The sequence below is a fragment of the Rhopalosiphum maidis genome, chromosome 3, assembly GCF_003676215.2.
Source record: "Rhopalosiphum maidis isolate BTI-1 chromosome 3, ASM367621v3, whole genome shotgun sequence".
NCBI classification, from domain to species: domain Eukaryota; kingdom Metazoa; phylum Arthropoda; class Insecta; order Hemiptera; family Aphididae; genus Rhopalosiphum; species Rhopalosiphum maidis.
The window spans coordinates 54,083,862-54,155,868 of NC_040879.1; the positions used below are offsets into that span (position 1 = coordinate 54,083,862).

Consider the following 72,007-nt stretch of genomic DNA (forward strand, 5'->3'; position numbering starts at 1 on the left):
GAACAATGGGTGTATTATATATTATGGGCTACATTTATTATTTGAAATTCGATTCGAAAAATTAGTAGATAAAAATGGAAATGATGATTACATTTTACTAGCAGCAAATTTATAGGAATTGATTTTATTTCGGATTTTACATTGAATTTTGATTTTATACATTTTTATTGACTTTGTTTTCATTGTTACAATATTTCCTCTGTCCGTGAAATAAAATCATAATTTTGAGCAGTAGTTACAAATGTATTGTACATATCTTACAAGATAAAAATGAACAATAAATTATTGGTATAATAATTGTATTCAATATAATATATTATGATGGCTCATGCATGATTAACATCTTTAATAAGGATAACGTCTTATCCTGCAGGAGTAGGTACAGTTTTCGTTATTATTATTATTATTAATATATTATGAAATTATTTTTGTAACTAATAAATCTATCGCGTAAGATATTATAGTCTTAACGAAATAATAATAACGACAATATATTCTCGAGGTGAGTCTGAGTCGTGGCTGTGTAAAAAAAACCAATAATCTTACACAGTATAAAATTATGATGGTATAATAAAAGGTACCCGTATAAATTTACTAAATAAAAAATTAGACTTGTGCGGGCGGAAATGGACGAAGATCGTTAAAGATATTATTTTTTTCCATCTCATCTATACAATACTTGGTTTAGGACACCGCAGACTTCCCGGAAGTTCGGTCATTCGACATTTTCACACTATTCAAAACGTATACATAGTATGACATTATATTTTGTTAATACCGAACGTGGCACACAGTGTGCTGTCCGTTTATACGTTGTGTTGTACGCATATATGTCTCTCTCTCTCTCTCTTTATATATATATATATATGTGTGTGTGTGTGTACAATAACAACAATAAAATACGGTCCACAGCATGCTGTGCACGTTTTTCGTTACAGCTGCGCATGATATGTATACGTATAACATAGAGTCGTATAATACATTTATAACATCGACAACGGCCGCGTCCTCTCTCACGAGCCGCCGGATTACACACGCTGTGCATTTTATATTTTATCTTTTTTCCCCGTCCGTTTTCATTTGTAAAATACGGCTCCGGGGCCACATGTCGTCCTCACATCTGCGCGACATCTGCACCGCCGCCGTCGTTGTCCCTTTGTGATCGGAATCCGCACGTCGTGGCGGGATATCTCGCCGTTGCTCTCTCGGTGGTCCCGTATATGCTGCAGTTAACACCCCAGTGGACCGTAAACGAAAATTTATGGCCCCCGATCCATTGTCATCGATTTCGTTTCGCCGAAATGTATTTCGTTTTATTTGAACACAGTCAGCGGTGCTAGGGCATCGTTGTTCGAACGAAACACAAAAATGTGCGTTGCAACATTATTGTATACAGCGGTGTAGGACCGGCAAACGCGCGCACAAAAAAAAAACCATTATCTCCGTGCGAGCATAACCAAAGCCGAAAAGCGAAAATATGTTCAACCCCGTGACGGATTTACTGCCTTTTTGTCCCCCTTTGTATATAGTCGGTATATCCGCCGCCCGTCCACGAAAACGACATCTGGTTCGGACAACAATATATTATAACATACAATTATATATTGTATACAATATATAACTGCCTAGGGTTTGCAAAAAAAAAAAAACCATTACTTTCACCCCAAGCATTAGATTTTACGTGCATTTCATTATTCGTCTCTATTTATTTTTCTTGAGCTATAGGTTAGGCATTAGGTTTTGTAACGTTTTTTTTTTTAAAACGTTTCAGTACACCTATGCGGCGTTGATATTATGACTCGATCGTTATTTAAAAATATGTACCATTGTAATTGAAGACTATAAAGTTTGCGTTTAATATATTACAGCTAACTAAATTTTTATCAAAATTAGAAACCTAGGAATATTTTCAATGCGCATTTATTTTAATAATCTATTTACCGGCATACCGCATGGTTGGCTTTATAACATTATTAAAATAGGTATAATAAATAAATATTGTTTATTAAAATAATTTTCCGCTCCAAATGCAAATCGAATTGAATTAATATACTTCGTTGATAAAAATAAAAAGTTGATAGTGAATCTAGTCTGTATAAGTTATTAATTTATTATATTCATTGATTATCTTTATCATATTATGATACATATCATATTATAATAAACATTATACATTGTTTATGGCAAATACATTATTTTCTTATTATTAGTATTATTATTATACACATAGGTTTGACCACTGTGATTGACTAATAATATTTTTAGATTGCTAGAAATCGTACAATTATATTCAAGATGTAGGTTAAAATCATGGTCAAATTAATTATGACTACAACTTTGTAAACTCTTTTTCTGGATTTCACTCCCGAAACGCGATAAGAATGTGGGATTTTCAAAAGAGGGAACAAATCACGTCGTGCTACCTACTGTTCGAAATTGTTTTGAATCCTATTTGACAGAGTCCATGTGGTGTCCAAAGTTTAATAAAAGGACCCATTTGAACAAATGATATCGAATATTTTAGAATAATGGTCTCCGATGTGGTGTATCTAGATTAAATACGTTGGTTGTCGTTTGCGCATCGCTATTATTAATGTTGACCTTTTTTGTAAGAGACTTGCACATCGTTTGAATTTTGGGTAATACATCGTTTACTTGTCGTCTTTTTAAAAGGTCGTACGTCATTTGCGTACTTATCAATATTAAAGACGTATGATTGTAACTACTTTACTGTATAATATGTACATATTATTATATATGTATTATGACAACAATTCAATTAAATTAAATACATTTATTTTTAATTGTTTATATATATATTAATTACATATGATTTATAAAAACCATGGAATTCTCAACCACAAATTATTTTTATACACTTCTATTGTTTAAAATATTGATGCTCATTTGATTCACGATATTTTGGCACAGATAAACAGACGATGCGCAAATGGTACACGCCCGATTAAATAAAATTATTTTTTTTAAATACTTGATAATTGCTTTTTTTTAATAATAATTTTTAATAATTTATTAAAAATAAATATATACTCAAGTTGTGATAACTCGAAGTTGAAGGGAGATAAAAATTCGTTTCGAGATATCTAACTCGATTTTATATTAATTTATATATAATTTCTAGGGGAATAAAAAACATCCTAGTTGTCGAGTTTTTCGAGTTATCGCGACTCGACTATATTATATGAATGATATTTATATTAACGGTATTGGTATTATACGGTAGAAATCAAAGATTATTGTATTTTTATTTTGTTTTACATCACTATACTTATTTTAACTAAAAATTTTAAGTTAAATTATGTGTTCAGTCATCGTATTTACGTTAAATATTAAATATTGATTTATAAATCGTAAAACTCGTTTTGTCGAAACCGTGCGTCGTTGGATCCCAGGGGCCTTACAAGTATTATACGTTCAGACATATCAAAGAAGATACCCGACGTCCATTTGTAAAGGTGTCGGCTCTAGGCTACACAGCCTTAAATTCATTTTCGTACAATAATGCGCCAATATAATAATAGAAATGAGAAAATACGGCCGATTACACTAAGGACCACTGCAACGACGTGCTAGTTGAATAAGGGAAGATCAAAGTGGCCGAAATCAATTGGCGAGCACCTGCCCATCATATACCTACGATAAATATTCACGCTCCAACGAACTGTGAGGAAGACATATATTACATACTCACATGTGGTAGAGTACATTATTATATTGTTCATAATCAAAACCTATAAACCCCAATGATAATAATAATAATCATTTAAAACATTTATTTTGAATTCGTCGTGAAGTTTACTTGAAACATCTTTTCCACGTCTTTAAAATTGTACGCCGAATCCCTTTAACATAAGATTTTTAAATTTTGAATATGAAATATTTTAAAATATTGAAATGAAACAGTCATCAAAAAGTCTTTTTCGAATAAATTTCATGATGCATTCAGGAATGAAGTTCTCAAGAATTTTATCGGATAAATAGATTAGTTAATATATAATTGCTACAATAATGATACTCTTGACAAATTTGAACAAATTATTTATCAATCATGTGTAGTCCGTTATTGACATGTGAACCGGATGTGTGTTAAGATGCAATTGGAATGCCTACTTTAAAAGTTTGGGGCGTAATCATGCACCTCGTCTGAAATAAATTACAGTAGTTTCACATCGATGCGCGGTAAATATAATATTATACGCGCCATACGGAACAGATGACTGTAACGTATAATAATAAAACTATATTGCACATATATATATATATATATATGCGCCGTAAGTAACGCCAATCTAATAGGCTATAGAGCTGTGGTTCTCAACCTTTTTATGCTCATGGCACTTTTTTTATAATAATACGTTTTGACGGAACACTAAGAAAATTAAGTACTGGTAAATTTCTGTTTTAAACGCCTAATAATACTATGCGCGTGTACCATGGCCTCGACTCGCGGCAAACCTACAGCTAGTTCGCAGCACACTTATGTGCCGCTGAACACCGATTGAGAAACACTGCTATAGAAATGCGGTCATTTAACTCGCTAGTTTTCGACATGGTATCGTTATTCTCGGATGGGAGACCGCGCATTATAGGTACATACTATTCTTTAAGCCTGCACGTGCCGAAACGGTGAGCGAGCTCCGCAGTTATAATATAGCTTTTGGCGACTGCTACCTATTATTATGTCCGGATTATTACGCTTTTACCTCGTCGACGATTTACGAGTTAAATATAATCACGTGCTACAAATATTGTTCCGAGACGTTTTCAGTAACTAATATACTGTTGTTCGGTTGGTTCATATTATTATTATAGTAATAATTAGTATAGTATATAAGTAATATAATAGGTAGAGATTAAAATGTAGGAAATTTTTTTTTTTAATTTTCTTTTTAAGACCAGTTTTTTTTTGGAATTTTAAATCCTTAGGCAAATATGTAACGTATGCGGAACGAAGATTTTTCATTTTTATTACGTGTCCTTTTTCTACAACAATCGGTGGCCGAATCAAATATAAGTACACGTAATGGCTAACGTATTTTTTTTTCCGTTTCGTAGATTTCTTTTGTGAGGATAATGTATTACAATGCAGCACGTCTTTTCGTATGCGCGGCCGACTGTTTATTATTATATTATTATTATACATCGTTTGTCGTGCTGTTATCGAGTGAACGAACCGAACGAGCGTTTATGCTGCGTGTGCGTGAGTGCAGACACATGTGACATATATTCGGCCCTCTCTCCGACGCACCCGGATGACATTCGAGGTGTAGGTATGCGTGTGCGTTTAATTTATTTATAAACGCTACGATACGACGGTCATCGGTCCGTTAACAAAGCCTCGTGTGTATGTGCGTGTGTAGGCCCAAAATATTTAAAAGCCTGTCCGAACGGAAGACGCGGAACAATTTTATTATACACACACACATACACACAATGAATATATTTTAGTGTGTGTATATATATATATATATATGTATAACATCATGCAGTGGATTGACGCCTTGATGTCGGGTTCGAAGTATTTTCGAAAGACTCGTCGACCGTTAAACTACACGGGATAATGTGCGGCGGCGGCGTCGTCTCACTATATTTATTGTGTGTTTATACGCTTACTGCTGCAGCAGACATATTTTATCGATCGTTACCGAGTCGTAGCGGATACAAACATGCGTACACTCGTACACATGGGCTCGAAATATTTTTGAAAATAAAGAAAAATCGGAAAACCTATAGCCCCGCTCCGAAGAGTCACCGGCTGTATAAAACACCTGCAGTATAATCAGGTGCGCAATTTGGGGTTGGGCAGGGTATGCTTATACATACTTAAAATTTATCATGATCCAATTTGGCTTGACTATATTTTTCTGCGCTGGGCGAAATTTTTTTTCTTATTATTATTTATATAATTAGTCTCAAGCATCGACATCTTTGGCCATAATAAGTTGTTGTAGGTGTCAATGAACACATTTTTGACATATTTGATGTATTTGATCAGGCACCGGCAACCCGCGGACCTCCAATTATATTTCATGGTGTTTAAAATTTCAATTTTATATCTTAAATTAATATAAATAAAATTGAATCATGACTATTACATAACACATCTCATGAGATAAGCTATGAGCAATAACGTAATCTAATCGTATATAATGTTTATATATAAAATAATTTATATTTTTTAATATTTTAATTTTGTATGCGGTTCTCAATGAAAAACTGAAAAAAAATGATGGACCGTGTAGGTAAAAAGGTTTCCGACCCTTATATTTGACTATACAAATGCTGACTTTCTTTAAACAGAATAATGTTTGTTTTATTTTCCATACTGTCTATAAAATATAAATAATTAAATTTAAAATGAAATAATGTAGGTAGTATTAACCTGGGATTATTAGGTATATATACAATAATGATATTATATCAAATCATTATATTGATAAAAAATTAATTATAGAGTATAGTATATTATAATATATTGGCTTAATTTGTTGTTAGCATACCTTTCAAAAAGTTGAAATGAAGCACCTGAGTATAATATAGTAGTATAATAAGAGTAATGTATACAAAATACAATAATTATGATATTATTACGCAATATCAATATAATATCGTTACAATGTTACATCGCTACGTGCTGCTATATATTATAAATAATGATATAATAAGTTTTTCAGGTGCAAGGTCAAGATCCCACTACAATCCGCTTCAAATGTATATGTGTGTGTGTGTGCGTGTGCATGTGCGTGTATGTTGATAATTTATTACGCTATGGTGTATATAATTAATATTTTTAACAGAAAATAGGTACATTACAATTAATCTAAAATAAATTCGAAAATGTAACATTTTAAGAAAATAATTAATACGTATAATTGTGAATATTGGTACCTTCTGAATAATTCATTTATTCAATAACATGTTTTTGAAAAATATTTTTTTAAATGTATATTTTTATAGTTCTTGTCGTTGTGATTTTTAAAGTTTTTTTTGAATGTAACATTAATTTTTAATTTCATAAAAATATTTTTTGAACTATTTCTATACAAATAAATCGAAATTCTAAAGTCTACATTACGAGTTAAGTATTTTAAGAATAGGTAAGTAAAGTAGGTATAGTAAACCAACATTTTCCGAGGTATCCCTCTACGTCACTACTCAGCAAATCATACTTTAATACTTACAACTCATACACTACTCGTCTAAATTTCGATTTGTATGTATTGTAATAATCCGAAAAATATTCTTTAAAACAATATAAATTAAGGAAAAAAAGTATTTTTGTTAAAAAACTACAAAATTTATAAAAAAAAATGTTAAATAATTTTGTTAGTTATAATTTTTAAGATTTTTGTTACTTTCCGTTATTTTTATTTTGTTTTTATTATATTAAATGTCAAGAGAATAATTATTAAATATTTATCTACTGATAAAATAATAATATACTTGAGTTTATAGTAAAAAATGAACGCTTGCAAGCAAATATTATAATTACATATTATGTCCACTATTTTTTAAAGTGCAAAAGTAGCGTAAAACCCTTTTCTTGTGACATCTGACGTTGAATAAAACTAAATAAGCGTTCTTAAATGTTCCCTTGGTGTGCCTATCGATTTAATATTTTAATATTGATTTTATCGAAATTAAAAATTAAAAACGCGTGGTTTATAATATCATTTATAATAATGTTCTATATAAATAATAAATATAAATAAATTTTCGTGTTGCCAAAAACATTTTTAACAATTCCTACGAATACTGTATAGCGTGTACGGAGTTTAAAAACATATCTGTGGAAAAAAATGGGCCAAGAACGTCTCAGTAGTTTATATTTATTATAAATTAAAAAAGTCAACTCAGATGTATGACATAATAGTCATAATATAAATTTGTTAAGACTATTTTTATTATTTATTCTGTTACCCAAAGTACGGACACATCGTCCGTAAAAAATATATGACGTATATTTACGGTATATTCAATTACCTACATTTTAAAAATATACCTAGTCGTCAATACAACTGAAGACGCTAACTACACGAAGCATAAAAATCAAAGATATAGGTACAAAAATACGTTAAGTTATACACAATAATGTTATTTATTATTACTCATAATATTATATTAGAAAAAAAAATTCATTAAAATCACTACACTTAGCAAAATTACTTTATAGTTAAAAAAAACATTTTTAAATTCTACTTAAAATTAAAAAAAAATTAAAATATGATTTCTTATTACACGTTTTTTCACAATAACAATGAAAAGAGTTTGGTTTAATTCTATAATAAATAGAAAAAAAAATATTATTATTAGGTACTACTATTTTTCTATAAAGACTTCAATAATTACTATATTTATTTTTATTAGTATTAATAGGAACAATTATTCTAAAATTTCATAATTTAATATTAATATTATTTGGTTTGTTATCTTTATCAGTTTATCATGACGTAGGTGTACACCTTTGATTAGATTAGTTAAGTCGATAGATCATAACAGCGGCATGTAGTCAGTACCATGTCTTGATGTTGACTGGTAATTAGTGAGTACGTTATACTATACTGTGGGTAATATGTAATATGGTTTCAAATGTTCTCGTTTTCAGCCTCCCAACATTTAAAACACGTTTTTATTATACATTTCCATCATCTACCAGTGTGGATTATGAGTATAGTATTGTACTATTATGTATCTCAAACATCAATAATTGTGTTTCACTTTCAATTTTATATTGTATGAGTAGAGCAGATTAGTGACAGTAACACGCTTACTACTTTTATTATAATTTAAAAGTTAATTTTTACATGTTTATACAATCTTTTATTTTAATTTTTAAAAGCTTTCTGCACTATACAAGTTTAGTCCAACAATTCCATGTAAACGTGGAACGACGTACTGACTTAATAATACTTACTACTTACGTACTATAAATATTAAATAATATATAATAGGTATACAGGTTCTCTTCACAACCTGAATGTAAAATTACAGCGCGCACATTCTAATCACTGGTATTTGGTTCGAAGTCAGTAACAAAAATTGATTTAGTTATGAAATAATATAATAGTTACAATTAATTATAAATTACTTATTTGTTATCGCTACATAATTTAATTATCTATTAAGTTTTGATATAATTTTATTTGTATTAAGCAAGATAAAATATATCTACACGTTATTATTAGGTATCTAGATTATTTTAAAATCAACATCTAAGAAAGTTATCTGAAAATAAGAACAGATTATTTATAAGTAATATAGGTAATGTGGTACCTAGAATAATACCTATAATTTCTAAGTAATTATATTTTTTTTCTTTCTGTTCTTCATTTGTACCACGGTTAATGTAAGCATATTTTAGTATATTATTTTATATTAAGTAATAAATAAATAAATACATATGTATATTTTATTTCAAGTATATTGATTAAAAATTATTAAAATTATTAAAAAAATTCTATTAAAAACTGTTTAAACTTAATTAGATATTTTTAATTCTTTGCATTAGCGACATTCATATAATATCTAAATATCTTGTTGACATAACTAATATATTAAATGTTTACGGTTTTATTATCTGTATATCAATATGAATAATAATAATATAATTAATAACATGCATAAATTATAATCTATTTATGAATTAATTTTTTCCAATAAAATCAAAAGTTGATAATTCAAATCTATTGTGGATTGTTATTTCTTTTTGGTACGTTACGGATGGACTTGTCATGGTCGTCATTGATTCTTTTGCCACAAAGCTTAAAATAACATAAATTTGTTCTACCTGTAAAAGTGAATTATGCATTTTTTATAATACAAAACAATAAATACAGAGTATACTCATAAATATATACTATACAAGGCATGTCATTTAAGTTTTTCGTTATTGATGTCACTATAATGTTTGCATTCCATTTTTAAATCATGTTACCAGGCATATAAGTATATATTATACAATATTGTGTTTACCTTGTACATAAAATAACAGCTAGAAATGCAATTTTTTATTTTGGTTTTTGTTTTTGACATTTAATTAGAAATTGTATATTTTTGTGATTTATTTAACACAATTTAACAATTGGGGCTTTTTGTTCATTTCTCATGGTTGTAATTTGTACACAATTTTATTATTATTTGATCTTTATAATATATTTCTATTATACATATTGGTTTTTTAGTTGATTAATTATTAGAACTACGTTAAAAATGTATTAAAAAACTAAAAAACAAAAAAACTAAATTCAAAATATGAAATACTGATTCAATTCAAAATTTTAAATAAAATAATATATAATAAAATAAAATATTGGTGCTTTTATTTTACTTTTGGTATGCCAAAGGAAGTATTTTACAAAAAAATAGTGTAAATGTAACCCTGCTTACCCAAATGATGCGCCAGATACTATATAATAGTGTATAATATAATATATAGTAAATTGAAATATTCACAATAAGGTTAATGACTTACGGTTTTTTCTTCCACTTTTCTTGTTAGCATTGTCAGTGCTATTTACATTTCGTATATTTCGAATTTTTTTAAATGTCGATTGATGTAAATCCTCATTTTTTAATTCATCGTTCTCTAAGAATTTTTCAAAATATTTTCCATTGAACAATGTCAATGACAATGGTAGATGTAAATTCTTTGTTTTCTCTATTTTTTCATTATCTTTAATGGCATGTTGATTAGATATATCCTATTTATAAAATAACTCAAAAAATAAATAAAAGTAGCAGATATAATATTATTGGTTTATTTTAATTTCATTACTCAATGTTACCTCTAAAAGTGGTTTAAATAACGAAATCATTTTTTCATTGGACAATTTTGAATCATCATCAAGCTCCAATCCGATTGAACAAATTATAGTAGTCATCAATATTTGCAAGGCTATTATTTTCCACCACTTTGTTGCCATTTTTATTGTCTGTAAATATAAAATTGTTATAACTTATAAAGTTATAAGTATTATTAATATGCCATTATTAATTATATATAAGGCTGTCATATAGTATGTATAGTTTGCTGCAAATGAATAAAATAATAATAATAATAATACTTATTATAGGTTATAAGTTAAAGGTAAAGTTTATCAATTTTAGTGTCTAAATTTTTTTCTAAAACACGATATATTATGCTATCTTATGTTAATTTCAAATTTGTATACTAACTGCTCAAAGTACACATTATTTCATAAAACTTCCACTATATCTGTCATCAGAAGACAAAAATGTTTATGTAAAACTTTCCTTTCTTCGCCATCTTTATCCCTCTCCTTGTGTCCTTGTGCTGTACGTACAAATTCATATTATCATTTCCACACTTATTATAACATTGGACATTTTCATTGTTAATTAAAATATTTTTATTAAATAAAAAATTTGTGGACACATTAAGTGTATGACTGTGTATAAATTGTAGTGTTCCGCAATAAGTGACATACTGAGCCTGAGCGTCTGAGTCTATACTTTTACAAAATGGAGAAACATTGTTATCGAACGTCATAAAGTATAAGGCCATAAAGATAAAGTGTTAATCAAAGAAAAGAGATTAAACCGTATCTATTAAAGTTCGTCTTAAGCTCGTGCGTATAAACCGGCCGGTAGAACGCTTTTGCCGGTAGATCGTATACTATAACATGACAGTCATATATTATATATTGATGCAAATTTTAATAGTTATTAATATAATGATTTGTATCTTCTATTAAAATGAATTGTAAGAGTAATTAATATTAAATATCGTTAAAATTTATACTAAGAGGTTACCTATAATTGCAATAAATAATATAATATTTAGACGGGCGTGTGACAAAATAAATGCTAATTATAATCCATTTTATCCTTAGTTATATTATATTAAAACCCACCGTCTGTGGGGACCGTGTTGTATAAAACAATATTGTGTAATGATATTATGACTCGCGTCTTGGTTTTTAAGTTTTTATTTTTGTGAATTTGTAAGGCCGGGAATATTGATGTAAAAATAAAAACGAAGATAACATTATATATGATTTATTCCCTTCGATAAAAACACATGATCAAAAAACATCTAAATGAAATATATATGACATAAGACGTGGGTATTGCACATTATATAACCACATAATTTACCCAAAACTGTATTATTATCATGTATACTTTATGATAATAATTTGTATCGAATTATTTGAAATTAAATATACCATAAATGTATGGTGTAACCTAACTCGGTATGTCTTTATGCAAGGTGTTTCTATATATTAACATCTAACGCCCGTATTGCTTCGACAAATACTTAAAAATTATATTTTTATTTAACAAATAATACTCCACGTTATTCTGAAACTGAAATCGCCTGTAATAAATGTTTACCTTATTTTTTTTAACCCTTATTTTGTTATAGTTTGAAAACATTATTTGATAATAATTTCAAGTATCTATAAACGGTAATTTGTTTTTGAATTATAACAAAATAATAAAAACTAATAATATTTTATTAATTTGTTTGTTAATTTTTCTAATTGTTAAGAACAGGAATTGCTAAATGATCACTTGAAATTTTTTAACACAAAGTATCAATAAGATCTAATTTTCTTCTAGAAATCACCCTCAAAGTTGTAGAAAATCTAAGCATTTTTATTGTTACAAAATGTGACGGAAAACACAAAAATAAAAATTTGTTGTATAAAATCAATACATTCATCGTTCCGTTCAGAATCTAAAAATATATTATGGATGACAAAAAATAAACATATTGATAAAAAAATTCTAGTCAATATACTTTATGTAATTAATTTGATTGGTTCTGCAAACAGATCGTGATAAAAACAAATGGTTGATTCCAAGTATTATTATTAAGCTCAGACTGTCAAATCGGTTACAAATAATATGGTTTCGAAAGTGGATCGAGGACATTTAGATATTCGATTTATTTTGAATATAAATGAGCTATAGCGTATAATATAGTCGATTACTGCAAATATATGTCATCAGACTCCCGTATAAAACATCAGATGTGAGAAAAAAATCAAGGCTTTATAGATGAATTCTCAATAATTATTGACATTACACAAAAGATTATGATGTAGGAATGGTTATTATAAAAATATAATGGTGTGTATGTTTTCCAATAAAAAATATTTACTCAACCATCATACGTGATGGAATCATTTTTATTTATAGATTACTTTAGATTTCATAAAACGCTATAATGTGTCATAATACATGTGGATATTTATAAAATCATCGATTTCGATTTTTATTAAATGGAATTTGTTTACGAGTACAACTATAACTGTAGAGCACGGATCTGCTATGCAATTGCATATTTGTTTCCTTTTTATATTTTTGTCAGTAATCTAAAAGAATCGCAATGGTTTTAAACTAATAGTGAATTTATTTTGCTTATATTCGCATATTAAATGGTTATTAAACACTTAGCGAAAATTTAAAAAAGTAGAATATTATCAAGCACGAGTATAATATTGTCAAATAGAAAAATCAAAAAAAAACATTTTGTAGGCATAAAATAGTAATATAAATATGATAAATATGTAGGTACGGTATACATACATAGGTATATAAATAAATTATATTTATCAAGACCCTACAATTGTTCTCAGTCTTTAAAAATGTGTTAATAGATTAACATTACAGTTTAATTGAAGAAAAACTTGAAATACATATGGTATTTCATTTTAATAATAAATACAATTTTAAAAATATATTAATTTATTCGAAAAATTATTTGAAAAAAATATTTTTTCGTCAAGTATATTAGTACCTATATATTACCTATTATTAATTATTATCAATCGTTAAATTTATAAACCAAATAAAAATTGTGCATTTCTTATCAAAATATTTTTTCATATTTGTTGCATATTTTCACTATAGTGACTGCATATTATATTGTATATTTTGATACTTTTTAGTGCATAAAAATCCGTGTTTTAATTATAACTGTTATGATAATAAAAGTTGAGATAAATGTTGTCGGTTCAAAACTTGTTTTAATATCAGATACAACAAATGTGTATCTAGTATCTACCTATTTTTTTTTACTATATGTTATCAACTAGTAGTCAATAAAATGTTTACATTTTAAAATTTGAGGGTGGTTTTGGATAGAAAATTAGATCTATTTTGTACTTTAAACAGATAAATATCAAATGACCTAGTATGTACTTTTTTATTATAATCAAAATAAAAAATTAAGGAAAAATAGGAACTTTCACACCAATCCTATATTTAACAAAATCAATTTTTTTTTTTTTGTATATAACAACTCGAGAACAAATAACTGTAGATATTTGAAATTTTCACCAAATGTTTAAATTATTAATTTCTACATAGATTAATTTAATTTTTACCGAAACCATAGCAATTATTATTATTAATATTTAACTAATATTATAATAATAAGAATTTATACTGATAATATTGTTATTAAATTTTTAATATAAAATACCACTTAATCGTAAGACAGTGTGAATAGGTTCATTGTATAAAAAGGCATTATCATCTATACTCATAAATTTATTAATCTACATATTATTTTCAAATTTCATTGAATATAGTAAAATTGCTCATGTAGGTACGAAAACATTATAAGTCTCCATAAATAATGTTTTTAAATTATAACAAAATAATTAATATTGTTATTCAATGCACTAATTAGATTAAATTTTCTACTAGAAACTACTTTTAAAATTGAAGCACTTATATTACTTAAAAAGTTGCTGACAGACACAAAAATAAAATAAATAATAAGAAAATTTAATTATGTTATACTAAAATAATAATATAGATAATTATAATGAGTGTATAGGTACAGACTATACAGTTAAATAATAATTGTACACCTATACAGCTATTTAAATCATTATGCACGATTTTTTTCAAATTATTATAGAACTTCAATAATATTATAAAGATATTATTTAAATTATTAAGAAATACTTCATTATTGAACTTTGTTTTTATGAATCATTTTGTCTTACATAATTTAATATTCATTAATACATCTCCAACGTACCTAATTTTTACCTTTGTACGCTTTACTAAATTTAAAATTATTAATTATAATACATGGATTTTCACGTTTACTACTAATCATTTTTTCGGACATGACTCTGTAGCTTTTCTTACTTAAAAACACATAATAACACACTGATCGGTGATCACTACTCAATACTGTAAGGCTACTAGCTGTTACAGGTTACTGAAGTTATTCATCAAAACTTTAAATGTGTTATAATAAACTACTATATAATTCGAAATTCGATTTTAATTTACCTTGTGGTCTATGGAACTTTTCTTGTGAAATATACAAATCGAGTTTGCCAAATGCGAAATCAAGTGCAGACCTCTAAACAGTTGAAACACTATGAACTGGAGGGTGATATTTTTTCAAGTGTATTAATACTGAAGATAAAACTTGACACTCTAAACGCTTGAAACAAAAAAGTTCAAAAGCACCATTTCAATCAAAATAATCATGGCATATAGTGATTTGCAACAACAAGCACATCGTGTATTTATCGCGAATATTTACCTCAAAGGGAGATTATCAATGCCAGATTTCACACGGTCAACGTTACAAAGCAACTGTTGGGCTCCTTTGAATGGGATGTTTTGAACAAATCCTCTTCTTTACGTTTATATCCCTACCCGATGCCTTAAGATGACCTTGCTCACTTCCTATTGAAATTGCATATGGGTGGAAAAAACATTTCAAAATCAAAAATAATTCGCCCAGCAGGCGAGAGTATATAGATGAAATAGGCATTATACATTAGGTAGGTAGAAACTGTAGGTAGTACCTAGGTCAGTGGTCTTCAACTCTTTTGGACTCACGACCCACTTTTTTAGGCCTACAATTTTCGCTTAAAGCTAAAATTGCTTAATGCTTTGCAGTAGTACTATTAAAACTTAATACAATACAACACTTTTTAGACTGTATTTTAATTTATTAATTTTCTAAGTTCAATAATTAAAAGATTATTTTTACTTTATATAATTTTATAAATTTAATTTTTATTTTAAAAAGAAGACTTATCGCTACCCAATTTTAAAGATTACACGACCCAATAATGGGTCGCGAGCTCGCGGCCCATCGGTTGAAGACCACTGACCTAGGTTATAGTACTTGGATGTTTAGATATAAATACATGTTCTATTATATTTATAAATATCCAATATTCTAATGGGTACCCAGCCCCCCCCATAATAATTTCAATGGGTGCCTGAGCCCCTGAGCACCCATATAAAATAATGTACAGATTTATACAAAATGTTTCCGGTGCTTACTATATATATTGAAGAAAAATTAAATCAATTTATTACATAGGCGCACTTAATATAAAGACAGCTATCAAGTTGTTGTATATAATATTATTATCAATGTGATTATATAATATGACACATTAAGTTAATACGACAATATGTATTTATTAAATCTACCTTACTACCTTAGTACTTACACAATTTAAACAATATGCGTTACACCTTACACGTACATGACATAGCTATCGTATTTACATATTGTACATGGTGGTTATTTACGTATATTATATATTAGATTTACCTCTTCCTCGCTTAATCAAATCCTGCAAACACTATACTGATTTTGTCTCATTTAAATCAGTCGTTTTCTTTTCTTTTTATTAAACGCGTTTTGTATTGTAATGTTTATATTTGTAAAAATAAAAGATGTAATTTCACTACTGAAATTGCTGAAGTTATGTTTAAGGTCAAACCATCTATAACAAATAATATTTTAAAATGTGATTAACAATACAAATGTTGATAACCTTTAAAATAATTGTTATTTTATATTATCAAAATTAGTTATTTAAATCACAAGTATTATCTAAGTTGAAAATGTCACTCAACACGTTGTTAAATCATAAAATAAAACAAAGTATTTTAATAAGCAACTCAATGCCATAATAATATTATGTTTATAAATCCACAACAGCTAACATCACTATATTAACCAATCACAATTAAATGTGAAAATATTTAATATTAAGTGCATTGCATGATATTTATTTAAAAAAATATATCAAATCAGCAATAATAAGTTCTGATAAGTGTATTCTACAGTGACACTTGAGATTATTGTTATAGAATCACAGAGCCGTTTTAGTTTGGTGCCAAACGAATACGTATAGCGACAAATTTATGATGAGCGGCCCCGGAAACAGTGCGAAAAAATTATTGTTTTGCTTAGTCTATACTAATGTTATAAAACTTCAATATGTTAATTGTATTGTATGTAAGATAATACGTATTTCAATTTTGTAGGGAGATATGACCTATCTTAAACAATTTTGTTGAATAATTATTATCGTAATATTTCGGAAATGAGGATTCTGATTCATTGACAAAACATTTGTCATTTTCATTATACACAGGTACTGATCTTCAATCGGCTCAATTTCTCGGTCTGACTCTTGTTCGATATTAAAAAATAACCCTCTACCTACTTTTTGCACTTGATACATCGCATTACCATTCATTTTTTGCGAACTAGAAGTTTTCCATTTCAAAATATTATCCTTAAAAAATGTTTCCTTTTTTCTCGCGCCTTCGTTCAAGACACTTTCTACTTAAACTCAATTAAAATTTCACTAAATGACCCCCTCTCCCCTCTTCTAGTTATCTGCAATATTCCACACATTCTTGTAAACTCTTCAATTATTTTCTACCAATGTACACATTTTCTTTAATTATTGCCTTAAATACTCTAGCTCATAATATTAGTCTATCCTTCCTCTAATTTACATATTTTTATTCTGTATTCAATTAATCAGTTAGGTGAGATGCCGGTTTTAAAATGTTATCTAATATATTATTTAAGATTATTAATCTATTTATACATAAAACATTTAATTGCCACGACGCGCGAATGACGGTTTTGACCAAATAAACTAAAATAGAAAACAATTAAAAAAAAAAAAGTAAACTAACTTAATGCAGATTAACGAGTTTAATACAATAAAAATAATATTATATACCTCAAACCTAAAATGACCTCGAGTTTCTGTTGTAGTTACATGTTTTCGTCTTCAGATGTCTCGACAGTGGATCGAGCCGGGCCGGATGCAAAACACGTGAGAAATATGAATTTTAGTAATATTATATTATATTTCAATATTATGTCATGTGGTCGAGAATAAGACGGCAAAAATATTAATATTGTCCTCTGAATAGAATGACTGCAGAGAAAACAGCTCTAATATTATAATTTTTATTTATTCCACCAACGGTATATCCATATATGCGTTCTACACTGACACGCATTTAACGCAGCGTTTGTCGAGCTATAACAGTGATCAGCGGCTGTATAGTTTGCCTTGCTCTCTCTCACTATCGATTGTTTTTTTACCTGTCTGCTTATGATTTCTATTGATACAGAACATAATAATATCTAAAATATAAAAATTTTCATATTTATGTGTATTAGGAAGCCAGTAAACGGGTTAAAACCAAAAGTTTTTGCACGATTCCACGTAAAAACTTTGAACTGGTTTAGTTAACCTAACCTAACCTGATATAATTGTACCGCATTTCGTTAACACATTTCGTGTGTGTCATGAATTAATTTAATATTGATAATAAATGAATAACCAATTAACATATTATTAAATAAAATAATTAACTAGTTTCTTCAATCGGTAGTTTAAACAGTTTAGATTACAAATAGACTTTACTTGTGTAAATATCAATACGAATTTATAATTTTTTATTGTTTATTGATACTTTAATTAATTCGTAAATAAACATTAAAAAAAGGAGTATATTATTTGTTATACTAACTTATATACTACTTATACTTAAGTGGTTATAATAAATTAATAGTCATTATATAAGTTATTGAGTTACCTACTCTACCGATAAATTGTAATTAGGTTTAATACATTTTTTTAATTTAAATTATTCAAAAATAATGATGAAAACATCATATTTTAAACTATATTTCGATGTAAGTCAATTGCATTGGTGGTGATGGAAAACGGTTCAACTATATCACATATAACTTACAGAAATAAAAAATATATTTAATATTTATTTATTAAAAATGTTTAAACTGTTTGTCTGTTTGTGTATAAGCTATGACCCCTTTAGTTAAAATTAAAGACCGCGTATTTCGCATATAATGAATGTTCATATTTTTACAAGCAATGACATGCATTGAAGGATTTTCATCAATCATGCCTGAATAAATATTACAAAAATTGAATATATTTAAAAAATATATAATATTACATTTCCATAGACCATTATTACTTATTAGTTGGTCTGTATGTAGGTTTGTAGGTATGTTTGGTTAATAGGTAGGTTTACCTAATTTATTGCAATACTGATTTTCATATCGAATATTTTTATCTTATCTATTTCGCCTAATATTATCGAATTACAAGTTACGTACAAATCGAAAATCGTTTTGCAATAAAAAAATAAAAAAGTCTCAGGTTTGCGCGTATGACGCGTATTAAATAATAATTTCACATATCTATAGGATTTACCAATTAAGATAAAAATTAATGTATAAATATATATTTTATTATCAAGAGTATAATACTATGTGTGTCCAGTTATAAAAATTAAAAACAACGATCGTTAAATGTCGACAATTACTCACGGCAGACAGACATTTAATTTCGTGCATAGATTAAAATTTTATGTTGATAATTAAATTAATTATAATTGTTCTTTATTGTGCGATTAACATTTGCGTTAGAAATTTAAATACGTTCACTAAAATACATCTACTATTGTACACACAAAAAAAAAAATGAGATAATACAATGTTCGTCGTATTAAAAATCAAATAATTTCATTAAACGAACGCATATAAGTGTTAAAAAAAAAATTAAAATAATTATTTATCATAATATTAATAAAAAAATTTACATTCTACAATATATATACTTGAATTTTAAACGTGTAAAAAATGTATAGTCGAAGAAAAAATTAAACCTATTTTTTAATCGTTTAAGTTTGATATAATAGTATAATAAGAGCGCAAAGAACTATATGTTATAATAACTAAATTATTATTATTGTTACAGTAGAGTCCCGCTAATCCGGACTAGATGGGACCGGACTCTCTCCGGATTATCGAAAATTCGGATTAAACGAAATGACTTTTTTTTTAACTTACTAATTAATAAACACTATAAATAAACTGAATAAAAAAACACTTCATGTATTCATACGAATTCAAAATTTATTGATATACGATTTTACATTAGGTACACGCATTATTATTTTTATTATTAAGACTTGAAAAACTCGGTGATATTTTTTTGTTTTAATGAGGATTGACGTAATTTCGCTGTGCGATGTCTTAAACGCATATCATTAGATGTCATATCTTAATTATGGATATTCCCGAATATATATATATATATTATTTATACACGAGTACATACTAAGTATGAAACATAAATTGTCCGGATTAACGGGACTCTACTGTATTGTTGTTACTACATAATTCACATATAAATATGTTGATACTATACTGTCACATCTACTGTGCAGTCTACTACAATATTGTTCGAACGGTTCGCAAATTCTATGACTTTTTTATATTATATTTTAACGACGAAACAAATATTTTTGATTTCCAGACTGTTATACAGATAATAGGGATTATATAATAACACGACTCGTAGAAGTACCTATACTCACCTATTATTATATATAGTATATCACCTACTTATATATTATGATGCACAACTATACTATAACACATATTTTATACCTAAGTAGCTGTACTCAACTATATATACCAAATCGACCGCCACTGGTAACGATATAATAGTATTTTTTTTATTCACACCACTGGTATGGCGGTATATGCGATACAGTACAGCATAACAATATTGTGATGGTGCGATATAATCGTATTGATATCATATTTTGTTTTTTACATCATATACCGTAGGTTATTGCCCATGTCGAAACACGATCCTTCGATAACAAGCGGCGTCGATGGCAAGCAGAGGCGGAATGTATAATAATATTGTGTTCGCGGCACAATATGTTGTAAATCGCGCTAATAATAGTCCGATCGACAACGGTCGGCTTCGCCGGTGTGTCCAGTGGTGGATTCGTGTTACGACGACGTGTCGTCGGGTGAACAGAAATCAAAATACCGTTTATATTATAGGTACAATATAACAGACGACAGTATGTCGATAATATAAGGCATAAATACAAAACACAAAAGTAATATAAGAAAACACTCGTCATTTATTGTGAATAATTTTGAAAATATAGTATAATTATAAGTACATAATATATATATAATAAATCATCGGATACAGGAATGACAAATAATTAATAATAATTATTAACACTAAACAGTAAACAGAAAAATAATAAAATAAAAGTTTAGGAGTAAAAAATACACATTACAGATATCCTTTATCATCTAGATAAAGGAATTCACATTATTTAGTTATAAGATTATATTTTAATACGCACCAATGAACAAAAATGATAAAAATGAATGTTTACGTGATGAGATAAAATATATTATTTATTATGCGATAACGTAGTCATCGTTTAAAATCGAGTGTTTCCGTTATAAGTGCAAGTAAAAGAGCAGTATAAAAAAAATTAAATTGAAAATGCTCTGACAATAATTATTACCAAGCAAAATATTCATTACACAATAAAAGTTAAAAATAATAGTCGAAAATCCGACAGAAAAAATAAAAAAAAGTGGCTAATTTACCATCGACAAATACAATTATTACATTATGTTTGTAAAAAAGAGCGATACCAGATGGCAGTATGACATAATATAAAAATTCGATAATGATTGAATGAAAAGCTCTCCCACTCAAAATATCCTATATCTGTCTCTGTCTATCTCTCTCCCGATAAGTTTCTCTCCATTATACATTATTAAAAATCATAAAATATTATAAGATAATGAGGTAAAAAAAAAAATAAAAATTTGAAAACGATACGATCGAAATTGTAGGCACAGGCCTGCTGCTGTATTAGCGTTTTACCACGCGTGTGACGCGTCATTAAGATGATAACTGTGTACAAAAATATTGTGAATATATTATTATAAATCTAAAAATGAATTATCGCACGATATGCCGATTTTGTTTGTAACTAAATTTAATTGAATATATATAACCTTAAATTATGAAAAATAAAAAAAAAATTAACACTCACACCACACAGTCTACACGGAACTCTGCAGTGATAGTTTATATAATAGTACCTCAATGATGATTGTCATACGCGGATAATAAAATCAGTGTGCAATTTAGAACATAAGGTACACGTAATTATTAATAAATCACTTGTTAGTGAACGATAGACACTTAAATAGTCGACGTAAACAAGCCACGTTAAACATTATTAGAAATCATATCAAAATTAAAATGCATACTTATAATATATAATAATAAAAAAGACGCGCATTAATTTGCACGGTGGGTGGGGGTGCCAGAAGGGGCGTCGAGATAAGCATGGTGCGAACGAAACGATCCGTATATATATACGTAAATACATCACGATCTAGAAGGATCGTCATATTGGGGTTAATCTCCCAGCACCCTCCGTATTCGTTTAAAAATTCTAATTCTAATGTATAAGTACCGTAAGACTGGGTATACTCGGTCACTTCATTAATATGGTTAACACGGGAAAAGTTTCAAAAATCTCGAATCAAGCCGTCTGGAAATATTGATTAATAGTTTCGCGTTGGAAGGCTCGTAGAGACTGTAATAAACCTTTGTTTATTTTAATTGAATTACTTTTATACCTTTAATTAGTCTTGGTAAAAGATGAAAAATTAATTTTTTATTTAATTTTTTTCAAATCGATGATAATCATTTTGCAGTTTATTTTCCTTGGTACAATGATTTTAAATATTTTTTTTTAGTTTTGAGAACATTTTTGTATTTTTATATGTTTGATAACACTGCCATATAATGGTATTGAATATAATTAATAATATCTCTCGAAAAATATTAAAAATCACGAGATCAATAAAAATAAAATGTCGACATCAAAATGTTTCAAAAAAATAAACTATAAGTTGGCTATTCTCGACTTTTTTAAAAATAATTAAATATATATATTTTTTTTAACTTTGTTGCCAAAATAATTAAATATTATCCTCTATAATTTTTGTAATAGGTAATTTTACTCTTAAGTTATTCCAATGACCATAAAAATAAACGATTTTAGGTGAGAGCATTTTATCTATATGTTGCAACTTTTATTAAACTTTCGTTTTTATGACGATAAAAATAATATGTCCGAGTATCCATCCCAGGCTTACTGTATAGTCGATAATAACAACTAATAGTTAAAATAATAATTGTAACTTATAACCTATGTATATTAATTAGCTATAACCTGTTCGGTCCTTAATGGTCAAATAATATGATAATAAAATGAAAAAAAAAATGATCTCATCAGTCTTATCCAAAGAACACGCGATTTATAATAACAAAATAATAATATACCTATATTATCTATCTCTGCGCAATAATATAATATATTATATATAATATTATGCGTATCACGTATATATAAATATATATACATAATATAAACGCGAAAATGACGCGATCGCAATAATTATTATAATAGTACAATATAATATAATATGCTCTCGTCGTCGTCGTCATTTTCGGCACAACAATTTATTATGTATACGTAATCACACACAATATATAATATATACATATATCAATAGCGCACACAATAACATTATATAATATAACACGACAACAATAATAGGTACAGTCTCCTATGCGAGCGCTTTGGACATACTTAACTTGTGGAACGCTAACGGCGGACCACCGGTATGAGCGGTGCCACGTTGTTGGGTATGCGAGTCAACACGTACGTCGTGTCGCCCATCGAGTCGTTGTACGATGCGCCGGCGTTGGCGTGGCCGCCGCCGCCGCGGTTCTTGCGGCCGGGGTTGGGTGGTGGCAGCAGCGGCGCGGTGGTGGAGCCCCGTTGTAGCGCGGCGGCCGCGGCGTTGAGACTTGAGGAGAACGGCTTCGAGCGGGGTGTGCACGCGCACGGCTGGCCCGGGTTGCTGCACACACTGCGTTTTTCATAAAACAGACAAGCGTCGAATTAAAATCGGTTTTTAACAATATCCACTGATGTATGTATATAGGTACGTGATGCGAGTATATCTATATACGTTATAGATGACAAAATCCCTCGTCATCGTCATTGTTGTTGTTGTGGTCGTATACGTATAATATTATTAGGTATGTTATTGGTTATAATGTGTAGGAAAAAAAGATATTGATTAAAAACATCAATTCGAATCACGGTCATATTTTATATACTCTTGTTAAATTCAAAAATTAAACTAAATGTCAAGTGATTTTTTTTTTTGAAAAATGTTAAAAGTATTTTATTTTTAGTTCTTATTACCTATACTTATTATCATTATCAGTCAATACGACGATCACCACCTGTAAGCCAACTTATAGCAGCAGGATTTGAAATAAGAAGCTGAAACACCTCGTTGATATAATTTGTATCAAGTTTGGTCAAGTAGTTTCTGAAATTAGCTGTTAGCGTAAGTTACTAGTTCGTTATTGTAATGTGTTTTCGCTCGCTTCCATGAAATTATTACACCAATTTTTTAGGATTGGATGCGTATAGGAATGCTAAATAAATGCATAAGCCCATGCAGTATAAAAAATGTGAGATTGTACACGATCGTCTCGGTATTAAACTTATTTTACTAACTAGTAACTAGTATAAGAGTGAAAAAGTATATACGAAATATCTGCTCTAATTACACGGTACAAAAGTAACAATGAATAATGTTATAATAATTATTTATATATTATGAAGATTTGCGGTCATATTAGTATATCTGCACCATATTATAATATATATATTACATAATACATATATGAGTACTAATAAAGATCCACACGCGTGTTGGGTGGCCAGAAAGAATATAGAAAATCTAGTGTAAATGAATATTTTTCCTCAGACTTTATCGCATATTTGCATGTAGGCAATTATTATACTATTATACTACTTAAAATCTAATGAAATAATATGCAGATAGTGTAATGCACAAATCATACTTATTTGAATTTAAAAAAATATATTTAAGTTCTAAAAGTAAAGGCACACGATACGGCCGTTGTTGCACTTACGATCGACAATCCTATACATGCCGGAAAGTCCCTACCCTTTTAACAGCACAGCCGACATCAATGTTGTACCCTCAAAGACATCAAGAATATATTTAAGTTTGGGCTGCATGTTCCCTGTCATAAGTTGCCTGTATCTAGCAAATGTATACTCATGATGTATTGTATTAGACATAAAGTGTATGTTATACATTTCTCTATGTTATTATTATTAGTAAAAAACTTTTTTCCATCTCTCTCGCTTTATTAATGGGCACAAAAGTCGATCGACGACTGTACAATTTACATATGTATGATAAATATTAAATATATACGCGGACTACTCACCTCTGGTAGTTTCTGAATACGTCCGACCTGCGGATCATTCTAAACGCAGACATTATCAACAGGGTCAAGCCAACTATGCACGCTATAACAATGGCGCAGGTTATGCCGAGCATCCAATTGTTTACGTCATTGTCCTCGTTGAGGAAGTTGTTGTTGACGTAGGACGATAAGTAGGAGTTGTTATCCTTCTGCAAGACCGGAGGTGGTACAAAATCTGGCACGCCGCCGTGACGAGGAGCCCACGATGACCCGGAGTGCTGGTCGTGCATAGGGTGTGACTTAGCTGTAGCCATAGCGGCTGCAACCTCGGCCGCGATGTCGTCGTCGAAGTCTCCGGTGTGTATGACCCTCTGGTCATCGGTGGTCTGCTTCATGATCGGCGCGACTGCACATGCGAAACCGACAAAACAATTTATTTTTATAGTCACACACACGTCGTATATGTACAACAGATATGACGATGTCGACGACAACACGACAATATACACGCAAATCTATGTATGTATAGATGGTTAATATTATATACTATTGTGACAGTGGCGTGGCGGACATGAAATTGTTCATAATATGCGAGTCTGATATTCAACCCATTCAAAACGTGATAAAAGCCTGATTTACTGTCGGTTTTTTTTTTTGCTTTCTGTCGTATAGTTAATACTTAATTACCAATCGCCGCCCTTGAAAAACTCTGAGGTGGTTGACTCTCGATTATCCCCTCCACCATACCACTGTGCACGATATGTACTATGTATATTGTCGGTATAGTCGCGATCACGTACATAATATATTATTATATATTTTATATTATAAACGATACGACCACGGTTGCAGGATGTAAGGTAGGTTGTGTGCGGTGTGTCCGTGCATGATGAGAGTAGTAGACTTATATGGAATATTATTATCATTATTATTATTATTAATAGTTGTTATCACTTATCAAGTATAGTACGTATATTTGATAATAATAATATTATAAATGTGATTACAACCGATAGATAGTATCTCTAATTTTAATATCAGATCCGTTTCCGTCATTTTTGAGCGCGACCAACCGAACTTTTGGTACTAATTAATTCTGATCAGAAATATAATATAGATATCGACGAGACGAATGTTCGTGTAGATATAAAATATCTATAGTTTACAATCATTATTAATTTTTTTTTTACCCGTAGATTCTGGTCGTCGATGTCGGTTCAATTAAGTTGGTATTTGTTTTTTAACATTTAAATATTTGATTAGCGTAGTCGTGTTTGACTATAATAATATGATAATATAAGAGATGTCAGTATTTTTTTCCCCTAAATCGACGTTATCATTGTATAAAATGCATAACTCTTAATAACGGATGAGGTTTAAATCGCCGCGTTTTCTGCGGATACTCCGACATAAATGAATGTACCTGCCTACCTATATTTAGCACTACTACTCTGCAGTACTCAGACACATGCACACTGCATTTCAGTATCTTCAACCTTATACCTATCTCCCAAGACCACGGTCGTAGTTTATATTGATCATCTGTTCTGAGAGGAGATTTAAATATAAAAATAAATAAAAAGACGTGTATCAGAGAGACAAAACTCTGTCAAGTCTCATAAGCTTTCGTTCGGTATAGACATCATTTGTTATCGGCGTGTGCTTGTGAAATATTATAAATGAGTTATTTTTATTGCAAAAAATAATCCATTAACAACAATGATATAAGCGTATCAGCTACGTTTAGTTATTTTTAATTTAAAAACTATCATACCACCATATCAAATAATTAAATGATTTGAATTAACTCAAACACATTCAGCTACAGATATCGTGGTTGAAATATATGTATTATTCGTCGATATTGATTGAGTTGTATTGCAAATGATGTCGTCCGTTCAAAATATAAGCATCATGTGTATGTATAGGTATGCGTAATTTTATATATAATATAATAATACATAGCATAATTTATACGTAATATATACATATGCAGTAGAAATCGTTTATAATGACAACAATATTGATATACCGGACTTACAATTAATACACTATACTTTTTAATAATATAAACAATTGTGTAAATATTTTTTGTTTTAAATATAATAATATAGTGTACATTGTTTTCTAATAAATTTTATTTCTTAGTTTGATTATTATTGTGGTCCCTTGGACGTCGTCGTTATATACGGTTTCTGCTGTATATATAAAACTGTTCTACGAACAATAATTTTATATTCAGATGAGATATATAAGCACAATAAATGTTTAATAAAAAAAATACAAGACGTTTGTTGGTCATGACCATTTTTTTTTTTATTTACATTTTAAAATAGGCAATGAAGTCATTTACAATCACACGCTTTATTACTAAAATATTTCATAGTAAAGACATCACATCATAGAATAATTTAAAAATTGTAAATAATTTTTTTTTTGTATATAGTGAATTGTATTGTATTGTAAGTAGTATAATATTATTATTAATTAAACACATTATATTATTGTTATAGGTATTATGTACACATCAGATTAACAACAAATATATAAAGTGTTATTAAATTTCATAATATTTTACACTTATTAACAAGCACGCTGTAAAAACAACATGTTATTTTACGTACCCCTTTGGCTGTCGTGACGTTTGACAACAATGTGCTCCAAATTTCCAACAGTGGCATTTTGAGGCAATTCTTGCTGAACCAGTTCGGCGTCAGGCAATATAGGTTGCATCGCGGCGGGCTCGGCAGGAGCGACGATGGCGGCGGGCTCGGCAGGAGCGACGATGGCGGCGGGCTCGGCAGGAGCGACGATGGCGGCGGGCTCGGCAGGAGCGACGATGGCAACGGGCTCGGCAGGAGCGACGATGGCAACGGGCTCGGCAGGAGCGACGATGGCGGCGGGCTCGGCAGGAGCGACGATGGCGGCGGGCTCGGCAGGAGCGACGATGGCGGCGGGCTCGAAAGGAGCGATGATGGCGGCAGGAGTGGCGATGGTGGCGGGAGCAGCGGGGGCTGCGAGGGCAGCAGGAGTGGTGGACCCGATTTCTGCATTTTCAGAGGTCTCGGATTTGAGGGCAGATGGAGATTTAGGTTCACCCAAAGCGATCATTGAAGGACCCTCCAGGACCATTATTTCCTTATTAAACTGAGTACTGGTTAATCCGTACTTTGCAGCCAATTTGTCAGCAATTTCTTTCTGCGCTGTAGCATTCCGTTCGATTTCAGTGCTTGGCTCTACAGTCAAGGCGAGGTAAGTTTTTAATGCAGCGATGAGTACGGCTTGGGCTGACTTGACCGAACCTTCTGCTGGACCAGATTGGTTTCCATTGCACCTTGGTGTTTGGCAGCAATGGAAAGCGAAAATGAGAGCGTTGTTAGAAGCAGATTGGGCACTGTTCATGGAAGGAGCTTGGATGACTGGGAATTCAGAAGCGTCCGATTCCATTGATTTTAAGATTTCATCACAAGGTTTCTTTCTGTATATGTTCACCGAAAACAACCGTAGTCAGGTAACACACGAATGGAAACGTGTTGCAAACAGACAAACAAAAACACATGCCAATCAGTATTATGCAGACGATAATTTTTATAAGAGTAATAATGTATTATACGGTATGATGTAATTTGTCTTTGTTGCGTGATGGGCTATACGATTTTATGTAATTATTGGTGGTAAAATTTAAATGGTAGGCATAGGTATTTAACACTGGTATTTGTACGATATTAGAAAAAAAATAGTTTTAAAAATGTGTATAATTGAAAGGTAAAATAAATAAATAAAAAAAAAATAATAGCATGAATTCAAAAGTAAAATATAAAATTATTTTATTAATTGTTTTTATTTATATTATTTGACGGGTGAAATATTGATAACCATTTCACCAAAATCTAAACATTGAGAAAAAAAGATTCTATAAAACGTTTTATTACTATTTTATACATATTATAAATGAAAAGCCTTTTGATTGTTATAAAATATGATTTTAATTATATCATGTAATATTGCTGTATTAGAATTTAATTTAATTATCGTTCTAAATGGAAACTTTTGAACTTTTAAATTATCTATTTGCCATTATCATACTTTGCTATGGGGTGTGAAAATTTTAAACATCATAGAATGTCGAACTATTAAAAAATAAAACATATGTATACTGTACGATATCACAGGGTTTGGAAAAAAAGCGGGATTAAGTTACTTATATGTCGACGAAAACACATTGTGTTAGAAATGTTCGTGTTGTGTAATACATCTAATAATATCTACGACACTAAGGTAGGTACATCAACACGGTGTTCAAAGCTGCAATATAGGTATACGTGTAAAACTATGATAAAAATAATTAAAAATATAAAACTAAAAAGCAGCTGTGGAAAAAAAGAAAAGAAAATACAATAATACCTATAAAAATGATAATAAAAAAAGAAACAAAAAACGACTTAGACTAGGTATTTTATGCTAAATGCAACTATAAAATATTTACAAACAAAAAATTATTATTAACTGTATAATATTATATAGTTTTATACGATATTATTTCAAAAACAAAACGACGGCCAGATATGAGATCGGTCAGTGGTGTAGGTACATGTCACCCGTACTAAATAATTACACGACAATATGTATACGCAGCGACTGTATAAAATCCCATGACGTGTGTTACAGGTGTATTATGTACCCATCACCATCCGCCAAGACGCTTTAAAATAAATTACATTTTTTAATTCGATCGCAACGATCCCGTCCCTCGATTACCTCACCTATTCTACATTAGCCGCAGAATAATTATAATATAAGCGTGTAAAACGTGCAACTCAAATTACTGCTCAATGTGATATATTGATATTATATATTATGAAATGTAACGTGCGAACATGCAATCGCGTAAAAAATAGCCGTGGAAGGTCCAGGGTTTTTAAGTTACAGAAAAGTTTCAAAGGTATAATGGTACCTTATAATAAACCTTCATTGATGTGTACCTATTTTATATACCATATAACATATAGGTGTACACATGTTTAAGAAATTCACTTAGTTTTTAGTCTAATAAGAATATAAATTACGAGGAAATCTACACGATTAAATTTTAAGAAAAAGCTTAGCCTACACCTAGAACCACCATGACAGTTATACAATGTGTATATAATATAGGTATACATATTATTATGTGTCTATATGTTATATGCAATATAAACTCACGAATAATGTAATAAATCTAAGCAGCCGTATGATCCTCTTTCTGAAGAAGGTGATATGACACGTGGTGTTACAGTTTCAGCATCAAGTTTAGGAATATTTGGAAAGACTTCAGAGCCATTGACAGAGATTGCAGATTCAGTTCCTGTGAAACCCTGAGGTTTCGCATCAGGCGCTTCCATTTCTGGAAGAACTGTGCGAACTTCAGAAAAACATCCTAAACGAGTCGAGCAAACACCTTCACCACCGGCAGGGGTTAGGCATTCTGGCATGTTGCAAAAACAAGTAATCAAAGGAAATTGAGTGGGTCGGACAGTGGTCATTGTATCTGAAATCAAAACACCAACTTTTTTATTATATTGTACATGTAGTTATCGTATTATTGTATTTGCAAGAATATAAAATAAATATTATATTGTGCTGTGGTTACTGGTTTTATAACCGCGTTATTGTTTGACGGTATAGAAAACTTGCTATTTAGCGCAATTTCAGGATGTAATATACCTATAAAACATACTATGGGTATAACAATAGATATAACTGTATACCAATATCAGGAATACAATTTATGTTTATTTTAAATAATTAGTATATACTAGTTCATATATGAAGGGAGTTTTTCGACATGTTCAGTGCATATTTTTACGTAAAAAAAAGTGCTATAAGGTTCAAATCATAATAATACCTATTATGACAATAAGAAGTAAACATGCTAGGTAATATAGAATTCAACCGTCATGAGTATTCAGTAGAAAAATAATAAATATATGCAAAATATAATATAGAAAACCTATGGAAAGCGTAACTATTTATCACTACTCAGAAGCCCCGAAATGAAATGATAATAAACAACAACAACAACAACAATAATAATAATAACGATGATAATAAATTAATAATAATATCAAATTTATGAGAGCGGCGATGGCACGTTCGATGCGTGAATACGTTACAGAAACTAAACGTGCAGCAACAACCTGCTGCCATTGTTTTTGTTTACAAGGATTTATTATTATCATTCCTACTACAAATACTATTACTACTGATGTTATTGTTGTTGTCTGGCGCACATGGTCACCGCCGCCGACTCGAGTGGGCGCGATGGTGAAAGAGGAAGGAGCACGCGGGATAAACGGTCGTCTACTTGGCGCGTGCCGGCCCAGCCATGCGCGCGCACTCATTTGTTATTCTATAATATCGCTGTATTTGATTACATTATTATTATTATTTTGATTATTACGAAGGGGAAAAATAAAACTGTTGCTGCTGAAAATAGAATATCAATAACAGTGTGCGATCAAAGGCGGCATAATATATTATTTTTAATATGAAGCATAAATACCTATATCTATAAAGTATGCATCTATACAGTATACAGCTCTATTCAGATTACCCAATTTGACCTCGACCGCAGTACCGCACGCGTGCCATAAATGCACAACGTAATATATAATACGGCGAGTATATTAAATGATAATAATGTTATTGTTGTTGCTGTTGTGGTTAAGCGCTACAACCTACGGGGATTTTTTTTACGAATTTCACAAAATAATCTTAATATATAGGTGTTATATGTACCTCCTACACCTTTAAAAATATTTTATTAATGTTTCAAGTAGAATAATTATTATGAGCAATTATAATATAATATACATGTACCTACTTATATATTCAATGGACATAGAACGAGTAGCTAAAATAATTGACGAAAATTGCAGAGAGGATACGATGGGTGGACTTAGCCCTAATGATTTAGTATACTTTCCTTAGAATAATATAGATTTAGTCCCCGTAATCTTTTTGGAATTTTAAAGAATTATTATTAAAGAATTTTTGGAATAAAGTATTATATCTATACGTATACATAAATAAATTTAATAAAATATTGATAATTAACAATTTTTTTAATTGTTATTCACTTATTTAGTATATAATTAATTGTAATATATAGCTGAATGCACTTATTATTCTTAATTATTGTACTAATTAAAGGTAATATATTTATAAAAATATACTGAGAACAAAAATATTTTAAACATCGAAACATCATGGATATATAATAAAACGGAATTGTTTAATTAAAAAAATATGTATATATAATCAAATAAAATAATGAACTAGTCTCAAATTTATCATATTATACGACGACTTTAAAAAAAATTAATTTAGGTAGTTGATTTACGATGAGTTTTTAAATTGAAAATGTATTCATTTTATGTCAGGGAAATATTTAGAATTACATTTTTAATATGAATTTCTAACATGCTAAAAATTGGCAACATTTATAAATTATAAAACATTTGTTAAAAAAGAAATCACGTTTTGTGACGGTAAAAAAATATCATGAAAATAAATAAGTGCCCAATAATTATATAAATGAAAACAACTATGCATAATAAATAAATAGTGATTTTATATTAAAACATGATGATGTACTACCTATATGATGAATATTTTCTACCGTTCGACACAAACATAATATATAATAATATTAAAATAATAATAATAATAAAAGAAAAAATCTAAGACGTAATATATTACCAATCGGAGTTCCATGGCTGGCATCAATGAAGTTGGAGTCTTGTGGTAGTCGTGTTGTGGTGGGCCCGGTGATGACGGCACCGGCCGCGATTGTCGCTATGACAATCACGGTGCCCAGGCCGTGAACTATCATCGCGGAAGTCCGGCACTCCGCGGAAGAACGAATCAATATAAGCAAAAAAACTGTCAAGACTAAGCGTCGGCAAACGTACTGGACCGTTTGAGTGCCAGAGCAGCGCAGACAGGCCCTTATATAGGCCGGCGACGGCACCGGTTCGGCGGCGGCTCGCGCTCGTGTCCAGCGCCCCGGTGGCGGCGGCGCGAGCAGCGAATCGCGTGCCGCCGCCCACCGACACCACCGGGCCCGGATGATGCGCCGCCACGATGACGGTGCGGAGGGCGGGGGTGGGTGTGGTATACGGCGACGAAACAAAACGCGTAGCCGCCGCGCTCGGCCGGTTCCCCGACCCACCACCCGGCGCCACGAGGTAAACTCCCACCGACGATGCCGTCCGTACGCCACTAGCGGCGTCGTCGCGAGTACGGCGGCGATGTGCAACTCCGTTTTTCTCGGTCGTTTCCATATTATATTAATTTTTTTATCGTCGTATTTCGATTCTTCGTCATTGCCGCTAAGTCGTAAAAATAAAAATAATTCATTTCTCGGGTATAGCGTTTCGAAGGCGCAGGGAAAATAATCGACTCGAGTCGAACAGTTAGAAATTATAGAAGTTATAATAATTATATGTATACAAACAATAAATTTAATTCACAAACGAGTTTAAGAGTACGCGCTACATCATTCGTAATAATTGTTTTTAATAATTGTTTACCTAATTTTTACACTCTATGTAGAAATTCATGTTTGTTATACCGTTTGTATTTTTTTTCGATAACTCATATAAATACATTCCAAATCATTCATTTTTTTTTTTTCATAAATTTTATAGTGTAAATATTAATTAGTAAATCTACTACAAATAATGTAGGTATTCGTAAGTTTATTTCACACGAAACCGTTTTTACATATATATATAATCATTGTTAGATTAATATTGAACTGCTTTTTAATTAGTTGTAATAAGTATTTAAATATATTTAAGATGGACAATTTTAATTTTTTTCAACATTTCATTAAACTTGCCAATAATATTATATCCATTAAATAGCAGATATGTGGTATCCTCTTAAAATGAATAAGGAAAAAAATATCGACAAAATTAACCAAATACTTTCAATGATTTTAATTTTAACTTAAGGTATTATTTTTAAATTACATTAAAATGTTAATTATTATTTCAACAGTAAATTAATCTAGTTAAACTATAGTTTACTATAGAAAAATAACCAAGTAGTATTAAATTAAAAAGTTAAAAAAAAAATAATTTTTCAATTTAATTATGTTCTTTAATATTTTAACTAGTTAATAACGTTATTCTATAATAATTATAATTATTATTTTATTATATTCTTTATCGCCGGATATAGACGACGACGACGACGACAATAATGTATTATTTTCTACAGCTAATATTAAAAAAATAATAAATATTTTTTATTTAAATATAATATTACATCATAATAGGTATATATAGACATAAAAATATTGTAAGCTGAAATCAGATTTGATTTAAACAAATTTAGATTTATTATAATATTTAAAGATATATAAATACTTTTCAAAATTCGTCAGAAATCTCACATATTTAATACTATATAGTATATTATACACTGTAAATATTAACTAAAAAGTTAAACTACGATAATCGGTGATACCCAAAAGTACAAATTGTTTATTTTTTTCTCAAATTTTAGACTCATTTTATTCAAATATTATATATGTATTTCAAAAACAACAGTGATGGAGTTCATTTGAAGTATTATTGTATATGTTTTGTAAATTATATTTAATCAATTTTAAAAAATCACCATATTGACTATTTATTATAAAAACAAAAATAAAAACTGTGGCTTTAAATTTCAAGTTTAATTTAAAGGTAAGTGCTCATTATAATTATACTCATTATCCATTATATATACTTCTAAATTTAAAATAACTCATAATTCTAATTTTTATATTTTGTTCTGTGCGCGGATGAGTGATATATATGATTTTACAAAAATGCGTATATATTTATATATGTATATATGTGTGTAATGTGTTTATGTATATATATTTATGTTGTTTTTATGTCTGTGTACAAGACAATGTAGCTACGAAAAAAGCTACGATTTTAAACTTTGTGGATGATGGTTTGGATAGAAAATTGTATCTGAAGTTTGTACTTTAAAGACATAAAAATAAAAAATATCTAGCACTTTTTTTATAACCGGTAAAATAAACAAAAAATTAATGAAAATCGGGAATTTTCACGTAAATCCAATATTATTATTAAAATAATTTCCTGTAACCATATAGGTAGTTAATACTACAACATTTGTACCTATGTATATTATTAATTATATGAAATTAAATTTTAAAAACATGTATGATTATATATTATAATTGTCATAATTATTATACGCATCGTAGGTATAAGTAATAAGTAATAAATAAGCGTTTATAAGTGTAGGTACCTAAAATAATTATATGTATTATATTTTATTATTACAGTATACGATGGTGGTGCATAATATTTACTTTTTAGCGAATAATAATGTACACCTATATCTGGTATAGGTACCAATAATTATAATTATCTCTGCAGTTTCATTTCATAGCTATATTTTTTTTAATTTCCTTGATATATGGATGTACTTAGATTTGAATCTCTAGAACTTAATTTTTTTCTAAATCACCATCAAATAAAAATTCACTTTACAATTTTACCTAATAAACTACTGAATACTTATTATATACAACATTTAAAAATTATTTATAGTTTATATTTGTTATGTTTATTGTTTGTTCCGCTGCGGCGTTCACATATTATAAATAATAATAATAAGACGAATAAAAACGAACGAGGTACCTAGCAATAAATATACAGAAATTAACATAGTTTTTTGAATAATCTATAAAATAGATATAAAAATGTTTGTGTATACACGAAAATTATAATTTTATCATATATATATATATACTTTATACTATTTGAGTAAAAATTCAAATCAAATTGTTAATAATAATAATTGCAAATAATTCTGAAAAACTTTTTTTATCATAGATAAATTATGTATACCATAAATGTTCGAGTAATAATTTTGTATATATTTTATACTTGACGTATATTAAGTTATGAACTATATAATATACCTGTAGGTATTAGGTAAACTATAATCGCGTACGAAACTTAACGTGTACGTATATTTAACTTACGATTTATTGTAATCGATCATCGTCAATATATATATATATATATATGTATAGATAGATAGTTATAGACACACTATATACAATTATACATACAGTTGACATTGTTATTATATTGGATTCAATAGAACAGTCACATCATCTTTTTATTACGTATAATGTTATCCGTTATATAGATATCCTGCAAGAATAATGTTGTGTATAATATTATTATAAAATTATATATAGTATAATAATAAGGTACTATCTGTATATACGTGTTATTGTACATATTATACTATATTGACATAATGTATAATTATAATATAAAATTTCTAACCACATATTTTGTTTGATTTAAATAATATAAACTAAAATATTTACCTATGAATATCAAAAAATAGTGTCATAGTTCTACTTATATCAACTATAATATATGCTGTAGTATTATAACAAACGTATATTTATTTAAATTGTATAATGTTTAAATTTTCATTGCTAAAACGTTAAACACGTATCTAAAAACAATAAGGTAATAAAATAAAAATATACTCGCGCAATATTGGCTTAATATATTTGTATATCATACGACGTTTTAACTAAATATTAACTTTTTTATTTGCATTTTATACATAATTGCAGGAAATAAGCTATGAATTTATTTAATGACTTAAAGTTATCGGAACAATTTTCATTTCGTGTTTTGACATTTTCTTCATAATGTTAAAGTAAGCTATACTCTGCAGTTTTTGTACAGTCATTTTATTTTGTAAGTAGGTACAATAATCATTACAGTGTTGTGTATTTTGATAATTTTTAACACGCAAATACAGAAAGTTGTATAGCAGCCGTTATAACGAATCACTACATTACCAAATATGACCAAATATCAAGCATATTATGTGTTATATGTTTGAGATTAAAATGTAAATGGATTTTTTTTTTTAATTTTAAACTATCTCATTATCTTAATTATACTCTAGGTTCATAATTATAATATATACATATTATTTAAATATGATATATATATATATATATGCATTAAGTTGGTTTAAAATGCAGATAAGAATTATACTGCTGCTAAGAACTACTATATATATATATATACATACATTCTATGCTATAATTTACCAACATTGCACACTCGTAGACGAGCGTATTGCTTAATTAAATGTTTTCATATTTAATTCGTATATTATAATTTATAACACGATGATAGTCTTTTCTGTTCTGTATTTAATAAGACTTAAATAAGTTTAAGATGTTTTTCATCATAAAATAAAACGAGTGGATTTATTAAATAGCTAGCTCGTGTACATGCAGAGAATAAACCATATGAGCTATAAAAAATTATATTGAATTTCGTCTTCCTGACAGTTTAATATATTAATTTATATGTTTACTACGATGACGTAGGTATAAATCTGTAAATCTCTTTAACGAACAACACATGGTTCCATTTTCCCGTAAACAAGTAAACACATATGTTATAATACATGCGATGATACAATGTAATACAACGTTTCTAAGTCTATTGGTCAATGGTCAATAGATTATAAAATTTTGGCCTTTCAAAATTCAAAGATTCTACAATAATCGTGCAGCATCGTATGCGTTTTACCGAGGTTTATTCTTTTTCATTTCACGGCGCATTATTATATTATACGTTAATAGTTGACTGCTGTTGTACATGACATATATTATTTTAACTTAGATAATATTTTACACAATATTTATGCAGTCATAATCGTCAATTTGTTTTCGTAAAATCGCATTTCGTATCTATTATTTTATTATATATTGGCGTACTGTTGAATACCTATGTGACTTAAAATGTGTACAATTTCTTATTTAATATTATGGGAATAATTTTTTTTTTATTTTGATTGTTTTGATCTTGCTTGTTAGGTGTAAGTGGTTCGTTTCTGGTTTCATTACTTGACGAATGAATTACCAAACATTTTTAAGTACTTATTTTGAAATTTATTTTTATTTATAGAGCATATTATATATTCTGTTGATTTTAGGGTATACTACATTTGATGTTAAGTACAGTTTTTAATACACATAAAGTTTGGTCCCAAATTTTATTTTATTGACATCGGAAAAGTTCTAACTTTAAGTAGCTATGTGTAATCATATAGTATTATAGTATATAACTATATAGTACCTCATCTATAATATTGTGATTTGTGAAATCAAAAACTATTTTTAACCAAACAATTTAAGAAAAAATTCAATTACCAGTACCTATAGGTACATTATAATATGTATATCGTATTAATTTTTTGGAAACTAATTTTAAAAATAAATGTCACCAACGTAAAATATTACCGTATATGATTATATCGTAGTATAACAAATATATTAATTCATAATTATTATTATGTTTAATAATATCAATATGATGAATATAATATTTATATTATGATGTCTACATAATACGAATATTTCATAAGGTACATGATTTTCATGATTTTTGCTAATATTATATATATATAGCTAAACATGATTCTAACGATTCGTATGATAAATTGTATACATACTCTTATAAAAACATGCTTTTTCTTATTTAAATAAATAACATATATATATACTTGATATAAAAATTTGATTTAAGTTTATATATATTAATTGATAGTTCATCATCATCATACGAACATTGATAAATTTACAATTATTTTTTTCTAAGTTTAATCTCAACAGAATATAATATTTAATATTAACGATCGATACGAATGAACAATTATACATTTAAGCTTGGTTCATTAACAATAACTGTATGTACCAAGATACTGCGTGCAAATTATTTTAATTAGATGAGTAAAGTTTGATTCTAAAACGTCATAATCGAATAATAATAAGCTTTAAATGTGTTTCTTTTACAAATTTTCTTATAAAAATGAGTGTGCAAATTTAATTAGGCAAGTATAATGCATGGTGTAAATGGTAAAAATATGTAATTTTAAATAATAATAATAAAAAAAATAACCAATAATAACAAAAGTATGTTCCATTTATATTTTATATTTATAATACTCGGTAGAAGAAAAATATATATGTAAAAAGCATGTAGTAATAAATGTGCATCTCGATCTTTTTGTAATTTTTATAATATTCATAATGAGATGCGAATCTGAAAATAAATCTAATTATTAATTAAGTAATTATTTCACGATAGTTGTATTTTATTTATACCTATTATAGGTATATTCTAATTATCAAAATAACACTAATCGAACCGTGAACCACAAATCAACTGATAATAATATAGCCATATCGGTATAACAAATAACAATTGCGACTAACTCAAACAATATACTTAATAATATATACCTAGGTATACTATTATAAATGATAATTTACATTCAACAATTTCTACACGGTTAAAATAGTTTTTCTTATGATGATATTATTACTAATTGATATAGCATAATAACTGTAGTAGTAGTACCTATCTAACTAAGCGTTTTATGAGTAGAACAAAAAATAATAAACAATTAAATATCACGGTAAAAAGTGTGTTATTTTGTATGGTCCCCATAGTATTATTGACTTGTTTTTTTATCGAACATTTTAAGACTCATCATCCATGCTTTGCATTGTCTGCAATAACTTTAATTTCATGTATCGCAGAGAAAATTTTGAGAAAATTTAAAAAGACTTCTTCAATACCTATAAGTACTTGCCTACGATCTACCATTGATTAAATATTTATGGTTCTATACTTTTGTCCTTTTCTCACAGTAAAAAAAAAAACGAATTTACAAGAAAGGTGCACGTAAAAAATATATACCTATTTTAAAACCAATTCATATTTTCACCACTTTTCGCTTTGAATTTAACACAATAATATATAATATAAGTTTATACCTATTGCCTTAATTTTACTTCAATTTAATAGTGTGATGTTATATATGTATATATAGTAATGAAATATGAGTGCGTGTAACTATTTGGATTTATAAAGGCAACATTTTTAAAATTATTAAAAAACGCTCAAAAAACATACTATACAAGATATTTAACTACAAATGATTATAATGATTGACACAAATTTGTCTTTAATATAATACACATTATTTAGACTTCGTTAATTATAAAATATTATAACATAGGTACGAAGTATGAAATTTCATAAAAATGTATATTATTATATTATATTAAACAAACATAATGATTATAAATTATAAAAATACATATAATATACTGTACAAATTATTTTATCAATTTCTTCATTAAAATTATTTAAAAAAAAAAATAAAGAGATAATATTATGTCGGTACGTATATATTATTATTATATATAGTATAATATGCATATTACTGTTTAAAAAAAAATTACTCACTCTGGAAACACATACACACACACAAACATACATATATAATATTATAATACCTATATAATATTCCTACGATGCAGAGTTAAGTATAATATTACAAACGAGGTAGATGTCTATAAATTATAATGTTGTTATATACATTTAAAATCGCGTACAAAGGTTATCTATATTGTTACTTTAAAACTAAAATACGAATATGTAATATAATATGCATTATAGTGATGGGCATTCAGAAAATTATGCCGAGTTAAAACCATAATTTAACTACCGTTTAACCGAATGTGAAAATAATCATTTTAAAAGCGTCGTTTATAGAATTCGAACTATAATAAATGTTATTTGTAAAACAAATATCCCGTTGAACACATATATTAAAAAAATATTAGCTTTCCACGCTTTAGTACGAAACTACAGAATATACTAATAACAAGATATTAAACATTTTATAGGTATGCATATATAATATAGTTATAGAAACCGATTTTATTAGAAACAAAAGTTATTAACGCATAATTTTTCAACAATAGTAATAAATTTAGCATACTATCATATGATGCGATGTGAATAATTCAAGATGTAAAATATTATTATAAATTATATTATGATATTACATGAAATCAATTTAATTTATCTTGACACGCCAATACACAAACACATATAATAATGCTATGGTATTTCAATTTGTTGTTTTTATTTATATTATTATCGGAGAAGTAAAAACAATCATGTATTTATAGGTAAATTGCATCTAAAAATATTAAAAAATAAAACACGCAAAGTGATGCATCATTATATGATGGAAAAATGAAACATTGGTATTGTTTTTAAACAAGCAAAAGTGTTTTACCTTTGTCCGAAAATTACCAAACACATTTTTAAAAGTCATTATATTATAATATTATATTTACTAATTTGTAATAATAAATAATAATATAAACAGAAAAACCAATATTTTTAACCATACCAATATTAATAATAGTTTTGATAAAAATATTATAAGTATAAAATATATTACCCGCTATGAATATAGTAATTTGCAAAACATGAATAGTAAAAAGTACCTATATAGTTGTGTATACTTTGAGAGATGAACGAGAAAATTGAAAGTAATCATAGTAGTTGCAATAATGCATTATTAGAAAAAATAGAAATATCCGTGTGCAATATAATATACCATATACGTATGAGTGTAAGTATAAGATATTCAAAGTGGCAATGTGCGCTTGTCGAGCAAAAAAGTCTTAACCGCGGTTATTGTCTTAATATAGTGGGATTTTATTACAATTTTATTGTTTTCGAAACAGTCATAATTATGTGTACCTATGAGTATAATTTATTTAATTCAACCGCAACCTCACGATACGAACAATTTTCAGACATTATTCAAAAACGGTGATGTAAATTGAAATGTATTTTGTGCGTGGCACTGCAGTATATTATAATATGACAATATATTATTAAAAAATATTTACGATGGTTATTGTAACTACTCCGTGTACGTTGCTATTGTAATATTTAAATATTTTACCAATAAGTATATTCGTATAATCATTACTATCTACTAAATTGTACGCATCATTATATTATTTTTGTTGTAATAACATTTTATTTAATACAAATGTCATGCGGATGAAACTTGAAAATAATATACCTATTACCTACACTATATATTCTATAATAATAATATAACTTGTGATGCGGTGGTATAATAAACGTCATGTTCGCTTTAAGCTCGCTTCTGTTACAACAATTCTTACCTATACACGTCATGTATTAAAAAAAAAAATCATGCGATCTGTATAATGATTATGCGTAGAGTTCATAGACTAAAATTGAATGTATACAGTCGTATTCGCTATATTATAATATGTAGAACGTATTGGTTTTATGATAATGATTTGACTAATTAATCGTATAGTTGTTTATATTGATCTCCCAAACCAACACAACGAATAATCACAGTTAAACTTCCATCAAAAACAAACCAATTATACATATACGCTACAAACAAATTAATTAATAATATTTCTTTATATTCAATCTGTTACTGTATATTATGCGATAATTTTGTGTAATATATGTTATTATTATTCGGTTTCAATATACTCGAATAAAACAAAAATAAAAAATAAATAGTTAATAGTTTTATAAATTATTGTACAAGTAGATTAAAGTATTTTATTATTGAAAAAAATTAAGGTCAAACAAAGCGATAAGCCGTTCAAAGCTATATAGTACCAGAGAAACGATGTTATCGATGTTAACGGTTTTATAACCGGATAAACAATGTTGTAAATACATATTTGATTTATTTTTTTAATAACTCGCGCGTGGCCGGAACCGGCGGAACCACGTGTATTGTGTATATGTAAAGGTCGTTGCTGGTAATTCGATATTGCAAACATAATAATATTATAGTGTATAATATTGCAAACTTGTGCTGTAATGTATAATAATGCACAACAATATCATGTCGGATTTTCGCTTTCAATTAATTGACCAGAAAACTTCGATGAATCATAATATAATAGATAAACAAAGTGAACGTAATATATATGAAATAACGTACGTATAACAATAATATGATGCGTTTGTGTATAAACCTAGTAATACGTGTTTAGTAAAAAAATTCGAAAAATGTGAAACGTCGTTGGTTGTTTCAGTGACAACATACCTATTAATATCTTATACAGGTACTTTAAATTATCTATATATATTTATACGTGCATCTTGCGTTCAACATTCTCATAATTATCATTAATTTGACGTAAAAATGGTTTGATTAGTTTCCAAAAATGTCATCACCGACGGTGGTTTATAGAAATTAATTGCACATTAACGTACTAAATTGTCATCGAAGCTGTTTCCAGCTGCACGAAAACATTTAATTTCAAAAACGTTATTTTAACAAATTATTATTTTCTTCTGCCGTGTAGTGCGTACCTGATTAACAAAACCGATAAAAAAAATATACTATTTCTACTATACTAATAATAATAATAATGATTTTAGGAGAACACCAAATGTGATATTTGGGAAAAAAAGAACGAGGTTGATGAGTTATAAAAGTCGAGCGTAATATATCCTAAAAAATCTGAAGATTATCTGAGCTAAGATTCACTGGTAACAGGGATTTGAATAAAGCTTTTCATAATGGACCTAGTACTAATGGAAATGATTATTTTTGCTTTGCGCGATAATATTATTGGGTTACATCATTAATACAAACCGATTGATATTGTGATATAGAAATAGATTAGTATTTAAAACCTGAGTACTTGACCATGTTATAATAGAAAGAAAGACTTGTTTATGATGATCGCTGTTATAATGCTATAACTAATAATAATACCTAAAAATAAATAGTTTTATAGATTATTAATAATTAAAAAAAATATCATGAATATTATGTTTAAGTAGTTTGCTAGGAATTTATTATGTTGTTGAAACACAGTACAGCATATTTTTCCGTCGAATATTAAAATAATAATTGTTGTAGATAAAACTAAGATTCGTGTCTGAAATATACATTATTATAATATTTATGCGTTGGTAAAAAATTAAATAAAAATTAAAAAATAAATATAAATTGTTTATTTTGTTTATATTCCGTATAAAGGTGCATTTAAAAACGAGAGGGTATAATTTAGTATTAATTAAATATAGTATTACTGAAGTATTTTTTTTTTTTTGATTTTATGTTATAATTATAAAACTATATATAATATCATATACACAAAAACCAAAAAACTTGTGCTGATACTTAGTTTTTAAAGTGTGTAGGTACATAAAGAATAGTTATAATCGTTATTTATTAAAAAATTTTAATTTTAAATAATTAATAAAAAATATCCAATCAATTCATAACGATTACTATATACCTAATACATCATAGGCCATGTCAAATCATTCTTACCTGTACATGAATTGTGTCATTATAATTTTACACAAATTGATTTTTATGGATAATCAGTTATAATATCTATAGGAGTTAATGTGAACTTATTAAAAAATAAAATAAAGTAAGTTCATTAAATTATATTTTGTAGTTGAGTTTTTTTTTTCATTTGTAATAACAGTTAGCTACTATATATAGACTAGATAAGCGTCATCATAATTAATACGTACCTATTTTAGTTATTAATTATTTAATTATTAATTGATAATAAAAAGTTATCCTATTATAGAGGACATTATGTGTTTGTGTGGTCTTACGTATTTGGTTGATACCTGCAATTTATAATTACGGCAGCCGGTAAGGAAGAAATCTGTGCGAAGCTCACCAAAAATATAATTTCAATATTCTAGTATTATTAATGTTATACTATACTCGCTATCTAAATAAAATATAATTATAACAAGGCTATACTGTGTATATATCATAATATTTAAACCATGTATGTACATAGTATTGGATATATAAATTATTGAATATTTGTCGTGTCCCGATAAAGTCCGCAAAGTAGTTGGCACATAATTCAATAATAATACATTCAAGGCAAATCAGTGATATTATAATCAACCTGTTGAAAAGCAAAATAATCGCAATGTTAAATTTTTGCACGTCAATTTAAACCTTTTTTTTTTCATTATTCTCTTGTCTCTTGAGTCATTTTTTGCACGTTATATTTTGCTATCAATAGTTAGCCCGAGTTAATGGTAAATATCCGATTAACGTGTTATAATATAGGTTTGAGAATTATTGTAAAAATGTAAATAGTAACGTCGACGGAAAAATAAAAGCGTTATTTCTGTTTTATAATCACCAACAAATAATATAATATTATATATTACACGCGCGCGCGCTCGCATGTGTGGCATACCATTATAATATTGTATACGCATAGTTTTCAAAGACGTTAACCGATGTGAACGAGTACAGTGCGATAAAGAACGTCTTTTCATCATTGTCCGTCGTATCGCTGTTTACATATATGTAATCGTATACGCACTTGTATTATAATGTTTAAACTGTCAATGTTTATTTTCTCACGAGATTGCCGTTACTAATTATTATTATTATTATTTTAATGATTATTTTGCTTAATCGTTAGTGACGCGGGTGGTGTAGTCTAACACTGCTGAACACTACGGTGGTCTTTCGATAAATGTATTATTATTCAACTAGGAAACCACAATGATTTTCATTTTATAAAATTATATCCACATCGACAACGATATGTCCAATCGTTAGTCGTCATTCGTGTATTACATATGAATTTATATTAATAAAAGTTGAAGTTAATCTGTGTGCGCATAAGTGTTAGCTATCACAAATTTAATAGGTCTATATTGCACTCTCTGAAATTTGGTAATTTTTAATAAAACTATTCTATTGCCAATCATACTTATTTTACGAGTACTATTTACTAAAAAAAATCTGCACCAAACCCGTGGGGACTAATGCCCCACACTTACCTATAAAGTTTTATAAAATATATTTTCGATGTTATCGGCTGTATAGGTCTAAGCCCGAAGTTTTTTAAAATATCGTAATGCATTATATTTTAAATAATATGTATTATACACACTTTAATATTTGATACCTACTGGTTCCCATGATTGACACTTGTACAACTGTACTGCTTACAATGTATTTAACATCTTACTTATACTACCTATATAGTTTTGCTGATATAACATACGATTATTGTAGATACGGAGCTTAGGGGCGGATTTAAAACATATAAAGTCCATTAGAACATTTTTTTTACCTGCAAAATAATGTAAACTTTACTGGCATTATATTAATGTAAATTCCACTGATATTATAATAATAAAAAAAATCAAATCTAAATTTGTACGCATAATTTTATGTACAAATACATTATATATATGTATATTAAAATAAACTTAATTTAAACTATAGTAAGGTGGTACAGTTGGAAAAACTTAGCTTTGTAAGCATGCTTTATCACTTTATCAGAATAGAATGTTAACTTTATAAAGGTAAAAATCTACAAAATAATAATCAAAAATCAAAAATTTAATCTATAAAAATTACATACTATACCTATGTATGACATTAAATGCACTGTTTAATATATACATTTTAGTATTCAATTTGAAGTAAAATGTATGTCATTATAATTTTTATAATATATAGTCCTAATGTTTATTAATTATAAAAAAATAAAAATGAAATTGGTTAAAAATAACAATAATAGTGGAGTGAATGTTTATTTTACCAGTGGAAAATTAGTAATAGTATAATTTTTATATTTTTACAAGTCAATAAATCGTATCACAGAAATTTACGTAATACAAAAATAAATAAAACGTTATAATCGGTGTAATTTACAAATCTTTCTAGTTACTACACATTTATAATACTTATACACTGGCCTTGGCAATAACTAGTCGTAGATCAAGATACACTAAAGAATATGTGTATTATGTTCGGCTATACAATGAACTCCGAAAGTGTGAAGTTTTTGTCCATCAAACTTCCTGAAATCAAAATCAAATGTGCGTGATTCTTAACTGATATATGTTTAGTATCTAAATTAGGTTTTTTTATTGAATGATGGATGAAAATTAGATATTATAATATATAAGTATTAATTAATATTTAAACATTTATTATGATAGGTAATTTAAAATAAAACTGTGAATGCCTTTAACAGGTTTTGGATTGGTGGGTGGAATATGCCATCAACCTACTTAATTATAATGTATCTACCTATATAAGAGAATAACATTCGCCACCTCTCTCGATAACCCCTATTAAACTATATCGGTATCAATATATGTATATGTTTTTTTTTGATAAAGACTCATTGAAAATATATTTTTTCACCTATATAATCCGTACAGTGGTCACCAAGTCTTATGAATAAGGAGGGGAGGTTACTATAAATAACTACAGAAAAATTCATCAGTAGTTGTCCTAAACATAATATTATATTCACCCACACCTGACATAAAATAGAGTAAATGTATAGATGACAGGCGACAGAATGACATCATGGACGGGCCTTTATGTGTTAGTATTCAATAATAAAAAAAAAATTCCTTTATAATAAAAAGAATAAATTCAATGTATTCAGTGATAATATAAATCAATATAATGAATTTATCATAATTTGTTCGAAAAAATAAAATGTGTGTCTAAAATTATTATCATTATATTATGCAGGTATCAATTATGTTATTTATCATTTTATGTTGAAGCCTTGAGGGCTGTTGGTACTTTCGGTTAAGGTAAACTATAATTCGTTAGATTGAGATCAACTAGTACATTCGGTTAAAAGCAACTGGTACATTTTTAAAATGCCAAAAATAGCCGCCGAGGTCAACTAATAATCTACACTTCTTTAAAATCATCCATAATCCACTATTATGAGACCACTCACGATTACATAATATGTAGGTACCCCATATTGCACGACTCGTTAATCTCAATTAATTAAATACAATATTATGGCGTGCACCATATAATTATATACAACGTTTTATAATACATGAACGTATCAGTATTATATCAAAACACCTACTTGAATTGTATGTATTGCAATATTAATTATAAATCACGATTCACGACCTGGAGCCGCGTTCTTCCAAACATAGTTTTAAACCGAAAACCGCGAGCACGTCCGGACTCTCGACTCGGCGTTGAATACAATAATATTATAATACATCACATCCGACGACCGACAATAATAATATACTGTGATGGGCACACGATATAGCGTTTCTCACGATCGTCGAAAACTGATTTGGTAGCGCCCTCCGACATTACAACGATAATAGGCACATTAGTTCACAATTCCCGTGGGATTCCGTTTCCACGATAATTATCGTGGAAAAATACTATTAAGGGACTCTTAAAATACTCAACATGTAGAAGGCAAAAGTAGCAATACATTATGATTTATTTTATAACATTATGCATTGTTATGATTGCGAAATTTTAAAGAAATGTATTATTTTTAGCTTATTTATTATATAGTTACCTACAGTAAAAAGTACTAGCAATAGCTTCCTTAACACAAAATTTGAATTAGATAGCTATAACTACTAAAGAATTCGATTTTAAAACTTTTATCTTGTATTTATATTATTAGGCCTTTTGTTACCTTTAGGTAAATTTTCCACTTTTACTTCTTTCGGTATTTTTTATCGGTTTTTGACAATTTAAATTTGTATACATCATTACATTTTATAAATTACCGTTTAATTTTCGACTTATAAATATTTTACGCGCATCACACGTTGCATTTAATTAATAATATTTTTAATCTAAAATGATTTACATTTGATAGATTTTTATATTTTTTAAATTATAATTCTTTAGTATAGCCAGTATAGGTAATTCATTTCATATACTCACTTTTTTAAAATTTTAATGCATTTATAAGGTTTTTTAATACATTTTTGGGATTTATAGTGAATTTATTGTATGAATATTTTAAATTAAAATAATATGTGACTTATTAGGATTTGAATACACAGTGACAAAGTGTATATATTAAATAAAAAAAAAAATTGAATTGTTTTGCAATATCATTTATAATAAAATTCTAATAACGGCAGTTCGAGCGAAATTATAAAAAAAATGTATATTGTGTTGATTTTAGTAGAAAGCTCTCTTCCAAATAATAGTACTCGATTTCTGATTAAGAGTACAGTAACGATTGCGTCTTAATGCAAATCGGTTCAAAGAATAACGAATACACAAATAAAATATATTTCATTGTTTAATTGCACTGCACAATTAATCAATTTATAAATATAATGTAGGTTTTAAAAAAATATAATAAAACAAAATAAATTATAATAGATAATATTTATACAGTCAAATCATAATATAGTATATAATATCGTAATAATAAAATGGTCAATATTATTATTAGACAATTTAAAAATACGCATTTATATGGAGCAAATTGTAAAATATTTGCTGCAATATTAGCAATGCGTCATATTTTAATATCATGTCTTAGTATAGTCAAATAAGTGAAAATACGTAATTAATTAAAATTATAATGTTTTATTAAAATCTTCGTAAACTCGAAATCCGTGTGATATTATTTTTTCATAAGATTTTAATTTTTAATTTAAATAATATTAATAAACCATATGAACGAATCATATATAATATGGTTTGCTTGCTGTGTATATCGACATAAAAATATGTTAGACGTAATATGGATGTCTATGTCTATTTGTTTAATTTTTAATGATCAATAAAAACCGTGTTAATTCGCATCTATGGATTATAATATTATCTTCATCATCTCGTATATTTTATACGGGAAATTATTGGAGTATGAAATAGATTATGTTGGTCTGCAACCGGGTGATTCCCAAAAGTCCGAGGCCGGTGATTTCCCTCGGATAACAGGTCAGTGTGAACTATTTTTTTTTTCAAATTTCGATTGCGGTAGCTAGGAAATACTGTTTTCAGTGGTTATTAAAACTTTATGATAAAATAGCACGTAAAAAACTAAAAAGTGGCTGAATATTGAAGAGATTATTATTATACGCGTAACTCTGCAGTGAGTAAAACCTTGACATTGCAATGACTTTCGTTATTTTGATAACAGTGTTGTTATTTTGTCTTATTTACCGAATATTATTATAAGCTAAAGATTATATGGACTTTATCGCGACAAGACAAATATTCAATAATTATTTATAAACCATCAGGTAATTTGTATACTCTATTTAGGTATATATACAGCATACATATATATCATATACTGACCTTATTATTGTTATATAACACACTCAAATATCTGATATAGATTCGTAGGTGAAATTTCGGACAAAATCCTGTGGAGTCCCAGTTCCGATTAAATTCCAACAATATAAAACAATGTTTGTATAGCAAACAATCGTTTGTAAGTAGATTTATTTAAAAGAAAATGCGTCTAATTCAAATATAAATAAATTCAAAATATCATTTGATGACATATTTTTTTTTCAATATAAACGAGTTATGAAAAATTTAAAATAAGTTCCCATCACTCAACCCCGTCCAGTAACACCAACAGCTGCAACTTTGCTAATAACGCAAAACTGCATTTTTTTCTCTGCAAGAAGAATATACCTACACATTTGATTGTACAGTATTATTTGATTTTATTTTACTCGATATTACAGTAGTTATTCCATTATTAAAATTAGAAGTATTAGAATATGATATTATAGGTTACTATGATAAAAACAATACGATAATGCGTATCTGTGAGATGTGTAATGTATAAAACGTTTTCGTAGCATTCGTCATTCAGGAATTCTCATTGTAATAATTGAATGTTGATTTTTTTGTCAATGTTGCATATTTTCTTAAGTAGGTTAATAAAAAATGATTATTGTAATACAATAAATAACTTTTCTGTCAATAGCGTTCTATTTTTATCATGAAATTTTATTATCGTTTTCAAAGATAACTAAATTGCTACAAATATAGTGTCACTTATTATTGCACAATTGCAGTCATATCAACTATAAATATCGGTATTTTACATATAAAAAGCAATAATTATTTTTATGTGTAGTTATAATAAAGAAGTGCAATTCAATATTATAAAATATGTATAGTATATAGGTCGATAAATGTAGGACACAGAATTTTATGTAAATATGTGTATAATGTTATTAAATGCAGATTAATTACTTCTGATTAAAAATATCATATTTTACAACACTCTGAATTAAATAAAAATATTAATTTTGAACTACTTTTGCATATTTTAAAGTAGATGCATATTCTTAAATGTATCATCGATAAGTACATATTATTATTATTACATATTTTGATATCTAAATTATTATTCACAGTCATATCGACAATAATCATTTTATGGGAAATAAAATATTCAATCTGTTGTAAACAGTTAAGAAAACGTCATAGTAAATGACGTAGTAATTTTTTTGTCACCATATCGGTCATATAATGTATTGAACTAGTGTTGTTGCTCATTCTTTTGGAAAGGGCCAAATACATATTTTTTTAAATTACTCATCGCAGGTGGTATTCATTTTTTTATTCAATAGATGTCAATATTGGCATGATAACTATTATAAACAATTAAAAAATTTAAACTATATATATTTTTTTCACATATTATAATTTTTCGTGTTTTCGCATATTTTCCAACAGTTATTAAATGCATATTCATGTATTTTCAATTATACTTATTACATACAAATTAATAATTCACTGTAACGTGTGTATATAAATATTTACAGGAAGATCTAGTGTTATGGATAGATACCTACCACGAAATTACGATACAACGTGAATATGAAATGGATAATATTTTATATATTTACCACTGCGGTACTCGTAAGTCGTAAATACAGAAGCTATTGGAACACTTCCCACTTCAGCTGCAATTCTAGCTAATAGCTATGATACCTTGATACCTATATAGTTATAGGTAATCTAGAATGGGTTATGATTTATTTGATTTCTTGCTTGTAACTTAATAATAGGTGGTTCTTTGTTGATTTATTTATAAACAAAAAAATATTTTTATATTCCTCACGGAATAATGATTATTGCTGATATGCCTGTGAATATGAATACAATATATAACAACATATTATATGTTTTTACTTATAGGTAAATTGTTCAGATCAATATTGAACGTTGTATTTTTGTAAAATTATTGTTATAAGGACTATTATTATCTCTAGTAAGATCATTTTAATAATTGAAAAACTACTTGTTTTAATTTCAAATTAACGGTAAAAATTTAAACTCTAAACTACCGCTTCATTGTAGCGGATAGTTTACAACAATATGTAATAATATGGTCGCATTTGTCTTTTTATTTTTATTTTACACGCCTCAGTGCAGTACCGTAAAGAAAGTATTACTATATATATTATGTGTAGCCTTGAAATACGAACTCTAACCATGACATAAAGTTGTATTTTTTTATATATTTTGTACCATAACACGTAATACAATAATATTATTGTTTACGTTAGTATGCATATAATTACGGGTACGTTGAAAGTGACGTATTAACGAACAGAGGGAAAACGCGGTCTAAGAATTCGTCGGTATATATTATACAATAATAGTAATAATAATAAATATTCATAGTATCCTCCTCCTTCTCATACTCTGCCAGTATTACTCGCCGTCAAATCGGGTTTAATGTTGTGTGGAGTTCCTGTTTGTACACGTGTGTGTGCGTGCATAAGGTATTTAATATTCGTGTCGATGCAACAGGACGACATATATAATAATAATATATAAGACGAAAATCGTGAGCGCGCATCAAATTATTCATGTATTTATCGTATAACAAGCGGGTATAAAATATAATACTAATATAATATATATTATTAAGTTACACTATATGTATATTACCCCGCCGCCGGCTATAGCAGGAATCCAGCCTTCATTTCCATCACCAGCTATCCCTCTTCCTCTTCAACCTTCCCCGTAACGTTATTCTTCTTAAATTTCTTCTTTATTGTCGTTTACATTTTCCCTCGCTCGTCTGCTTTGTCCCGAACACACGAACACACACAACAAAAACACCATAGAGTCGGGTCAAGGCCGAGTATATAATGTATTATATGTTTGAAATATAGGTATAACATCGTCTGTACCGAATAATCCCATTAGTGCCAGTCCACCCTAAAAACCGATTTATCAATGTCAGAAGATTCCAAGACTTTGGGAGAACAAAAAAATGCGTTTCAAAACGCAGCAGCGGCCAAACCCAAACAACAACGACAAAGACGACGGCCATAATGTATTATTACTATTATTATTATATGTATTAGAAAAGCGTAGGTTGATGATTCAGTGCCCATATTATGGTCGAGTCCCAATCGCGTTTTTTTTATCTGATCTCATCGAATCCGTTATAATATCGAAATTGAAAATTAAAGTACCTACGTATTCGATAATGTATTATGACGGTGGTTTTATAATAGAAGGGCATGAATTTATAACATTATATCATATCACAGAGGAGGAGTAGCAGGGAAATTAGTATTGTGGCTGCAAACACATTTTAGATTATAGACGCTCACAATAAAGACGACGAGGGCGATAAAAAAAAATAAGGATTTAATCCAGCAGCCTCCGGTGCACACTAATTCAGGATTAAAATGTGTTATTATCGTGTCTTCTTAATCGCTTTTCCCGTCGTTTTCGGCATTTATTATAAATCATTTTTCGTCCACCTATAATTGTCATTATCGATATGGTGAGATCATCCCACCACCGATCGCACCCATCTTGCAAGTTTCAATGGACGATAGTTAAAAAAAAATTAAAAACTACAAACTTACTTGTAATCGAATTTCAGATCATATTTTAGGGCCAAAAACACAATAAATGACTTAAATCAAAATTAGTTTTATATAAATTATGAGATTCAAGTGAATCAACTATAATAATATTGATCATATTTCATATTGCACGTTTAAAGAACTCGGATTACGAGTAATTTAAGTATACGAGCACTACGAACACCCAATAAAAACTATTAAGTTGAGTCGATTATCCGGCAATGTCACAGGTACCGCGGAGACGCTGTTTAGTATTCAACCATTTTGGTGACTTATAATAATAATGAATGTAATAATAGAGTAAAAAAATCTAATCATTTAAATATTATTATATTTTAGATAACACTATGTAATATATTTTTGTTTTATATTAAAAAAGTATACTATGCATACATTAATAAACAATAAATAATAGTAATAATAGATAGTTAACACTGATAATCGTTTATTTAACTTTTAAAAGCTAGTTAATTTTTCAAAAGTTTGAGTTATTATTGTAATTAAAAAAGTTAGTAAATTGTTTTATATTTCGATATGCAATGTACATATTATATACATACATAATGTTTATGTACATATGTATGTATATGAGTATATGACGTACGTATGTATGTATGTATGTGCTCGTATATGTATTGTAGTTCACGCTAGTGATGACGGTATATTTAATTAACTTTTTATATTTTTGAAATAGAATGCAAGAAATATTAAACAATATTCCTAAACAAATATATAATTTTACTATTCGATTTATTTCGTGAAAATGTACTTAAATTTTATGATATAACCTTATATAAGATTTAATATTATTTTAATCTAGTTTAGCTTAGATTAAGTGATGTTATTAATAATTATTGATTGTTGTATATCACTAGTGAAATATCCTATAAAGCTGACATTTTAATTACCTAGAACAATATATTAATACCGCGAAGGTGCATTTCTATAGTTTTTAGATACATTCGGGAAGACGATGACTCTTTAAAAACATCACACCCACAGAAAACAGTTGGATAAACGTCATTAAACAATCAGTATAATAATCAAAATTTAAACGCCCAATGATTTCGATGGAATTTTGTTTTCAAGTACAGTACATACTACGTATATGTGTTTTGTCAGAGACATAGTAGGTATAGATAATACTATATATTATACACATACACATTTTCATGTCCATAACACATATATTTCTTTGACTGCCGCACATGTTTTTCACACAATATTTAGTGCTTCGTAACACACAGAATCTCACACAAACACAAATATTGTCGTTTTTATTATACCTCTCTGTGCGCGCCGCGCGGGTATAAAAGTATTGGCCGGTATATATCGTATTTATATTTATTTATATCGTATTATATTCTTTACACAGTTCGACGGTATAACGCTGAAAACTATATTTTTACCGAGCTATCTACGGCGTCCTCGAACGCAATGTACAAAGCTGAGCAACAGGTGCTTATAGAATAACGTGTCCATGGCGGGAACACTATACTATAACAATGTACATAAAAGACACCCCTTACGGGTAAGGGTCTAATATCTGATGGAATTTCGGCGGCCGCACTGCGATGCACTCAATAAACGAAAGTAAAAACGAAAACGAAATCACTATTGTTGAAGGTGCTATTGTGTATTTCTCATACCCCTTATGTAGTAGTAGTATCGTTGATTTTATATTGCAGTCCAAAAACGATAATAATATCAACCATCTGCTTTTCCACGGTGGGATAGTGTAGATTTATAATACAAATATGAACACAGTTGGCATAAAAACCTAACGTAACCTTTAAAATATACACGCAAAGGTATACCCAACCGTGGCTCGGTGGCGCCGAAACCATATTATTATATATTACATTTAGGCTGGGTCCTATATAATATACGCAGACGTTTACCTGTAATTATATTAGGCTGAATTGACATTACATATTTATGTTATATTTGTATGGGTTGCCGACAATGTTCTATCACTATATATTAATATATTATAGACGTGTTTTACTAATCGTACTTGTAAAATTTGAAAAGTATGCAATTTTAATTTATCCGGACTTTAATTAAAACATAATATGTACAATGTGCCTGTAATTATTTAGGACGCTCATGACTATAAATTATGATAGTAAACGCTGAACTACAACGAATAATTAAATATTTAAAATAACGAGTTACCTACATATTAAATTATAACTATTCACATTACTAAAATAAATCAATGATACCTATTTATTTAAATTATTCATTAACAAAATATATATATATATAATTAAAGAAAACTAATTATTATTAGGTATTTACTCATTCGCATAAGGTGTACCTACTATTATTCTTTTTACAACTATTGCATGATATATTTCAAATTTTAGTTATAAGTAAACATCTTATTGTATTTATATTGTTGATCAATCAGCTTTTTGTTATCATAGTTTATACAAAACATTTTCAATAAAAGTCCGAATAAAATAATATTATTAAGCATTTACTGTGGACGATAAGAGTAAATTCTAGCAGTGGGTAACTACTAAAACCTAGCTATTTCTAGTGATCGTGTTTTGTTGAGTACACACATACACATATATATATATCGGCGCATCCCAAGCGGCTCCCGTCCATTGTTTGCTTATTCCAAAACGGCTCCCGTCGAAAAAGGTTTTACAAACAGGTAAATTCCTAAACGGCTCCTGTAGAAAAAAAATTTACAAACAGCTAAATTCCCAAACTGCTTCGGTTATACCGGTATACCATTTTGAACTCCTCTAAGTCTCTAGTATAAGTAAACGAATTTATTTTACGATTTTTTATTTCAAAAACAATAATCATTAATTTTGTTATCTATTTAGTATATTGAATAAATTATGCATGTTGATTGTTATTATTTTTTACCGTAACATGTAGGACGTATTACTATCGAACACTGTATATCGTATTTTTAAATTTTAAATATATAAAACTGAATACCGAAAATATAAGATATATTGATAATATCGAAAATACCAGAAACGTTGAACATAATTACTATATCAAAATTATATATTATATGTACTCGTGTACTCGCTAAAAATATTCGTATTAAGTATATAAAAAAATGTGTACTAAAAAAATGTTATATTAAAAACTTTTTATATAATTTAATACACTTATTATATTTTTTAACTTTTAAATTTAATTCACAATAATACTATAGTATATGCTTTTTATATAATTTTTGTAATTTGCTTAGTGTTCACCAACACATTTTTAACCATACCTCTTTTGAGACAGTCTGTATGAAGTGAGGAGGAATTTGTGTTATTTTTAAACTGGAACCGTTTAGAAATTTACCTTGTCCTAAAACCTTTTTCAACGGGAGCCGAATGGGCTACGTCCATGTATATAATATATACATAATACTATATAATATAGTATATATATATATACACATACATTATACACTGTCCCGTGACTGAAAACGTTCGTCAGCCGTACGAGCGGGCCACATGCTTGATACAATGATGCCATTATCGTATTAAATAATTTACATTTATTTTCAAAACTAAAAAAATTTTAAAAATCAGCAGATTAATGAAATTAAAATGTTGAAACGTCAATATTTTCAGATAGGTTCTAAGGTAGAATAGGTAGATAATGGACTAACAACTGTTAATTGTTATCATTTACAAATAAATACTCGGTGATATTTACAATTGAAATTCAAAAGGTCCACCCAACATAATGATATACTATTATAAAGGGATGACCAAGTCCATCAGAGCACTCAAATGCGAATATAAAACACTGCAGTCCACAATACGGCGAACAAATCGAACCGTACAATATTATTGTTGAAGTGTCGAGATGTCGGGAATAATAAACAGGAAATCGACTTTTTCTGTCGATTTCCTGTTTTTACCTAGCTTGAAGGTACCTAAATGTATATATCGGCGTGGTCAATACAAGAATAAAATAAGAGAAGTATCCACCGAATCATAGTTGTTTCGTTACAATTTAAAGAGCCCGGATGAGCCCTAGAACTGTGTATAAAATGTATAGAAATGTATATTGCTAACGACAAGCTATTAAAATGTGATCTTTTCCGGCTTAATCGATTTATATTCACCTAATTGTGATATTAGCGATACCTAAAGACCGATTAAGACTCAAAATTCAGTAGGTCAAGTCCAGTAGATGTTTAACCGACGTGATTGTCACACGTAGTGGTCGATACAGTTCCACATAGATCCTTAGTGTAGCTCCGTAGTGAAAATTCGACATTTTTGCATGGTTCGGATTCGTTTTCAACGCCAATAAGCCAAGACATCGAGTACGAGTGCTGTATAAGTGGTAAGTTTCATTCGCATAATAACAAGTCATTATATAGTGAAAATAATATTTAATGTATGCGCGCGTGTGACCTTTATATAAATTATTCGAAAATTAAATTCCATAAATTAATAATATATAGATATATAGGCTTAAAATATATAAAAAAAATATTTTTTTAATCTAAACGTTTCGCATCATGAGATGTTATAATGCATTATGATATTATGTTTTTATTGTGCCTCTCTCTTGGATAGTAAAAAAAATAATAGCATTTTTTTTATTATTATTATTAATCATAATACACTACTTTAGCAGCTGAGGCTATTAATTTAAAAATATATTTTTATAAAACCTCTCGTATATTAAATTACATTTTTATTTATAATAATAATATAATATATAATATGCCAAAGGAGTAGATCTCTTATTAATAATTACTATGTATTTTTTTAAACCCGTCTAGGTTAATTTAGGTTTGGATACCTACCTACTTAAGACCCGTTGACCCATTGTATGCTATTATAGTATGGTGCTATTTAATGTTCAAATTATTTTCTTTTTTTTTCATAAAATATCACTATTTTAAATTATCGAAACAATATTCTTTTGATTAGTAACAATTGGACTACAGAGATAATTATTTTTCTACAATTCCGATTTTCAATACGTTTTTTGTAATGGGCCTTTATTATATTAAAGCTTTTTAATTGATAATATTAGCTATGTAAAAAATACTTATAAAAATTATTTTATTTTAAAAATTCAAATAGCTAGCAACAAAAAACGAATTATTGTCTATCTTTACGATCACTCAAGCGTAGAATATGTATAATAACTAAGTGCAAGTATATCATTGAATACATTTGAATGCCATTATTACCGCATTCGATTTACATAATAGTGTATAATATATATATTTATTTTATAAGACTGCATTAGAGCATTTTAATAGATTTCTGAGTATAAAAAAAAAAATTATTTATGAAATTATTCAATTTTGCAAAGATTATACTTATATAGTGATGTATATTATGTAAAATAATTTTTTATTTTTTTCATAATTGTTAGAACAGTATTATATGGCTTGTTTTGTATTACTTTACTATATTTTAGTTTTTAATAATGCGAATCGAGAGTTTTTTGACAGTAAAATTGAATGAAAACTTCATAAATATTAATAAATAAAACTAACCAAACCATAATAAGTTGATGAATTTTATTTTTAAACATTTAGCCATTCAATATTATAATAATATTTCAAAAAAATAATGTAACGCTTATTTATTAGAAAATGGAATGCTGTTAGTCTACTAATGCTGTTACATTTCACTAGAAAAAATTTCAAAAGTGTTTTATTATGCAAATGAGAAAATAAAATAATAACGTTTCCAATGAATCAATACCAAAAACTATCGTTTAGGCCTTAGAATATAAAATTAATAAATATTTACTATATTACAAAAATAATTTTATTTTAGATAACATTTTTTAAGTTCGAGTTAAGTATAGAATGCATTAAACTGGTTTCACATTAATATGTTTTATCTGTGATCACTGTATTCAATGTAAAATGAGTTCCATATAAATCTATATCTAATCTGATACAATTTCTATTGTATCCATTAATGGAGGTTCATTTATTTAGAGAGAAAATTATTATGAGCATACTTAAAAGAGACAGAAAAACTTAAAATGCCCACACTCTTTTTATACATAGTTTTAATGAAATCGGTTTTGGTTATTTTGTTAAGCTTCATAACCATTATGATGATAATTAATTGATTTTATGTATTATTATAAGAATAAAACGTCTTGTATTTTGTATTAAACTTTATTTTATGATTTTCAAACATTATTATATTATATACAACTTAAATGTTCAATTTTTAGAAATTCATTTACCAAAAATTAATTAGAAAAATAATCATTGATTTCATGAAAACAATTCATTTTTTCCTTTAATAAAGTATTCATTATTTAAAAATAAAATATTTAAGATAATTTAATTATGTATCATTATCAATATCATTAAGATAGCGATCTTGTATTATAGTTTCCGGTCTTAAGAATAATAGCATTGTACATTTGATAATAATAAAATAAAATAATATATTTTATTAAATGAATTTATTATTTTATTTTATTATTGTTATCAAATGGTCCAAATGTACAATTCTATTATTGTTAAGACCGGAAACTATAATACAAGATTGCTACTTAATGATACAATTCAATTATCTTAGATGTTTTATTTTTAAATAATAAATATTTTATTGAATGAAAAATGAATTGTTTTCATAAAACCAATGATTATTTTCCTTATTAATTTCTGGTAATTGCATTTTTAAAACTTGAACATTTAAGTTATATATATTATAATAATGTCTGAAAATCATAAAAACACGGTCAGCATGAAAGATTTACATTTTTAAAGAACATCAGAAAACAAAGAACGTTCCTTACAGTAGGTAATAAGTATACATTTTCACGATCGTACCTCTTAAGTTTACAATATCTAAGTAGTATAATTTTCAACCAATTATATATTTCTGCAGTGTCATTAGGTAATTCTTGACCTGTATTCAATAATCAAAAACTAGATTGGTTCATTTTTTTAGAAACGTGACTTATCTATAGTATTAATTATAGGAACACTAATTATAGTTATTATTTCAAAAATTATTAAAACATTTTTAAACAGCATTATTTTAATAAGTCATTAAAAATCAAATGTTTTTTTCTAAAAAAAGTAATGTTTTATTATTTTTATCGTCGTAATTTTTTTAATTTTTTATGACAACACAATTTTTAATTTTTTCTTCCAAAACAGAATATTTTTTTAGAGAACTTTGGTTTATTATAATTAATTTTTTTCGAGTAGTTTATTAGTTAATATATATTTTCAAAATATTAATAAATTAATTACTCCGCGTGTATAAAAATATTTTTCAATAATTTTAATTTACTTTCAATATCTATTTATTAAAATTACGTAAAATTGTACATACTTAAGTAAAACAATATATTTTTTTTAGGCTTTTTAAAGAAAAAAAATCGACAACATTAAGATATACATCGACGAAAGAACAGGGTCCAGAGATAGTGGTTTTCACAGAACACTGTTAAAGTTTTAATCGATAATCATGCCTAAGAATTCTAAAACCGTCACACAAAAAATGAGTCACCAACTTGTAACCAACAAAGAGGTACACAATTTGTCAATGAACAACGATAATAATAAGCTGATCATAAATTCGGTGCGCAGCATGAACTACCTGGGAAGCGACAACCGACAACTTCCGGCCAAGAAAAGACAAATCATGTACGACGAATTTCCAAACTCCGAAAGGCAGCATATACAAGACATTAATAAGATTTCGATCGCCAAAACCGATGGCATCGAAGATAATTACGGTAACGACGACAATTTCCACTTCTTGATGAGTCTGTTGCCGTACCTGCGCGAAGTACCGAGAAACAGAAAAATGGCGATCCGAAATAAATTACAGAGAGTGTTTGCCGAAGAACAGGACGTAGCGAATAACATTTACAGTAACAATGCGAAAAACGATAACAATAATGGCAATAATATTAATAATAATTTTTATTTACCGCGTCCCCCTTTGTACACTAGTGGAGTTGAGGAACAGCAGCAGCTGCAGCTGCCGACTCTGAAACCTCCGCCGCCATATCCCTACGCGAACGTGCAACCCGTACCCGGTGTAGACGTCTCCAACAACTTCGCTGCGTCGACGGCATTGCCAAACCCTGCGATCGCGTCTGCGCCCTATGGCGACATGAACTTTATGCAGCCGAATTTGGAATACGCGAACAATTTGACCGGACAACAGCAACTGCAGCAATACATCAATAACGCCGCCAGCGACAACAACTGTTACGGCCAAAACACCAACGCGATCGACAATACTTCTTTTCTTTTTCAGCCGGAAAAGCCAACATTTACATACTTGCAATGAGGAATCGTCGTTGACGCGTTCTGTATAAGTATATATAGTGTATAAGATTGTAGCGTCAGTAATGTTTTATAGTCGGCAGACAATAGATATAGTGATCCGGACGAGATCACTCGCTTTTTTTTCCATTCGATTTGACACGCTCTATTATCATCATTTCTATTATAGCAAATTGCAAAGATTATACAATTTTAATTTACCGGTATACTGAAGTATATATTATCGAATATTATACTAATGTATAATTTATACATTAAGATTTTCGATTTCTATGGTATATAATAAAAATATAATTATGATTAATAGTATAAATATGATTTCTCGATAGTTATAACGAGTTCAAAATAAATTGTTTTTCTACGCGATTCTTAATATGTACCTAGTAAGGAAAATTATAAATTAGTTTTATCTATCCGTACTCCATAGTAATTAATTCCATATTTTTTTTATTATATTTATTTTAATTTAACTAAATGAAAAATACAAAATTGCTTTTTTATTGTTATTGTAATTACATAACTACTATTATTTTTTAAGTTTAATTATATATTTTTTTTATTTAAATAACATTTTCAATCAAAAGTAACTTATGATAAGTGGTTTTATTATTATGAACTTCTGGAGTATTGTCAATGGACGAGTTTCCTCCATTTTTTTTAAATAGTATCTAACAACACAAAATTTGCATATTTTGCATACATCGTATTTATTTGTAAAAAAAACAGCTTGCATGATATATGTTTACCACTATTATTTTTAACTATTTTTTTCCTAAATATATTGTACTTTTTAGTATTCAAGTATTATGCTTTTTAATAATCAATACAATAGATGTATTAATATAATTATATATTATTTTAATTTAAAATATTTTGTTGTAAATACCTAAATCAATAACTTTCCTGCAATAACTATAGGCTGACTCTATAATGCATTAAACACATTATTTGTGGTCGTAATTGTTAAGAACAAATTTTGTACGTTTTAAATGTTAAACACAATATGTATATATAACAGCTAGTAACATCATTTCTGTATAAAAAAAAATAATCAGTTAATTATATTATATGATATAGGAAATCTATATATATATATTGCTTATTGGTATGATTTAAATGGACATTTGGTATATTATATAACTACGTCAACACTATGATAATAGAAGAGTACATTCGTTTAATATTTAATTTCGACAAAAATAATACGCGTGGTACATAATATTATATAGTTACACCAGATTTTAATAACACAATATATATTATTTACTACATAAGTATTTAGGTACATTATATTACACTTGACTATTATATATTTTATAATAATGTGATATGTATATTTCTTTGCCGATAAAAAAGCTAAACCAAAAATTAAAAAAATAATAACTCCTACAAAATCTTATATAGGTAGATATCACTTTTTTTTATAAAATGCATTTTCTATAATTTGATCATATTTTATACTTATTAAATTTAAAATAATAATTATTATACAAATAATTTGCATAGATCTCATATAGTTTCTCAACACAATTTATTCAAAGGTTTTTTTACGAATCGCATACTATTTTCAATTGAGTAGTTACTTCGCTTAAAAATCCAGAGACCTTTCCACTCTAAACGAGTTTCAAAATTTACTATACATAACCTTTGATAATTATATTGTGTCTATTTATTATAAATAAGATTGAGTACGTGATGTGATGGGTGTATATTATAAAAATTCTTATGGATCACATTTGAACATAAACATAATTTAATACGTATTGTGTCTATGGTCAAATCGTTTGTGTACGACTCTTGTTCTATCATAGAGAAAAAAAATATCATTTTGTTTGATACATTTTTATATTATATTTTTGCAATTAATATCCGTCCTTTGTATGTTAATGACCGACGAAGAGTGATGGTGGAATTTTTTTTGTCATATTTCATCACTATTAAATGTGGGACATGGACAAAGGAAGCGTATGATGTTCTGTCCATTGGTAGGTATATATTTTTTTGATTTTCGATTATTTTTGAATAATTTAAAGTCGGACAAGACTGAAAATTAAAACCATCTGTAAAATAATTTAATGTGGATCCATGAACGTTAATGCATTCGTATGGTATCGCTTGCTGTAGTTGTTTCTATTATACGTACATGGTATTTATTATTTGACAGTTTAAATTTATTACGATAAGGACATTTAATGAGTAGGTAGGCCTACGAAGCGGCTGATAATATATTTTTCGAATTCGAAAGCGGTCATCTTCTTTTTTTTATGGCGGGACTATAGGCCGCCATCGGAATCCAGTGATAATCTCTCGTATATCTAAACAATAAACATTCAAATAATATATTATAATGACATTTACGCCGCAAGAGTACGGTATAATACTATTCCCTAATTTTAATATTATTATCTCCCTGCAGTGTATAATTTAATGATTTGAAATAGTAACATAGTGTTGCGTATTTTAAACGTACACGTTAATAATAATATTTTAACACGATGGTCGTCTTGACTGTCGTGTTTTAATTGAGTCTCACGCATTCGGTTTTAGTAAAATACACGTAGGACAAAATAATAAAATTGTATAATATTATATAAGCATATAGTGTATATCGATCACGTGTACGCAACAAACGTTCGATGAAAAAGAACAACGACGGCGACGACGATGAAAAATAAAATAATATAAGGATAATATCAATAATAGCATATCATAACGATAGTAATTACTATATATATAGCTATACATAAAACATAAAATAATATATGAAATAATAATCACGAGCTGAGATGACCCGAGTTCAATAAGCTATCGCGGTTGTTAATTTCATCTCGCCGAACGATGATGATAATATCGACAAAAGTATTTTTGTAAGACGAACAAGTATAAGTTATACGATTTATTATAATTTAGAACATTGTAGACAATAATATAGAATAGCGCAACGGCGAAAAAAATATTTAATATTAATATTTAAAGAAATCTATACAATATAAGGCGAATGCAAAGCGAAACAGCAATAATAAGCTGAAAAAAATCTTTATATCTCATCCGTTTTTGTTGATTTTTACGGTTCGGTTCGGAAGGCGTGAACGACAAAAACATTCGAAAAATCAGTCTCACAAATTAAAATAATAACATAATTTAGCCTAATGTTATATATAGGTACGTCGTGCATGTTATAATTTAATAATATCATCAAAGTGTATATCGACGAGAGCTACGAGTGAGAACTTATTGTTAATGGATGACTGTCAACAGTTGGAAATATACAAAGGTGTACCTATATAGTAGACATGAAATACATTTGATTTGTAAAAAAACTTACTATATACTTTTCCCGTTAATTACTCAAGCGTATATAATAAACTGTATGGAGGGGAAAGTTGTGCATACGCAACTTTTGATAAACACAAACGAATTTATACACGAGCGAGCTATACGTGCGTTTTAACATTTAGACCCGAGCGGTTGGAATAACGATGACGTGTGTTTTTTTTTTATGATATAGGAGTTTAAAAACATTTTTTTTTTTAACGGAATTTGTCAATTATATTGATATGATAACGATATCTAGATTGCATTACAACAGCGGATAACAAATTTTACTTATTAATGCTGAAATCTACTATGTATATACACTAAATGATCAAAAAAAAAAAAACTTTTTCCGTATAGGTATGAGGTGTGTGTATGATTAAATTTTTGTTTGTGCATCAAAACTCTTTAAAATGAACACAAAGCTCCTCATACTAATAAGGTGTTTTTAAAATAGCGACTATAAGAAAAAGCATGTCATTTATAATTTAAAAACATATATGACTTGAAAATATAATACAATATATTTTATTTTAAGTACTTTTATTGTATAATTAAAAATTCATAACGCAAAACCATATACATTTTTGTAAGTGTTTGAAGTTCATATTTTGATATTCAAAATTCAAACATATAATATAATAACGTTTTATAATTAAACAATTTTTATTATTTTGGTATGATTCAAAAACATTTAATCATATAAACACAAAACAATCTACTAACACCAAAAATGTAAAAGAAATTTAAAATATTTTTAACAGATTTTAAGCTATTTATGTATATCTATTAATTATTTGTAAATTTTGATTTTTTTTTCAAGTGTCTTTTTCCAATGATCATCGATGAAAATTATATATGCTCGCTAAAAATATTGTAAATTTAATTCATGGCTTCTCGTAATAACTCATTTTTATAACAAATTACATAATATATCATATAATTTAAACATAATTTTATATGGTAATAAGCGTATTATGTTCAAATTACGATAAAATTCGTAAACATTGCAAACTGCACTTATAAATTTTTCTGTAGTTAAAAAAAATAAAAATATAGTCAAGTACAAAATCATAAGTTCGTTAGTTCGTATATTATATAGTAAAAGAGATTTCTCGCAGTATTAAAGAACTCAATAATGTCAACATTTTTTTTTAGAGTAAAATAAATAACGGCGAACACTGTTTATGACTATAAAGTATTTTTATATACATATATACGTACATTATGTAGTCGTACGTAATTGTATTGTTTGTCGTGATAAATGAAGAATCCTACATAACTTTAATTGTGTGTACCACATAATCAAGTTTAATATATATTATTATATACTAGCGAACTAAATGGTTAAGCATCAGCGTAGAAAGTAAAACCGATATCTGTCATTGATCAATGATCATTGCAATTTCAAGTACCATCAATTACAGACAGTTTTACTATAGATTGGCGTGTATTCATATTTTAAGGGTTATGACCATGGAAAATATAAGATTATAATAATAAACCGATAACAATATATATTATGCATTTATTATGGCAAATTATTAATTATTGCAATTGCAAATTGGTAATTATTATGCAAATTAGTATTTGATCATATAACACTAACACACTCGATAACTGGTTATTCGCACGTGCTGATATTGTAAACCATTATATACATAGATATTACACTATTGCCTTTATAAGTACACAACACACATTATATATAAAGATTGTACACAATACTATTCACTTGCTTATCATATGTACATATTATATAGCTCAGAAACGAATGTATAATGCACGTCAGTTTTAGAGATGCATATTTATCTACACATATTTTAAACGATGATGAAACTGAAATTTTAAAAGTATATTTTTATATATATCATACATTTAGAAAAAAGTGCATATTTCTTGATTTTCAAAAACGTAATAATATATTATTTAATATTTTCTATAAAAAAAAATAATACGTATTTCGATTGTTATTGCTTATGTAATTCATATTGAGTTGTTTAACGTATATTTTTTGTTATTCTAAACATTCGAGCAAAGTGCTAGAAAGTCCAATTTTTCACAAAACCAATTTTTTTTGTTTATAATTTCGTGTTATTGTTATGGGCAGTTTCAGATAATATACACTATACACCACAATAACGAATTATTATTTTTGTACACCAGCTAGTTCTCCGCCTCATTTCATTATTATTGCCGTAATTGTCTTTAGTAAACAATCTAGTTGATACTTGGGGAAGAGGAGGAGTTAAAAGTAAATTATCTCAACACAGAAATAATCTATAGTATACTATATTATCAATAATCGGGAAAAATTAAAGAAAAATCACGGTGAAACGGGAATACTATAATAAAGCAACGCCAATTTTCGAAAAATCGATTTATTACTATGTTACTGTAATTGAAAAACGAATAACCGTATATACTTGAAATCATTATATCATATAAAAATAAATATTAGCCATGTTTAGACTTAAAAGTTATAAATACTAAAGACCACGATTAAGTATAGGTGCTATTAAATTCAAGTATTAATATACTTCAATAAAGACACTTGAGATAAGTACTGTAGGTACTTATATACAAGTTCATTATAAAATATTCATGTCTTCTTGACTTATTCGGATCATTCAACATACAAATCTGTGTTATACTGTACAATTTTTATACACACACATATATACATTATACATTTTAAAGAAGAAATTAAATTCAGTTTAATGTTACGTTTTTTTTAGAAAAGAAAATTATAGTATCATACAAATATATTATATGATGAATAATAATTACCTGATTATCTATACAAAAATAAAAATATTTGATGCATTAATAATACCGTAAAATATATACTCAATGTATGTTAATAAGCAAAATATAAATTTAATTATTATTATTAATTAGTTATAAAAATGTCTAACTACTCAATATATTATTATACATATAATTAATATAAAAATATAGAAATCAACAATGCCTAGCTATTCTGTAGTCAGAAAGCGGCATTATAATATTCTAAACATTTAAATGTCATCGGCTTGAAATAGACATCATGTAGGCTCTCTTGTCTAATAAGTAATAATAACGTACACGTTGCAGGTTCAAAATATCTCAGCAAGACGTCCAAAAATATCTAATTTTTAAGCATGTGTAAAAGGTCATTACACACTCAAAAAAAAAAAAATGTAAAATTATAATATTATAGATCCAACATTACGCTTATATTTTTAAATTGTAGTTCGAAGAATTCATTTGATACCTTTCATTTTGATTAAATGAATTCGATTAGTAATATTGATTTTATTGGATTGTTTTTAATGAACTGCTTAGTTATTATAACACAGACCATATCAATATCTATATTATGTTTATTATTTTTACCAGTTCGATAATAATATGCCCCCTCGTGTGTGTTGATAAAAAAAATACATTAGTGTTAATAATATATAGGTTTTTTTTGATTGGATTTTTTTTCAACAACACGCCTAATATTGTAACATTTTAACCTTAAGTAATTTAAACATTTTAAACATTCGGTTAGTCGACATTTTAATGATGTGCCTCATTCGACAAAAACTATTATTTAAATATTATTTATAGTCCTACTTTAAATTCATTATGAACGTTGCACATCCGTTAAAAATAACATGCCAGAACTTTACTCGTATAGAATAGGTTTGTGATGGGAACGGCAGGGGGGCTATATCTATGTCCATTACAGCATACGGAATACATATTTAAAATATTGAATATTCTAAAGGTTCATTATTTTTTTATGAGCCTACATATTGAATTATATTTTAATTTTAATAACCTAATTAACATTAATTTGTTTTTCATTTTTACCATAATAACCGTGTATAACATACAAAACTGAAAACTCTTGGACAATTTCCTTCGATATTTCGATGTAAATTAATTTAAATAAACATTATTAAAGTGGTAATACTAAAAAATACAGTTTAATCTATACAAGTTATTTTATGTTGATATTATAAGTATTAGATTTATGTATAAATCTAATTATTTTAAACATATAATAGGTATTGAAATATTACGGTAGTAATTTAGCTATAGGATAGTTTTTCTATCAAAACATATTGGAATGCTTTTCAATCAATCAATCATATGAACTGTTTTTACAATTATTCATGTATATTATTATTCTCGACTAATTTTAGAATTAATAGAATACTTGGATTAATATTACAATTATTGAATATTTGCATATGTATTACCTAGAGTACTTACGTTATTTTTTTACGTATCTAATCAACAATTAATTTTGTATAATACATTTTTTAATTTTAAAAAACATTTTATCCAATCATACAAAACAGTAGTAATTACATCATTAATTTGCTAACACAATAATATATTTTTATATACTAATACATTAATAACAGTATAGTATAGTAATACTTTGTTGATGAAATATTAAGATTCAAGAATTGATTAACTGAATAATCAAATTTATATAATATTTATAAGTTGAATATAATAGCTAGGCATACTCTTATAACGTTTCGTAATTTTTCATTGGTAGGTATATTATAACATTCATCCAATAAATCATATATTGTCACAGTAACAATATAATATAGGAAATAAATCCTGAAACACTAAATCAGATTTTTTTTAAGAAAAAGTACATTCAACAATTAAATAGCATAATATAATGAATGAAATATATTATGGTGTAATACAATTTAACTATTTTGTCATGATTAAATCAATGTTGTTTTTTTTTATAATTATTTAATTTATATTAGGTTTACCTATACTTGTTTATTAATTTATTCCTGTAATTCGACTAATTTTCATGTTTTTGTTAAATTTTATTTGTGTTAACGATTTTTCTCTGATTTAACGTTATTCCGGTTAATCGTTTAAATTATTTAATGTTCAAACTTTAAACATTCGAGTACGAAGAAAAATATTTATTTTCATTCAATTTAAGCCCTGTTATAGACAAATTTTAGATAACTGTAACCGCAATTAATCCACATATATACATAAGTTGATCATTTTTGGGTAAATTTCGGAGCATATTTTATAGGTTGATATATAATTATTATCAACCTTAATTAAAATATCCCATTTGTATTTTGTATAGATTTAATAATTTAATATCGAGGATATTATACAGAATGAAACATGCAGTATTCTGATGTTTTATTCTCATTTCACAACTATATTTAGATATATATGCCTACACTTGAATATTATGATATAGGCGTTGGTAATTTATTATACCTTATCATGACCTAATCAGCCATTGGTCAGTTATTGGCTCTCTACTTTCTCACCCATCATCTGTTCGTTGTTTTTTGTACATCCTGCATTAATTAAGTGCTTAATTAACTTTCAACCGTGTTTAAATTATAATATATAGGCACACGTTATTTTTTTGACCTCTAACACCGTTTCCGACGTTTGATGATGGTGTAATTATTTTACGAAACGTTTCTTATTAATATACAAATTTTAAACAAAGCGAATAAGAAATCAGAATATATATAGGTATATATTTTGTTAAATTTTGTATACGTTTATTTTTTGTAAATGTATTTAAATTTTTTTGGCCAATGAAAAAAACATAGAAAAAGTTCTATTTACAGCCCATAACTAGATTAGACATTTAACTTACTAAATAGTATCTAGATGAGGTAATTTCCAAAAACAAAAAACGTAAATACAGCAACTTCTTAGCCCTAAAATTTATCACTTCACACTTGTATTATTCATTTGATCTTTATTAGTTATTATTATTATTACACACATTTTCTTTATTTCACACAATAAGCCAAATTTTAAAAATGTTTACTTACAAGTTGACGTAACTTAAAGATATTATGATTTATATTTTATTTTTCATTGAAATGAAATATTTCAAGAAAATAAGTTTCATAATAAATAATAATAATAATTTATTTTAATTATAATAATCTATACTACCTCTACCTCCCTCCCCATTTAACTACTATAATTTTAAGGATCTCTATATTATACACTCATCACTATGCTAAACTCGGTATAAATACGATATAATAATAGTCAATGTAATAAATTATAGTGACAATAATGATGAAGACGATATTTTAATGTTTACCAGAAGACGGTCATAGTGATTTAGTATATATAGTAACATTATAATGGACGTTAATATTTTAACAATGTCGTAGCCTCATCGTAGGTACATAAAAAAAAAAAAAAACAGCAAAATAATAAATAACAAGTTCATTCGTATGAAACGTATTATATTAACAAAA

General features: G+C 27.7%; 3 protein-coding genes across 3 annotated transcripts; 1 reads left to right on the top strand and 2 right to left on the bottom strand.

Moving 5' to 3' along the window:
* Positions 1 to 9,704: 9,704 nt before the first annotated feature.
* LOC113559111 lies at positions 9,705 to 10,943 on the bottom strand. The gene is made up of 3 exons (XM_026964709.1): positions 10,806 to 10,943; positions 10,508 to 10,721; positions 9,705 to 9,808 (listed from the first exon to the last, which is right to left on the bottom strand). The coding sequence occupies exons 1-3, from the start codon at positions 10,941 to 10,943 to the stop codon at positions 9,705 to 9,707; spliced, it is 456 nt and encodes a 151-aa protein (XP_026820510.1).
* A 12,730-nt stretch (positions 10,944 to 23,673) lies between these two features.
* Positions 23,674 to 33,445, bottom strand: LOC113557017. The gene is made up of 5 exons (XM_026962287.1): positions 33,240 to 33,445; positions 30,702 to 31,026; positions 28,124 to 28,977; positions 25,521 to 25,905; positions 23,674 to 24,112 (listed from the first exon to the last, which is right to left on the bottom strand). The coding sequence occupies exons 1-5, from the start codon at positions 33,370 to 33,372 to the stop codon at positions 23,845 to 23,847; spliced, it is 1,965 nt and encodes a 654-aa protein (XP_026818088.1). The 5' UTR covers positions 33,373 to 33,445; the 3' UTR covers positions 23,674 to 23,844.
* A 28,148-nt stretch (positions 33,446 to 61,593) lies between these two features.
* LOC113557543 (GATA zinc finger domain-containing protein 3-like) lies at positions 61,594 to 62,427 on the top strand. The gene has a single exon (XM_026963118.1). The coding sequence runs from the start codon at positions 61,594 to 61,596 to the stop codon at positions 62,425 to 62,427; it is 834 nt and encodes a 277-aa protein (XP_026818919.1).
* Positions 62,428 to 72,007: the final 9,580 nt, after the last annotated feature.

Coding starts and splice junctions, on each gene's coding strand:
- LOC113559111 (XM_026964709.1), bottom strand. CDS start 10,943: ATGGCAACAAAGTGGTGGAAAATAATAGCCTTGCAAATATTGATGACT. Junction 10,722..10,805: donor TATTTAAACCACTTTTAGAG/GTAACATTGAGT, acceptor TTTTATAAATAG/GATATATCTAATCAACATGC. Junction 9,809..10,507: donor TGACAATGCTAACAAGAAAA/GTGGAAGAAAAA, acceptor TCACTTTTACAG/GTAGAACAAATTTATGTTAT.
- LOC113557017 (XM_026962287.1), bottom strand. CDS start 33,372: ATGATAGTTCACGGCCTGGGCACCGTGATTGTCATAGCGACAATCGCG. Junction 31,027..33,239: donor CAGCCATGGAACTCCGATTG/GTAATATATTAC, acceptor TTTTGATTTCAG/ATACAATGACCACTGTCCGA. Junction 28,978..30,701: donor TTAGATTTATTACATTATTC/GTGAGTTTATAT, acceptor GAACATATACAG/AAAGAAACCTTGTGATGAAA.
- LOC113557543 (XM_026963118.1), top strand. CDS start 61,594: ATGCCTAAGAATTCTAAAACCGTCACACAAAAAATGAGTCACCAACTT.